This window comes from Citrus sinensis, chromosome 5, assembly GCF_022201045.2.
Source record: "Citrus sinensis cultivar Valencia sweet orange chromosome 5, DVS_A1.0, whole genome shotgun sequence".
NCBI classification, from domain to species: Eukaryota; Viridiplantae; Streptophyta; class Magnoliopsida; order Sapindales; family Rutaceae; genus Citrus; species Citrus sinensis.
In genome coordinates, this window is record NC_068560.1 from 9090418 (window position 1) to 9162506 (window position 72089).

At 32.8% G+C, this 72089-nt stretch overlaps 3 protein-coding genes and 2 pseudogenes across 3 annotated transcripts; 1 reads left to right on the plus strand and 4 right to left on the minus strand.

Moving 5' to 3' along the window:
- Positions 1-307: 307 nt before the first annotated feature.
- On the minus strand, positions 308-1285 carry LOC107176023 (serine/threonine-protein kinase ZRK1-like). The gene has a single exon (XM_015528024.2). It carries the CDS (start codon positions 1283-1285, stop codon positions 308-310), a length of 978 nt encoding a protein of 325 aa, XP_015383510.2.
- Positions 1286-4699: 3414 nt separating this feature from the next.
- Positions 4700-10835, plus strand: LOC107176022 (probable protein kinase At2g41970). Its single transcript, XM_025096963.2, has 9 exons — positions 4700-4967; positions 5279-5409; positions 5581-5678; positions 7388-7968; positions 8248-8411; positions 8802-8848; positions 9076-9211; positions 9920-10072; positions 10656-10835. The coding sequence occupies exons 1-9, from the start codon at positions 4739-4741 to the stop codon at positions 10701-10703; spliced, it is 1587 nt and encodes a 528-aa protein (XP_024952731.2). The 5' UTR covers positions 4700-4738; the 3' UTR covers positions 10704-10835.
- Positions 10836-11482: 647 nt separating this feature from the next.
- LOC102624192 (caffeic acid 3-O-methyltransferase-like) lies at positions 11483-28266 on the minus strand (annotated as a pseudogene).
- A 23404-nt stretch (positions 28267-51670) lies between these two features.
- On the minus strand, positions 51671-54872 carry LOC127902230 (caffeate O-methyltransferase-like protein 2). The gene is made up of 3 exons (XM_052441066.1): positions 54623-54872; positions 54459-54523; positions 51671-51994 (listed from the first exon to the last, which is right to left on the minus strand). Exons 1-3 carry the CDS (start codon positions 54870-54872, stop codon positions 51671-51673), a joined length of 639 nt encoding a protein of 212 aa, XP_052297026.1.
- Positions 54873-55996: 1124 nt separating this feature from the next.
- On the minus strand, positions 55997-60212 carry LOC127902231 (caffeic acid 3-O-methyltransferase 1-like; annotated as a pseudogene).
- Positions 60213-72089: the final 11877 nt, after the last annotated feature.

Genomic DNA, 72089 nt, shown 5'->3' on the forward strand with positions numbered 1-72089 from the left:
CATTCAAGTAATCAATTTTTCTCAATTAAAGTATTTGCCTTTTTCTCTGTCTCATGAAAATATGAGATCGTGTTCATAACAAATGAAAAAATAGTTTAACTAGTATCAACAAATAAGAACTTTTGAACATTTATTTTTTTACTAAATTACTTTATTATAATATTACTCATGAGTCGATTTCTTGAATCGCCCCTAATTTATATTCGTATAATACAATAAAAGAAAAAAAAAGAAAAGAAAAGAGAAGAACCCTAATCACCATAGGTAAAATTACATACAAAATCAAAGAAATTAATACAAATATGAATTAAGCCAAGTGCTGGTAGATCTGCTTAAGTCGTTTAGCCACATCAACCGTTGTGGGCCTATCTTCTGCTGATTCACAAACACACATAAGGGCAAGCTCTCTAAATCCTTGCAATTGCTTCTCTTTTCCTACACGTGGTCCTTCACTAACAATTATTGGATCTACTATCTCATCAAACTCATTATTCTCAATACATTTCTTCACATAATGCAATAACCAATAATGACCAGCTCCAATTTCATCACCACGAGAAGGATCAAATATTTTCTGTCCAGTCAAAAGCACAAGTAACAGCATACCAAAACTAAAAACATCACACTTCTCATTGAAGTCACCTGTGTTTATGTACTCAGGCGCAAGAAACCCCATTGTCCCTGTCACTTTATCTTTGACACAAGTTTCGCCTTCCGGAATAGATACCGATAGTGAAAAATCAAACAATTTGGCAATGTAACCTTCGTCTAAAAAGATTCTTGATGGTCTAATATTTCTATGAAGAATTGGCCGCGAGAATCCAATATGAAGATATGCAATTGCATTAGCTATATGCACTGCAATTCTTAGCCTTTGTGACAATAGTAATGGTTCAAAATGGGGTTGATTTTGATAAATATGATCAGCCAGAGTCCTATTTTTCACGGATTCAAAAACTATGACGGGAATTCGAGTTTCTAAACAACATCCAGTCAACTTCAAAACATTTTTGTGGGAACTCAATTTTGATGCAAAAATAATGTTATTGAAACAATCTTCATGCCCATCATTCAGGATGTCATTAAACTTCATAACAGAAACAGTGCGGTCCTCAACAAAACCCTTGTAAAATTTGTAGGCATATCCATCTTTTATAACGTTACGTGCATCAAAATTGTTTGTTGCTATCTCGAGCTCTCGGATTGTGAAGCCACGGATAGGATTAAATTTACCATAGCAACAGACAACCAACGTTTCTACTAAAATTTTGCCATTCTCGATCATAAATTCTCTGTTTTCTGTTTTTTCAAAGTGTTTTCTTGTTCTCAAAAAGCAACTCATATCCAACCTATTCATAATAACCATAAAGAAAATAAACTTTTGTGAGTGTTTTGTATGCTAGCTAAGGAAATGCAAATATTTATTACCCAAAATTACTCTAATGCTTAGAAATAAATTGGAACAAGGTAATTAAGATCTCATACTTGTGGTGGAAAGGGAAACTTGGGTGTGTGTGAGAGTTCTGCAGTAGGCACTTATGTAAGACTGGAAAAAACAATTAAATAGAATTGTAGTTAGTTTCTGATCTGAAGACTTCATATATATACATATATGTGAATGATTTCACTCAAGCAAGAAAGTCTTCTAGTCAATCATGACTTGGAAATTTCAATCTATTTTGTATTCAAAGTCGTGGATTGAAAAATGCTAATTTTCTATGATGGCAGAAAAGTTAGTTCGCCTCTGGGTATTTTGGACCGAATGTGGTCCAACCCAACTATATTTTCTAAACACTCTGGTCGGGTTGAAATTTCACTTAAAAAATTCTAAAACTTGATAAATATCTAAAAAATTAAATTTTATTTTAATTAAAATGCACCTTTAATGTTTTAACGCAGTCGTAATATATATTTAAAGTTTCAAATTCTTTCAGTCCAATTTTTAAAGTCTAATCTAATAAAAACAAAATTTTATATATTATATATTTATAAAATATAATTATTTTTTTTTTAAATCGTAACATATTTGGGCTTTTAGGCCTAGTCCGAAAAAAATCTCAGCTAAACGCAAACCCCCAAGAGAGTAAGAGACATGATCCGGCTGGCCTCCGGTGTTGCCAAAATCGGCCCAAGCCCAAGATTTTGGCAACCCTTTTTTCATCACAGGTTTTCAAGAAATAAAAAATAAAAAATAAAAAATATCCATTCCTAAAAATTTTATTATTGAATTAAAGTGCTAAAATATACAAGTGTCAAACAATAAAAAGCTCTAATTTGAAGACTAAATTAATAAATATATCATAACATATAGCTAATTTTTTTGGGGATAGCATCCCTAAAGTTAACATGTTAATGAAGTTAAGACACATAAATGGGGAAATAGAAATAAATAATATTAGGTTCCTATTTGGTATGACTTATCTAATATTTATAAGTCCTTATTTAATCCTATAAGTTCTTTTTTATAATTTTGTTATTGTTTGGTTGTTTTTTTAATACAGATTTTAAAGATTAAATAAGTTAAATTTCAAGTTTTGGGTTTTGGGAGTAAAGATTGAAAAAGTTTTTTAAAATGTTAAAATATCTAAAATATCATTTACTTATTTGATACTCTTATTTTATTTTTTTCATAACATAACATTAATAAATTTACTTATTAAAATAATTTTATAATTTTTAATAAAAGCTCTGATTGACAACATCCAAACAACTCTTTTTTTTTTTAAGTAAAAACTTTACTTATAAAAGCTCTACTAATAAAAGATCTATTTAAATGAGCTCTACTAAAAAAACTCTATCAAAAAGAGCTTAAAATCGTGAGAATATATAGATGCACGATGACAAAAAGAAAATGAATTGTTAACTTGTTCTGCCAATCATTAATTCCTTTTTACGATAGTGATTTACAGAAAGATACCCATACGTTTATTTATTCAATTTAAAAAAAAAAGACATTTGATACGGTTAACAAGTCACAAATACAGTCAAAGCTAGAAGAAATATGGTATTTTGCACTATCGTAGCAAAAGGAGTTCCAACATCTTTTCTAAGGCAGAATTGATGAAAAATAGAGCAACGTGATCGAGAAAATTGACAACAACGGCTAGTTTATTAGTGTTAATTGTAAAGAGTCTTTCCTTTTATTGGCCCTTGAATATCTTTGTATACCTTGTAAAAGTCAAGCAATGTGATTGCGAAATGGGTTATTGTTTTCATTAAATTCAGTATCTCAAATATTTTTACCGTGGTGGTTAAAAAGTCACAATTGATTTTCACATATACTGGTTACAAAGATATTCCACTCATTAATCTCCAAGGGATAGAGGGAGTAAAGCAGTGCAGTTGAATTTTGAACTCTCACACAAAAATTGAGAGTGGTTTAATTAAGAAAAATGCTAAAAGAACAACAAACAACATTTATCAAATTTGCAAAAGAATAAGAAGAAATGGTTTCCGACTTCTATTTCTTGAACCGAGAGATCACGAATTTGGATCTTAATGCATATAGATATAAATAGTTTAATGGGAGTAAGAATTTCCAAGAGCATATGGAATATTTCATTTCTAAGCAGAATGGCATTTTCAAGTAGTGTTGAATCAATTGCATATTAATCAATATTTGATTGATTGGATACAAGGGCGGATTTGTTAAAGGACAAACATGGGCCATGGCTCCTGAAAAAAAAATTAATACTCAATATTTTATATTATGTTAATAATTTCTTATTTACATTAAAAATTTTATTAAATTTTTTTAAATAGTTTAATGGGAGTAAGAATTTCCAAGAGCATATGGAATATTTCATTTCTAAGCAGAAGGGCATTTTCAAGTAGTGTTGAATCAATTGCATATTAATCAATATTTGATTGATTGGATACAAGGGCAGATCTGTTAAAGGACAAACATGGGCCATGGCTCCTAAAAAAAATTAATACTCAATATTTTATATTATGTTAATAATTTCTTATTTACATTAAAAATTTTATTGGATTTTTTTGAAAAAATTCTTTGATCCCCCAGCTAAGATTGGCTTGTTCCGCCTCTGATTGGATATAAGCATAGATGAATGAAACAATGTTGTTTGACTTCTAAAAAAAGAGCAAGACTTGTATAGGCCAATTATACCACCTCAACAAGTTGAGATGGTAGGACTAGCCGTTCGTGTTTTGACATTTGACGGAGTAATGGGTTCCATTGAGGGACTCATAATTTTTTTAATATTAAATTTTGGTGGGTTCTAACGTAAGGCCCACTTTGTAATCTCACAACAGGGCACATTGCTTTGCCAAATGATAGAGCACCAATAATTGCTAGGATCGGTATATATAAATTTTTCTCCTAAGAAAAATGTAAAAGAATAGGTTTTGCGTGTATTTCTGTCAACATGTTATTTCTTCATCAACGCTGAACAGGGGATCATAATTTATTTACAATCGTAAATAGTCGTTTTAGTGATTGTCAAGCATTTTCTACCCTAAAATAATATTCTCCGATCGAAGTCCAAACGAAAAATGCCTCCTCTTGAAATCACCGGTAGAAAGACAAAACAAATACCTAGAACAAAGCACTTCCTTGTTACACTCTTGAATGGCGTGCTTACCAATAAAAAGATTCCCCATATATATTAAAAATAAATAAATAAAGACCTCAAAACATCCTTACTCTTTGCTCTTTCCATTTTGAGGGAGATTTTTTATCTTTTCAATTGCAAATTAAGGACATCCACAATAGCATAACATGGGGCTACCAACATTATCATCATCACCACCACCATCAGAAAGAGAAGGAGTTATAGTTGTGATGGATGCAAATCGAAATAAAAGCAATGTTGATGCTCTTGAATGGGCTCTTAAAAATGTTGTTCGCCCTAGAGATGCTGTGGTGGTTCTTGGAGTTCTTTATGATATTGGAAGGAAGAATTTCTCATGCTTTCCATTAAACAGGGGCATTTCCATCTCAGGCATATGTATGTAAGCTTAATTTCTTCAAATTTATTTGACAAAAGTTCTTGGAATTAGTAATAAAAAAAATTAAAATAGTTAACTGAATTCACTTGAGCTTTAATTAACACGTATCTCTACCACATGCAAACTCTACATAACTTGGATTTCAATTTCTTGCTATTTTTGGGCTCTAGTCTCTCACCCCATCTTAAGGTTGTTATTTTAGTTCGCGTTCCATGTGCGGAGTCTTGTTGAGACTTATCTTTAATATTGCTCGAATCTTAAGCTTTAAGGTTTGATATCTTTCACTTCGCTCGACTTCTTATTTTCTCAGGGGAAAGATTAGAGTTCTCATCAGGACAAGGTGAAGTAAATCCCAGGGAGCTTGGGGAAGAAATTGAGAAAAAAAGAGAACAATACCAAATTACCCTTCAACCATTCCATCGACAGTGCAAGAAGAATGAGGTTTATTAGCAGGGACCCTTGCTTCCTGTACTTTATAATTCGTATATAGTAACTTAATATCAAATTACTTCAGCTCAATTGACAATTTATTAATTAAATCACAAACACGATGGGGATACGTCCCATAAGATCGAGCATCATCATTAATTAAACTTGCTATTGCATACGCAGGTGAAGTTGGAAGTTAAACTTGCCGCTGGATATAGCCCCGCTAGAGTAACAGTTAAAGAAGCACAAAATTCGAATACTCGCTGGATTGTTCTAGACAGGTGATAAGTTTTATTTTTGTTGTTAAGAAATAGATACTATTTATTCATCGGGTTTTAAACAAAATATATCTTTAATTAGTTGGATTATCAGTGAGTTTGCGCTTTTTTTATTTTTTATTTAATGTCAGTTCTCATTTTATTAACTTATATTTTTTGGAAACCTCAGCAGAACGACGAAGAACTTTATTAAATGAAGGATGTCCTCATCTGTGAATAATTGATAATTTTATACACACACATATATGATTGCCTTATTGCATATAAATCCTAAGAATCAAATATCATAAGAATAAACAGATTTTTGTTGTTTTGCTGCATTTATTCTCTATGTTTCTTAATTGACTTTCACTGTTTATTGAGTTAGTGATCAAAAGAAAATGGCATATAGTATGCTAAAACTTAACATTTTTTTATTAATTGATTCAATTTTGTAAAATACCTTTAAATAAAAGCTCGTTTAATTTCTATATTTTGAGGTTAGTACTCATTTAGTCCCTATATTTTTAAAAATATCTTAAAATATTCTTGCCGTTAAATTATTAACACCGTTGCCATTATTTGTTGTTCCTTTTTGGTTGTTTTTATAATATTACCCTCTTACAGTAATGTTTCTTTTCTTTTTTGTTTTTGACATTAAAGAATAGAAAAAAGCTTAAATTAAATTAATAGTTTAACCAAAAAATAAAATAGAATACAAAGAATATTTATTAGTTTTGTGGAACACTCTACTGAGGAGTTAATATATTAATTTTTTTTGTTAATGACAAAAAAATGGTAATTTAGTTTTTTTTTACAATACTAATTTTTTATTTTACATATGTGAGCTTCTACAAAAATTAATATATATTCTTTTTATTTTAATTTTATTTTTTGAGTTAAATTGGTAATTTAATTTTTTCACCTTGTTAATGTAAAAAAAAAAAAAAGTAACATTACTGTAAGAAGGTAATATTGTAAAAGCAAGATAAAAGACAAAAAGTAATAGTAGAGGTGTCAATAGTTTAACGACAAAGATGTTTTGAGATACTTTTAAAAATACGGGGACTAAATATGCATTAATCTCATAATATGAAGATTAAATGAGTTTTTACCCAATACGCATTATAGTTTACTCCCACGTCCTTTATTTAAACTCTCAATTCGATTTCTAAACTCCCTGCTTAAGTTCTTACTTTTTTGGTTATTAGTGTAATTCTAATGTACAGATAGTTTTTCGAATGTGAAAATAGATTTTTATCAAAAAAAAAAAATTGACAAACTTGCTGGATATATGAAAGAGATCTTTTCTTTTCCACCACTTTGACATGCATTAAAAAAAAAAAAAAGCTACAGTTCGTTTCGTATAGCATTTTCAAATCAATTTTTTATTTATTTTTATATGGAAGTGGCTGAGTCTAGTGTTTATAGTACAAAGGAATAGTAACAAAAGTGGTTTTGCAAACCATAATAAATATTTCTGTTTTTTTTTTCATTAAATAATTGAAATATATCTAGTTTCGAATTCCAGACGTAAAGTTTCATAAAAGGAACTATTTTGTGGCATATCTCTTTAAAATGCAAGTGAAATTCATGTTATTTTTTAATTTAATGTCAACCAATTTTTTTTTTAATTTTTTTAATCACAAAACAATTCTGACCAATTTAACGAATAGCAAAGCTGTTAACCTCGATATTTAATTTTTTTGAATAAATTTCATTTCTGTTTACAGCCACTTGAAGAAACACAAAGTATACATTTATGGTCATGTAGGATGCAACGTTGCCGTAATGAAGGGCAAAAATTTCGCCACGTTGATGCCATCAAACGCTCCAAGGACTGAACATTCAGTTTATCAGAATCCTAAAACAAGAACTGAAATAATCAATATTGGAGTTTCCAGCAACAATGAGTCACAAAACCCTAATTATTTTACTCTTCAGGAAAACCAACCATCATCAGCTTCAGCACCAACTCCACCTAGCCCTTGTTGGTTTCCATTATCCTGGAGAACTGGTTACCCTCGAGCTTTCACTTTAAATGAAGTCGAAGAAATTACAAATGAACTTTCCGATGAACATATGATTGAATACGTAGATGATAGAAAAATTTACCATGGAATTTTTCAAGAGATTCCTGTTATAATATCCTCGTTTTCGGAAAATGATGAGCGATTTTGGTCAATGCTGATGATCCTTTCCCGAGTTCGCCATTGCAATATTGTGAACCTCGTCGGATACTGCTGTTCTGGTGCTAATCGGTTTCTGCTTACCGACTATCCGTGCATGGCTACCCTTGAGATTAATTTAAAAGGTAAGAGAAATAATGCAGGCTGACATCAAAATTCTTCATTTGTATTCTTTTAACATATTAATTGATCTATTTGTATAAAATAAAAAACAAAGATGGCTGTTTCTTCATTATCTTAACATTTTTTAGAACGATTCAAGCACAATAGAATCCACCTATAATGTACGAACTTATTAAGGGAAATAAGTGGAAAAGCTGAAAAATTTAGCTGGGGATTGTTTACTTAAATGAGGTTAGAATTTTTTTTTTTAAATTTCAATTTTCTGTTCCTGTATTTTGTAGTTGATGATACAGCTAGAAAATTGTCATGGAAAGCAAGATGGTATATTGCTCAAGAAATTGGAGGAAGCCTGCGCTATCTCCATGAAGAATGTGGTGATGAGCCAATTGTTCACCAATCTGTCTGTTCCTCTAATGTTGTCATTTCTCATTGTTGTTCAGCAATGGTAAGATTTATCATATACTAAATTTTATATTTTATAAAATATGTTAGTTCTATTTTTTGAGGAAAAAAAAAGTATCATGAGAAATACACAATAGGTAACCCAATTTACTCCTTTTTGAAATATAATGCAAAGTTTTTATTGAATTTATTTCTAGATTTATAAGTCACTAATCTTTTTTTAAACTCTCAATCAACCAACTTGCTTGAGGAATTTTGTACCATTTATAGTGAAATAATTCGCATTATTTTAGCCATTGTCCCAGCAGTTCCTATAATTTATTTTCATTCTTATTTACAATTTTGAATGCTATTTTATATTCAATTTATACATACATAAATTCCCAAGTATAGAGACATCGAAACTAACTTTTTAGATTGACTATCATTCAAGCTGACGAATTTCATAACGGCCAAGTTGCTTAACGAGGAATCAACAGAGTAAGCAATCTTCCTTTTTGTTCTATTATATATTAAAAAATTTCTTACAGTGAGACCACACCACATGATTTGAATTATATATGTTTTGCTTGTCAATTTGACTAATTTATATGAGTGGTTAATATCAAAATTAATATACATTGAGCAAAATTATGTTTTTAAAAAATAAAAATCTTTATGCATGGCTTTTGAGGTTTGTGACTGATAAGGTGCTTAAATGGTAGAAGATATCATAATTCAGAGGAAGATGAGCTGCTTTCTGTAGATGTACATGATTATGGGATTTTGCTGGTGGAGCTCATCACCGGAAAGAGTGCAAGTTTTTTTACCAACCACGGCGAAGGTCAATCCTTCCTTGATTGGGTAAAGAATTTATTTATTTGTTTTTAAAACAGTACAAAAACGTAAACCAATTCATTTTTTATTTGCAAACCTCTTTAATGACAATGCAGAAACGTAAAGAATGATAAAAAGATAGAGAAACAAAAAATTCTAAACATTTAGAATATTATTGGTAAATTTGAATGAATAAAACTAGACTTTTGGACGCTTTTATACTAACCTTAAATATTCCAAATTTATCAAAATAGGCAGACCTCAAATATTATGTAATAATAAAATTCTCCTAGTTAGAATAAGGAAAACAAACAACCATTACCAAAATCTTATATGTAAAAGAAAAAAAAAGATAAAAATCTTTAAAAAAATAGGAAAAATAATAAAATATTTTAAAATCACAAAATGACCATGAAAGAAATAGAATTTCTGACTTAATTAGGAACTAAAATATTAAAGTATTTTTTTCTTAGTTTATCTCGTTCCAAACTTCGGAATGATATATTATATGCCCCAAATGAATAGATATACCTTGAGTTATGATTCTAGAAAGATATCATGCTCGTTATATGCAACTATCCAATGTCATTTAATCATTTTAAAAAATTATGCCTATTCAATTAATTAGTAGGAACGAAAATTTGACCTAGTCAACCAATACTTCATAGAATCTTTTTCATCACTTTTATTGATCATTTGATTAATGTTAGCATTGTTTTTTATTTTGCAATATAGGCTCTCCCAATTCTAGAAGATGGTCCCATAACCCAGGCGATGGATCCGAGACTAATGAATAGTGATGATTCCTGGGTGGTTCAATGTATGGAAAAGGCTGCATTGCTCTGCCTTAAAAATGATGATTCAGGCCACAGATATTCCATAAGTGAAGTAAGTCCTTTTGTCTTTATTCTTGGTTATTCATATTATTGATATAAGTGAATTTATTAATTCAAGTCATTTGAGATCTGGTAAAAACAAGGACTATAAATTTTCGAAGCACGTAAGAATTTTTTTTAAGTTCTGCCGGTTTCAAAGATTTAGAAACGCTAATTCAACACTAATTCACGTATGTGAGTGTATGATTAAAATTTAATTATTTATATATTCGAATATAACACATGTAACAAAAATGTTGTATTGCTTTGCTCTAATTATGCCTGGGCTGACTAACCAGCAAAATGTCCTGTTTTTGTGGGTTGCTATTTTTACTGCCTATGGCAGAATTCTGGCAGTGTAAACCACTATGCTACACATAGGCCAAAATAAATTTTTAAAAAATGATGTAAAATTAAAAAATTAGCCTTGGTGAGGTTCAAGAATGGGTTTATTGTGGAAGAGGCTTATTTATGGTAAAATAATTCCTCCTTACATAAATTCTTAAATTCCATAAGTTTAATTACTTTCTAATTTCAATTCTTCTTCTTCATAGATTTCTTGGTTCATGACGTTACAATGGCTATTATTTTTACAGGTTTTAGCAGTGGTTCGAGGTGATCAACTAGCGATTTCCAGGTGCTAGATTATGAAAAGGGAAATTATCAATTTTGCACCTTGAGATTGATAAAAGTGCAAAAATACTTAAAAAGTTTGAAATTTATGAGTTTTCTCTCAAAGTTTAAAACGTGTATCATTTTTCCACCTTGTCATTAAAATACATTCAACAATAATGATCAATCGCAAGACGTTACTTCTTAAAATACTTAACTAAATATTCACTTTGCTCGATAATACTCACTAAACTGATTCAATAAGAACGATAAATACTACTCAGACTTAAACGTTCATACTAGTTTTTCAAGTTGACTTACATGATTGAATGAGATCATCCGTATTGTAGTATTCTGTGGCATCATATGCCGGCATGTTGCAGTTGAACATATTGCATGCTTATTTTAATGTGACCATTTGAAGCAATTTTGGGTTCTTAGTTGGTGTCTTTTTCCCAAAAATTTGAAGTGCTCCACTAGGGGAAATGAAGCGAATTATATGTTTCAGCAAGAACCAAACGCAATATTGTCAATCCCGATAAAGACTTGAAGGTTGGAGAAAGAAAACAAGGAATATCCAACTTTTATTAATTCATTTTTGCACGCAAGCACTAGGAAGAAGTAAAGATTGCCAGCATCTGCATTTTATGATTTTAAAATGCGAAACCTAAAATGACGGGGAAATTCTTTTGTACGTCCGCTGTACATACAACCAACCAATAAAATTATTTGTATCCACACACACGCACGCATAATACGTGTCAATAAAATATTGGCTGCCTGTACACACCACCGATTTGCAAAGGTTTGATTATATGGTTTTGTAGAATTCAATAACCCAAAAACAATATGCACGACAAATAACTTTAATAAATCCAAATCCAGCTCCCATTGCCAATGCCTTGATCTCCTCTATTGTCCTCTCCTTTGCTTCAGGAAATAGATTGTACATAACTATGTCATAACAAAGCTTTAGTTTTCAAAGTAATCACAACAACTTCTCATTGATTATTAAGCATATATATACAATAGGAGACTAACAGAATATTGTTACAGATCCTTAAAACTAGTGCTGGTGTATTTATTGTTGAGAAAGGTTTAGAAGAAAATACAAAATTAAAAATATTTGAATAAGTTACAGTTAAGGATAAGGATAATATAATTAGCTGTTATGCCCCCTCAAGATGGAGAAGTCCAATCTTGACCTTGAGATGGTGGAAACGGGCCCGTGGAAGAGGCTTGGTGAGAGCATCAGCTATTTGATCTGTAGAAGACACATGAGTGACACGAAGAGCACCACGTTGGACTTGATCTCTGATGAAATGAAAGTCAATAGCAACATGCTTCATCCTTGAATGGAAAATGGGATTAGAACATAGTTGAGTGGCCCCTATGTTATCACAATATATCACTGGACAGCTGGAAAGCGTAACACCAAGATCAGATAAGAGATAGCAAATTCAATTTAGTTCAGCATCTGTGTTTGTAACTGAACGGTACTCAGCTTCAGTAGAAGATCTAGCAGCAGTTCTTTGTTTCTTAGAACTCCAGGACATAGGATTTCGACCAAGATAGACAATGTAAGCATTTGTGGAAGAGAAATCATCTTTGTCACCTGCCCAATCAGCATCAGAAAAGGCATGCAAAGTTAAAGGGGAATCTCGGTAGAGTTGTAAGCCATTTTCAATGGTACCAGATAAATAGCGTAAGAGACGTTTAACAAAGACCCAATGCTCAGTCGTTGGACGATGCATATACTGAGAAAGCTTGTTTACAGCAAAGGAAATATCGGGCCGTGTGATTAACAGATACTGAAGGCTACCAACGACAGTCCGGTACTCTGTAGGATCTGACAAGGAGGAGCCTGAGTGTAAGTGAAGAGCTGGATGAGTTGGCATAGGAGTAAAACAGATTTGGCATCTTGCATATTTGTTTTAGCCAGAATGTAACGCCTTTGAGAAAGCAACAAACCATGCTTGTTTGGAACCACTTATACACCCAAAAAATAATTTAACGGACCAAGATCTTTGATAGAAAATCATTGAGCAAGAATGTCCACAAAGTGATTGACCATTGTCACATTGTCACCAGTGATTATTAAGTCGTCAACATAAACAAGAAGATATATAACATGGCCAGCAGCATTGAGTACAAATAGTGAGGTAAGTAAGAATATAAAATGCTCTGTAGAGTTTGTTTGGTTACTTAGAAAAACAGAGAGAAAATTTTGACTGAGAGAAAATGCAAAGCTTTTTAACAACTTTATTAATTGCATCACAATACAATTTATATCAGTGTGAGCATCTTCACAAGATTACTAAAACACAAAACTCGTGAGCTCAGATTCTTATACACATAACAAACTTTTGGAGGGAAGCTAATAAGCTCTTAACTAACTGCAAAACTAACTTCTAGTGTGGCTTGATGACTCAGCAGATGACTCAGCATATTTATTCTTAACATGCCCCAGTAAGCTCAAGGTCGTGGACAGACATTGAGCTTAGTTCGCATATAGGCAAAATGATCAAAACTCAGAGGTTTTGTAAGTACATCAGCTAGCTGATCAGAACTGGACACATGCTCAGTGAAGAGTTCCTTATTAGCAATATGTTCCCTGACAAAATGTAAATCCAGTTCTATATGTTTAGTTCTGGAATGATACTTAAGATTGCTAGCCAAAGCTTCTGCACTGCTGTTGTCACAAAGAAGAACATGAGGTTTTTGTAGAGATACTTTGAGCTCTTTCAACAGATATGTAATCCACAAAACTTCAGATGTAGCTAAGGCTAGTGCTCTATACTCAGATTTAGCAGATGACCTGGAAACAATGTTTTGTTTCTTAGATGACCAAGACACAAGATTGGATCCAAGATACACACAATACCCTCCAACAGATCTTCTATCATCTGGATCAGACCCCCAATCTGCATCAGAATATGCTGTAAGACTTGGAGCACCTGACTTGAAGAACTGAAGACCAAAATGTGCTGTACTCTGCAGATACCGTAACACCCTCTTGCAAGCTTGCCAATGCAAGGTAGTTGGGGCTGCTAAAAACTGACTTAGTTTGTTTACTGTGAATGCAATATCTGGTCTGGTCAATGTCAGATATTGCAGAGAACCAATGATGCTTCTGTAAAGTGAAGAATTTTCAAATGTGCAACCTTTGTCATTCTGTAATTTTTCACCAACACTGATAGGTGTATTACAACCTTTACTTCTAAGCATATGAGCTTTTCTTAAGATATCACCAACATATTTAGTCTGAGATAGATGCAACCTTTCAGCAGATGGAGTCACTTCTACCCCAAGAAAGTAATTAAAATCTCCTAAATCTTTAAGTGCAAATTCTGAGCTAAGTTGACTGATAACCTCTGTAATGTAAACATTGCTGGAGCCTGTTATCAGGATATCATCTACATAGACAAGGATGATTAGAACATCACTTCCAGTATGCTTGAAAAACAATGAGGTATCTGACTTGGAAGACCTGAAACCCCACTGAACTAAAGACCCTTTCAACCTATCATACCAGGCCCTGGGAGCCTGCTTAAGACCATAAAGAGCTTTCTGTAATTTGCAGACATGATTGGGAAACTGGGAATTGATAAAGCCTTCTGGCTGAAGCATAAACACATCTTCAGTAAGCATGCCATTAAGAAAGGCATTGTTAACATCTAATTGCCGAATTGGCCAACAATGCATGACTGCTAAGCTGAGAACAATACGAACAGTACAGGGTTTAACAACTGGACTAAAGGTTTCAAAGAAATCCACGCCATAGGTTTGATGAAACCCTTTTGCAACCAACCGAGCCTTATACTTGGAAATGCTGCCATCTGGGTTGTACTTGACTCGAAAAACCCACTTATTACCAACAAGTTTTGTAGCTGTTTCAGCTGGAACTAATGTCCAGGTGCCATTTTTCTGCAAGGCATTATACTCATCTTGCATAGCCAACTTCCACTTTGTATCAACCAAAGCTGCTTTAGTATTCACTGGTTCAAGATCTTGGGTAGCTGTAAGGTAGGTCTTTGGTTTAAAAATACCAGATTTGGCTCGAGTAACCATTTGATGAGTAGGAATGACAGGATGAGGTGATGATTGTAAGTCAATAGAAGTATTGGATAAAGGATTATGTGGTGATGAGGAGATATAGGAATTTGAGATTGGAGAGTGACAAGGGGAGTATGCATTTTGTTGAGGCTGTTGAGGTGAATGTGAAGTTGGTAACACTGCTGAAGCAGGAGATAATACAGATGACTGATGCAAGCCACTGTTATTGAGGATACAAATAGATGGAGAGTATGATGACAGAGAATTAGAAGAAGACTCAGATGAGGAAAACAACTCTGAAAAGGGAAAGTCAGACTCATTAAAAACAATATGAGCTGCAACATAGATTTTGCCTGAAGTTGTTAGACATCTATACCCTTTGTGAAGAGGACTGTATCCTAAGAATAAGCATTTCTATGAATGAAAGTCAAGCTTGTGATCATTGTAAGGTCTGAGAAAAGGGTAGCAGGCACAGCCAAAAACTTTGAGAAGTTGATAATTTGGTGGCTGGTTATGCAGTTTTTGATAAGGAGAGATGTTGTTAAGTGTAGTGGTAGGCATTCTGTTGATGAGATAAGAGGCTGTATGAAAAGCCTCCCACCAGAAAGAAATAGGCATTTTTGCTTGAGCAAGGAGTGTTAATCCAGTTTCAACTAAGTGTCTATGCTTCCTCTCAACAACACCATTTTGGTGATGTGTATAGGGACAACTAAATCTAGTTTGGATACCTTCTTGTTGAAGAAAGGATTGAAAGACTTTGAATTCCCCTCCCATATCAGATTGCAAGGTTCTAATAGGCAGATTAAATTGTTTTTCAACTAAGCTCTTAAAGTTTTTGAAAGTAGTAAGAGCATCTGACTTTAAGACTAAGGGGAAGATCCAACAATATCGGGTGAAATCATCAACAAAGGAAATATAATATCGATAATCATCCAATGATAAAACTGGTGCTGGTCCCCATAAATCTGTGTGTATCAATTCTAAAGGGTATTTTGTTTTGATTTCAGTAGCTGGAAAATGCAATTGATGTAACTTTCCAAGTTGACAGGCATCACAGAAATGAAAATTTGATTTGCTCACAAGGGCTGACAGTAAACAATTGTTTTTGAGAATAGTTTGTATAACATGTTTACTTGGATGACCAAGTCTGTTATGCAATACATTTGCTGACATAGAACTTGAAGCTTGAAAACTTACAGGAGATGTAGACTCAAAACAGAAGTCATTATTTGAATGTTGAACAGAATTAACTACATTATTGCAAGAAAGGATTGACATCATAGAACTAGGATGAGACACTTGCAGAAAAGAAGAAGAATGAGAGATAGATTCCTTTTTTGACAGTAACTTGTACAGACCATCCTTAGCAATCCCCTGAGCCAACAGAGTGCCCTTCACCTTGTCCTTTAGAAAGCAAACATCAGAGAAAAATTCAATGGTTATATCATTATCAGTAAGAAGTTTGGAAATACTAATGAGGTTCTTGGTGATTTGAGGAACACACAAAACATTCTGTAGTTGTAAACATGTGCCAAAAGAAGTGTGAAGTTGTGTATAGCCTATGTGAGTAATTCGAAGACCTTGGCCATTACCAACAGTTAGTAAATTTGAGCCAAAATAGATCTTACCATCACTCAGATTCTGAACTGTGTTGGTTAAGTGATGAGTTGCACCACTATCCAGAAACCATCCCTGATCAGCAGCTCCCTCAGATGTTGTTATGAAGGCTGCTCTTGGTCCTTGATGCTGATTAGAGAAGTGATTTGGAGTTGAAGCTGGAAAATTTGGAGTAAAATTTCTGTTGAACCTGTCTCTGCAATCAGCTGCTGTGTGATTAAACCTGAAGCATATCTGACAAGCAATACCAGTTCCATGAGCAAAATTCTTTCCAGCACCTCCTGAGTTGAAACCACCTCTGCCATAATTGTTATTGAAGCCACCAGGACCAGGAAATCCATTGTTAAATCCACCAGCAACACCTCTGAAATTGCTATTATTCCAGTTCCCTCTCCCTGGATTGAAACCTTGATAGCCACCTCTTCCATTACCACCAAAGCCACCTCTTCCACCAGAGTTATTATTCCAATTATTATTCCAGTTATTTCCTCCAGCCTTCCAGTTGTTTTGATTATTATTATTACCTTTCTTTGAAAAATTTCCAGCCTGAGCTACATTTGCTGCATAATTGTTCTTGGTTTCCTTACTGTCATGAAGCTTATTATTCTCAAGTCTAGCCTCATGTGTGAGAAGCATAGCATAAGCCTCACTAAGATCCATTTTCAACATGTTTGCCTCAATATAGACTACTACAGGATAATATGACTGATCTAGACCAGTAATAAGGTGAGTAATGATATCCAAGTCATTCACAGGACTACCAGCTAAAGCAAGACCATCTGTGACTGATTTAAGCTTTGTAAAGTACTCAGACATAGTTAATGATCCTTTTCGCAGGTTACTTAAAAGCATTTTCAGATGAACCTTCTTAGCCATAGATTCAGATCCAAATTGTTTTTCAAGATTTTTCCACAACTCAAAAGAAGTCTTAGAGCTTACCACAAGACTGAGAATGTCTACATTCATAGATGACAGAATCCAGCTGAGTAGGAGTTGATCTTGACGTCTCCAAGCTGCATACTCTGGACTCTCTTGACCTTCGATGCTAGAAGAAGAAGAACCTTCAGATCTAGCCTCTGGAGAAAGAAATTGACTAGGACAGATCCTCGATCCATCAATATAGCCTTCAAGACCATTGCCACGAATTGAAGAAAGTACTTGCTGTTTCCAGATCGTATAGTTTGCACGATCAAGCTTAATTGGATTTGTGAAGGTGAAAGAAGTTATGGAAGTGTTGCTTGATTGTTATTTAGAACCGATTAAGGCTATTGGATTCAAGCTCTGATACCAAGTTAGAATATAAAATGCTCTGTAGAGTTTGTTTGGTTACTTAGAAAAACAGAGAGAAAATTTTGACTGAGAGAAAATGCAAAGCTTTTTAACAACTTTATTAATTGCATCACAATACAATTTATATCAGTGTGAGCATCTTCACAAGATTACTAAAACACAAAACTCGTGAGCTCAGATTCTTATACACATAACAAACTTTTGGAGGGAAGCTAATAAGCTCTTAACTAACTGCAAAACTAACTTCTAGTGTGGCTTGATGACTCAGCAGATGACTCAGCATATTTATTCTTAACAAGGTATCATCATGTGAATTCTTAAAGCCAAATTGAATAAGAAAGGTTTGAAGTTCATGATACCAGGCCTGAGGGGCTTGTTTAAGGCCATAAATTGCTTTGTGGAGTTTGCACACATAAGATGGATGGTCGTCATCAACAAAGCATGGCGGTTGACTCATATAGACATTCTCGGAGAGGTGACCTTGTAGAAACGCATTGTTTACATCAAGTTGTCGCAAGGACCAGCCACAACTTACAGTGATACTGAGAACAACACGAACGGTGGTGGGTTTAACCACAGGGCTGAAAGTGTCGTGATAATCAATTCCTGGACGTTGATGAAAACCTTTTGCAACCAAACGAGCTTTATACCTATCAACAGAACCATTAGAGTTTCGTTTAGTTCTAAAAATCCACTTACACCCGACGATATTGTGACTTGATTTAGGTGGTACTAGCTCCCATGTTCCATTCAGCACCAAAGCGTCATACTCTTCAGACATAGCCCGACGCCATTTTTGATCTTTGAGGGCTCGGGTCTGTTAGAGAAGCTCATTGTGCAGAAAAGAGGAAGCTGCACAAGCTAAGGAAAACCAACAAGCTAGTGACGTCAGGTGAATGTAAGCAGAATGACAGCTCAGCTGCCACCTCAGCTCAAGTAGTCAAGAGTCTGTTATGACTACTCTGTATATCGAGCTGTTGTTGTGCATGTGTAGATTCTACTGAATCAGTTAGTCATTAGCTTTAGTAATCCTTAAGCTTTGAGTATAAATAAGTTGTAGTCATAACATTTCATTTTAAGAAAAATAAATACAAGAATTCTGGAAGTTCTCTGGAAATTTTCTGAGATATTTTCTCAGCAACCAAACAATATTTTCTCTTAATTTCTTTCATGGTCACTGTAGTGGGTTCAAGGTCAGTGGCTTTGGATAATTGGGTATGAAGATTCATTTTTTTTAAGAGGTTTGTGAATGTTATTCTTGGCTCTAGTTGTCATACTATGGGTAGGTGGTGGTGGAGTCACTGGTGGTTGGGAATTAGTTTGAGATTGTGTAGGACAGGAGGAAGTGACTGTTGAGGAATTAGGCTGAGTTGATGTAGATGGAGCTTCACATGGGAGTTGCTGAGGGCTGTCGACCGTAGAGGGCGTATTGAGTAGTGGTACCAAGGAGCCAGAGGAAACTCGAAGTGGTGGGGGAATCCAACTGGTAATAGTGTTTGGTTGAGGACGAGGAGACTGATTGGACAGAGAAGTGAAAGGGAACGAGGACTCAACAAATTTAACATGCCGTGAGACATAAATTTTAGAACTCGAAGGATCTAAGCAATAATAGGCACTTTGAGTTAAAGAGTAACCAAGAAAGGCACAAGGTTTTAAACGAGAGTCAAGTTTGTGGGAGGTGTAAGGTTTAAGCCAGGGGTAACATAGACATCCAAAAGTTCGTAGTTTTGAGTAATTGGGAATAGTTCCAAATATAAGTTCGTAGGGAGATGAGAGATTTAATGTAGGAGTTGGCATGCGATTAATTAAGTAGACTTGCAGTGGCAAATGCATGAGACCAATAAATTAAAGGAAGAGATGCATGAGAAAGTAATGCTAGACCTGTTTCGACTATGTGAAGATGACGTCTTTCAGAAAAACCATTGTGTTCAGGTGTGTGAGGCTGTGTAGTGAGATGGGAGATTCCATTGGTGGAAAGGAAATGAGCTAGAGATGTGTGTTCACCTCCATTATCAGAGTAGAGAGTCTTAATGTTTTTGTCAAAGTGTTTTTCAACTATGGCTTTAAATCTAATGACGATATCTTTAACTTCCGACTTTTGTTTTAAAGGGTAAAACCAGATATATTTTGTAAAGTGATCAATAAAAATCACATAGTATTTAAAGTCATTATGTGAAATTATTGGGGAAGTCCATACATCTGAGAATATAGTTTCAAGGGGCTGAGAAGATACGAGTGTTGAGGTAGAAAAAGATGCCTTGTGGCTTTTATTACAGAGACATGCATTACAGGAGAAATCAGACGACAAAGAAGAAGATAAACCGAGTTTATTATTTGAAAGCATGTGCTTTAGAATAGAAAATGATGGATATCCTAATCTATTATGCCACTCGGATGATGAGGCCTTTGTGCTAGAGAACGCAAGCAATGGTGAAGTTACTGGCCACTCATGTACGCCATCTTTAGTGTGGCCCGTTAGAAGTGTTGCCCCCGTGCGAAGTTCCTTCACAAGAAAATTAGATGGTAAGAACTCAATTGAAACGTTATTGGACTTGCAAAATTGAGATATAGAGATTAAGTTCTTTTTCATGCGTGGAACACAAAGAACATTATTTAATTTAAAAGTAGTTTGCGGAGTTTTAAGAGAGGTGGAACCAGTGTGAGTTATGGAGTGTTTGAAAGTTAAATTGTAACTGTAAAATCTGTTTGGAGGCTAAGAAAATAATAAGAAAATTTTCTGAGAAACTATCTTTTATTTGATCTCACATTATTTAATAACAAAAACAATCTCATCAGTATTTATACTAATACTGATATCTAAAACAGAATACAAGCTTAATCAGCAACTGGAAAAATAGAACGAAATACATGATTAACAAACTTGCTGAGCTGGCTTCTTCTCTCAACTAACTGCTGACACATCATTGAGACACACGTGCTAAATGTGCAGCTCCCTTCTGTACAATGTGAGCTTCCTTAACAGCCCCCCTCAAACTCAAGGGGCATGGCTGCACATTGAGTTTGCTTCTAAAGTAATTAAAATGATTGAAGGTGAGAGGCTTGGTCATGATGTCTGCAATCTGTTCTTCACTGGGAATATAATTGATTTCTAGCTCTCTTGCTAACACTTTGTCTCTTACAAAGTGCATATCCAATTCAATGTGTTTGGTTCTTGAGTGGTAGACAGGATTTTTGGCTAGCTCAGTGGCACTTATATTGTCACACCAAATTGTGGGCACTGAAACACATTCAATCTTGAGTTCCTTGAATAATGACTGTAACCATGTAAGTTCAGCACTTGCAGAAGCAAGAGCTCTGTACTCACTCTCAGCACTTGATCTTGTAACTATGGATTGCTTCTTAGATGACCAAGATATCAAGTTAATTCCCAAGTAAATACAGTATGCACCTGTTGATTTTCTATCATCAATATCGCATGCCCAATCTGCATCTGTGAAACCTGTTAATTTCATTTCTCCACCAGCTGAAAATTTCAAACCATAGTCTTCTGTTTCTTTCAAATATCTCAGCATTCTCTTACAAGCTATGATATGTTGTAGTGTAGGTGCAGACACATACTGACTTAACTTGTTGACTGCAAAAGCTATCTTTGGCCTGGTCAAAACTAAATACTGCAGCCCTCCAATTAAGCTTCTATAACTTGTTGCATCTTCAACATGATGACCTAAGGATCCCTTAGCTTCCTTCTGAAGTCTTGTCCCTGTAACCATTGGTGTATCACACCCTTTGCAGTTAAGCATATCAGCTTTACTCAGCAGATCTCTAATATACTTTCTCTGGGATAAGTAGATGTTACTCTCAGCATAAGATACTTCTATGCCCAGAAAATATAAAAGTCTTCCCAAATCTTTCAATGCAAATACTTTGCTGAAATCTAAGATAAACTCTTCAAGTTCATCACTGTTAGGCCCTGTTATTAATATGTCATCAACATAAATCAAGATCAGTATCATTGAATCCTGTTTTTCCTTAAAGAATAGTGATGTATCAGCTCTGGAATTTTGGAATCCCCACTTTGTAACCAAACAGTCTTTTAGTTTATCAAACCAAGCTCTAGGAGCTTGTTTCAACCCATATAAAGCCTTCTTCAACTTGCACACATAATCTAATCTCTTCTCATCAACAAATCCTTCAGGTTGACACATGTAGACATCCTCTGTCAAGTCACCATTTAGAAAGGCATTGTTGACATCTACTTGTCTGATCATCCAGCCATGCATTGCAGCCAAGCTCAATATAACTCTCACTGTGGAAGCCTTTATAACAGGACTAAAAGTTTCGAAATAATCAATCCCTTCAGTCTGTTGAAATCCTTTAGCAACCAATCTAGCTTTATACTTTGCTATACTGCCATCACTATTTTGTTTAACCCTGAACACCCACTTGTTTCCAACTATTTTGTATTCAGCTGGAGGTGGTACAAGAGACCAAGTCTCATTTCTGATCAAAGCTTCATATTCCTCTTTCATGGCCTCATACCAATTTTTATCATTGAGAGCTTCTTGAGTTGTGTCAGGTTCTTTGTTGATCAAGGTGGCCGTATACAATTTAGGTTTGAATATTCTAGACTTTGATCTAGTAATCATTTTGTGTGTAGGTTGTGAGGTCAGAATTCTGTTTGGATTATGTTCAGCATGTTGCTGATTGTTTGTTTGTGGTTCAGGTTGTGTTTGAGTTGATTCAGGGATTTGAGGAATAGTATGTGATGTTGATGGTTCTGATAAGGAATAACTAGATGATTCTTGTTGATGTGTATTATTTGTATGCTCAGACAACACAGGAACTTGCTCATCACTTGGTACACTTTCTGAGTAAGTATCTTCAAAGCTGCTGTTGAATATGGGTAGAGTTGAAAGATGATAGACTTGTTGTTTAGAGAAGTTTGACACTGATGTTTCTGATTTGGCAACATTTTCAGATGAAGAAGAAGAAAAGATGTTTGCATATGGAAAAACACTTTCATCGAAAACAACATGTCTAAGGATATGAACTTGGCCTGAGCTTGTAAGACATTTGTATCCCTTATGAGATGAGCTATAACCAATAAAGATGCACTTGCTGGTATGGAAATCAAACTTATGTCTATTAAAATCTCTTAAGAATGGATAGCAAAGACAGCCAAAGCATTTAAGGAAGCTATAATCTGGTTTATGTTTAAAAAGCTTCTCATATGGAGATAAGAATTTCAATACAGGTGTTGGTAATCTGTTTATGTGATACACTGCTGTATGGACAGCTTCCCACCAGAATTTAAAAGGGAGATTAGCTTGAGCTAAGAGAGTCAAAGCTAATTCAATTATGTGCCTATGTTTTCTTTCCACTAGACCATTTTGATGATGTGTGTAGGGGCATGAATGTCTGAAAATAATCCCATTCTGGTTTAAGAAATCAGTAAAAACTCTATATTCTCCCCCCCAGTCAGATTGCAGCATCTTGACCTTTGTATTGAACTGATTTTCTACTTGAAGTTTGAACAATTTAAAGACCTCAAAAGCTTCAGATTTGAGTTTGAGTGGATAAACCCAGGTATACCTACTATAATCATCTACAAAGCTAATATAGTATTTGAAGCCATTTCTAGATATAGTAGGTGAAGGCCCCCAAAGATCAGTATGTATCAGTTCTAATACTTGAGTAGTTTTGGTTTCAGTGGTTGGAAAATGTTGCTTGTGAGCTTTTCCTAATTGACAGGCTTCACACATAGAATGCTCAGGAGATAAGATTGACTTTGGAGATACTTTAATTTGTTTACAAGTCTTAAGCAAATGCATCAATACTGTTGAACATGGATGCCCAAATTTTCTATGTAACAGAGTAAGTTCATCATGTTTTTGGTTATATTTATTCGAAAACGAGCTGAAACAAGTCTTATCAAAAGGATTACAATGATGAGAAATAGAAGACACATTTGAGCATGACAACATGGACATTGGTTTATTTGACTGTAGTTGAGAAAGATAAAAGGCAGGTGATGTGTGATAAGCAGAAGCTGACAGAGAAGAAGATTTCATCAACAGCTTGTAAAGACCTTTCTCAGCAAGGCCCTGCAGAAGAACTTGCCCCTTCATGTCCTTAACATAACAAACATTTCCACAGAATTCAACAGAAAGTGAATTATCAGATGTAAGTTTTGAAATGCTTAGTAAATTTTTAGTGATTGTAGGAACAAGCAACATATCCTTAAGTGCTATAGTGGTGGCATGTGTGTAAGGCTGTTTTGAAGCTCTAAATGATAAAAATGCATGACCAATATGAGAAATTGACAGACCTTGACCATTACCAATAATGAGTTGATCAGTACCTTTGTATTCTTCCTTAAAGTGCAAATTCTCCATGTTATTGGTCAAGTGATGAGTTGCCCCACTATCCAAATACCAGCCATCATCAGCAATGTTTTCAAAATTAGCCACATAAGCTTCTGCAGGTACATAGTTATCAATTCCAGAATAGTAGCTTGTTTCAGATGCAGGATGATTATCATAGTTATCATAACCTGGATATGGACATACAAAACCATCAAAGTTAGCAACATATGCTGATCTTGGTCCTTTGCCTCTGCCTAGACTCCTTGAAAAAGGGACATAATCCTCTACAAATCGATGCCAGCAAATATCAGCAGTATGACCAGGCTTGAAGCAAATCTGACACACCATTTCTTCTGCATTGCTCGAAGTTCCTTGTGATCCACTCATATTAGCAAAACCAGTTCGAGCAAATTGCATTGGATTTCTAGGTGCATGAAAGGAGTTGACATTATTTGGTCCAAATGAATGTCCTCTTCCATATCCACCTCTGTGATTACCAGTAAACATCCTTGGAGCCTGAAAATTATTTCCTCTTCCAGCTATATGATTTCTACCATTATTACCAAATTGAACACCAGCATATCCTCCTCTTCTAAAATTATTTCTCGATTGAGCATAGAACAACCTTGGATAATAGGCATTTGTATAAGCATAATTTGCATTAAACATGCTTTTATCACTCTGCTCTTGTTCAAGTCTGGTTTCATGAATTAATAACAATGCATAAGCATCATCATAGTCCATTTTGGAACCAGTTATAAAAGTAGCAATATCACGATAGCCTGCTCCTAAGCCATTAAGAATTGTTAGCATGAGATCTTTCTCTGTTATAGGACTTCCAGCACTAGCAAGTTTATCTGCTACAATTTTCATTTTAATACAATAATCTTCAATACTCATTGATTCCTTCCTAAGAGTATTTAACTCATATCTAAGCTGAAGAACTCTAGCTTCAGATTGCACACCAAATTTCTTTTCTAAAGTTCTCCAAACATCAAACGAGCTTCCACAACTTATGACAAGATTTAGAGTACCTTCACTTATTGATGACAGCATCCATCCAAGCAAAGTTTGATCCTGTGATCTCCAATTCTGATACTCTGGATTATCAATTTTCTGAATAGATCCATCAGCTCCAACTTGAGTGAAATGTTCATCAGGCGCTGGTTTAGTTCCATTGATGAAGCCTTCTAATCGATTACCTCTTATGGAAGCTAAAATTTGAAAGCGCCAAAGCAAATAGTTTGAACGATCTAGTTTGATTGGAGTGTTAAAGGAAAAATTTATTTGACTTTGTTGATTTGTTTCTGTTCCTGTAAAGTTTCTAATGCTTGCTCGATTTGGCTCTGATACCATGTTTGAAAGTTAAATTGTAACTGTAAAATCTGTTTGGAGGCTAAGAAAATAATAAGAAAATTTTCTGAGAAACTATCTTTTATTTGATCTCACATTATTTAATAACAAAAACAATCTCATCAGTATTTATACTAATAATGATATCTAAAACAGAATACAAGCTTAATCAGCAACTGGAAAAACAGAACGAAATACATGATTAACAAACTTGCTGAGCTGGCTTCTTCTCTCAACTAACTGCTGACACATCATTGAGACACACGTGCTAAATGTGCAGCTCCCTTCTGTACAATGTGAGCTTCCTTAACATGGAGAGACCCGAGCCATCTCCAATCATTATGTCGTCGGAGCCATTGTATGGAGCATGTAGTGAGAGATTGCTTAAGTCGGAGGTAACATGATGAGAAGCACCACTGTCCAGGAGCCAGGATGGAGTGGTGGAATTGCCGGTAGCGTAATGAGCTGTTGGTTGCCATGGTGCAGTTGGATTGGACGTCGATGTATTGGGGTGTTTGTTGGGTGATTGAACTGGTACTAGCCGAACAGAGGGACATTTTTTTTGCATTATGACCCTGAATTCTACATATTTGACAGTAGCCAAGGTATGGACGAGATGGGCGATTTCCCCGTGTTGAGGTTAGTCCGCTATTAGTTGCTTGAATTGGATGGTGGCCACCAAGCTGTGGTTCGACTTGTAGGATTAGCAGTGGCTGGAAAATATGATTGGTTTGATTTAGTAGTTAGCAGTGATGCTTCAAAATTAAGTAATTTTTCATGGAGTTCTTCAAAGGTAATATGAGTATCTCTGGCTTGAACAGCATGTACTAATTCATTGTAATCATCCCCGAGTCCATCAAGAATTTTGTCTGTAAGATCTTCTGTATGAAGTGGTTCTCCAAGAAGAGCAAGTTCGTCAGCTTTTGCTTTTACCGTCTGTAAAAACTCAGTTACACCTTCTGTTCCCTCGGTAATCTTCTTAAGTTGATTTTTAACTTGTTTAATGCATCCACGAGAAGGCTTGGCATATGTGTTAGCGAGGATGGTCCATGCTTCACGAGAAGTTTTGGCTTGAGCAATGAAAGGTATTATGGTTGGGGAGATGGAGCCAACAATGGCATTGAGAATTAGTTGGTCCTGTCGAATCCAAATGTTGTAGTTGGGATTTGGTCTAGTGGTGGCATTTTGGATGATTGTGGCTGCTGGACAAGGCTTGGATCCATCAACATAACCAAGTAGATCATAGCCAATGAATAAAGTATTAAATTGTAACTTCCATGAGAGGTAGTTACTGGATGTGAGTTTAAGAGGAGTTTGAGCAGCAACATTGATAATGATAAGGGTGTTGTGAATGGTGGTGGAGGATGAAGGATCAGTCATGATGACTGAAGAAAAAAAAAGAAAAGAAAAAGAGAAGAATCGACTACCACTTTAGAATGCTCTGATACCATAACAGAGCTTTACTTTTCAAAGTAATCACAGCAACTTCTCATTGATTATTAAACATATATATACAATAGGAGACTAACAGAATATTGTTACAGATCCTTAAAACTAGTGCTGGTATATTTATAGTTGAGAAAGGTTTGTAAGAAAATACAAAATTAAAAATATTTGAATAAGTTACAGTTAAGGATAAAGATAATATAATTAGCTGTTATGTCAAGTGTTGAAATATTCCTGTTTATGCTAGAAATCTCAGGGGATTCTGGCACTATAGATTCTACAATAATGACCTTCCCGGATTTCGGAAGTGCATCGTAGCAGTTCTTTAATATCTTCAAACATTGTTCATCACTCCAGTTAAGGAGTATACTCTGAAAGTTTTGTATATAAGAATATCTCTTATTGGTTTCCAAGTTTAGATAGTAATTGGTTCATTTTTTTTTCTCTTTGAGGAAAATTAGTTTAAGAACTAACTAACCTTCATGAAAATAGCTTGTCCATTAGGAACTTTAACAAACATATCTCCTCCAATATACTCCACACCTACAAAAGAAGAATAAAAAGGAAAAAGAATAATCTTTTTGTTTAAAAAAAAATAATTAAGAAATACATATCATGTTCATATTAAAAGTACCTGAGCTGAAGGAAGGGTGCATTTTTAATGACGTAAGGTAAGTCAAAGTTAATACCCCTAATTTGTGGGTATGTATGAACTATTAAGCTCATATTTGTGCCTAAACCACCACCAACATCCACCAATTGGTTAAGCTCTTCAAATCCCTTGTAGATTTCAAGAATTTTCTTCATGACTATCGCTGTATGATTATGCATTGCTTGATTGAAGAGGTTCTGTAATCTAGCATCTTTGGCAGCATACTCAAATAGAGGCAATCCATTATGTGCCTTCATAAATGGTACGGTTCCTTCCATTAATACACAGTCACTGAAGAGGTTCCTGTTGAAAGGTATGAAGATTTTGATTTCTTAATTATGTTTTACAAAAGAAGAAGTAAAAAGAAAAATGTTATGTGCATGTGTGTGTAGGTGTGAGTGTGAGTGTGTGTGTATATAGTTAATATATATCAACGATGTCAAGAAGAGGAAGAAATACCATGTTTCCATAAAAACTTTGTCCTGAGTTAAGAACAAACATGCAGCTAGAGAAACTCCATCTTCATTTGGAACAAAAAATCTGGAAGCTGATGCTAAACCATATAATCTTTAGACGCTTCCATCTTTATTTGTGACAAGATTACATGTGAGGAAAGAGTGACAGGCAAGGAGGCGTAGTATTCTGTCAAGTACTATTGGAGCTTCTTTGTTATTTGTAGGAAGTTGAGAGGCAATCTCAGAAGAAGAGAGCTGCGATGGACTTGCTTTAGCCAAAATCTCTAACACACCAAGCTTAATGGCTGCTTTTTATGGAGCTGTTAACGAGTTCCATTGCTAACAAGAAATCTTGCTCATCGTTTGAAGATTTCAGAAGTTGGTCCTGGCATGAACTCATTTTCTTGGAGTAGGATATGGAGAAACAAAATGGCAATGACTGTACTGCTCAGTTTATGTAAGACTTTATACGCACACTCATATATATAGAAATGTTTTAATTCTAGATTTATTAATGTCACGAAAAAACTATTAAGTCACGTACTTTAATAATATAATGTTGGTAAAAGCTGTTAACTCATATGTTTGATAATATAATGGCCATATGATTTAATAATAAATATTTAAGATTTGATTTAATTTGATGAGGTGTAATCAATTTTCTCATAAATGTTATCCGTTTTCTCTTGCTATTCTCACTCTTTCTCTCTTTCTCTCTCTCTCTCTATATATCTTATTCTTTTTCTCTTTTAAGATTTGATGAGTTGTACTATCTTGATTGATTTGACAAATATATTAGAATAATCAATGTACACAGAATATTAATGCTGGCATAATCCAAAATGAAATGAGGAAGTATAAATTACTAGACTAAAGAGACGACTCGAATACTCTTCTTACTGTCAATTAATGTATATGTAGAATCACAGATGATGCGCATACTATAGCAAATAGCATCAAGTTATGAAGCTTTTTTTCCCCCTGGCCTCTAATTTTGATAAAACACATCAAGTAATATCCCCAAATTTATCTTTTGATTCTAACATTGTTTATTTATCTTTTGGTTTAATTTAGTATGTCTTTCTTTCATACATGTTTTATTTTATGGTTTTGGATATTAAACTATTTTATGCATGCATTGCAATTTTTTTGTTTATAGTTTTATGTCTATCTTGAGAGATAAGGCTTATTCCGTATATATTTTTTTATTATTAATAAAATTCCCCCGTGAGGCTTGTCCCAAAAAAAAAAAATTATCTTGGATTATAATTGCCAATTACGTGCCTCTATTTAACAATTATTACACTAATGTGGTAAATAAATTAATACAATAGTGAGGGTAACTTAAACTTTAATTGCAATAACAATTGTTAGTCAACTTTCTTTGTCAGCGGACGAGCCATGCGTGCTTCTAATATAATAGTAAGGAATAAGATGGCTCGCAGGAAACATGATATTAATAGAATAAGTTAATATTGGAACTTAAAACTTGCAAATATAAATTAATGTTTATTAAACACATTAGATGGCGCAACATTGTTCCTTTATTTAATAATGGAAACCCCTCATTTCTTTCTTCTTAAGTAGTGCTACACATCCTAAATTTTTTATTTTGAAAAACAGATTATGTGTATTCATCAATTCAATTGGTTTGAGAGCTAATATAATCAATTCATTTGAATTTTTTAAAGAATTATTAACCACTTAATAATTAATGCATCATTTGGGACGAAATTTAGAATAAAAAAATTGATATGTCCATCGTTACTCTCTTTTTTATTTGATTTAGGATAAAGCTATTTAAACTCACTAAAATACTTGTTAAACCCATTTACTTAATAGACCCTACTTAATAAATTTAAAGGTTTATATTTTATTTTACAAACACATTTTAATACCAAATATACCTTTATTGTATATATATATTTTAATACCAAATATATATATATATATAATTATAATATATATATATATATAGATAATTATAATTATAACCATTTATGCAACTAGTTCTTTTACGGTTTTAAAACTCTTTCTCCGCTTCTCTACAATTGTTCTCCCATGGCTCAATCTCTCTGTACTCTTTCCGATGTTTCAAATGCAAACTTCCTTCCAATTTCAGACATGCTATAATAAAATTGCTAGAAATGTACAAAAGATTAGGGAAAGCACAACAAATAATAAAACAATGTTTGTAATCAATCACAAAGATTATAGCTAATAGATTGCAGGAGTTGCTCCCTGATTTGATTGGACCCCATCAAACTAGCTTTGTACCTGGCCGCCATATCACTGAAAATATTATAGTTGCACAGGAGATTATCCATTCCATGCGGAGGAAAAAAGGGCGCAAAGGCTTTATGGCAATAAAGGTGGATTTAGAGAAAGCATATGATAGGCGGAGCTGGTCTTTTATTCACGAAACTCTTCAGGAGCTGAACTTATTGACTATGCTTATTAATCTCATCATGGAGTGCATCACTACAGCCACGATGAATGTGCTCTGGAATGGTGAGCTTACTTCTGAATTTCGTCTAGGAAGGGGTGTTTGACAAGGTGATCCACTTTCACCGTATATCTTTGTGCTTTGTATAGAACGCCTCAGCCATGGGATTTCTAGATCGATTCAACATGGTCTTTGGAAGCCAATTCGATTAGCGAGAATGGGAACCCCTTTGAGTCATTTATTTTTTGCGGATGATCTATTGTTGCTATCAGAGGCTTCTAGCCAGCAGGCTATAATTATTAATAAGGTTATAGATGATTTTTCTGCTAGCTCGCGAGCCAAGGTTAATAAATCTAAAATCTTGGTTTATTTTTCTACTAATATATCAGCCATGGAGGGTTCCAGAATTGGCTCTGATATGGGTTATTCAGTCACTGACAATTTGGGGAAGTATTTGGGGGGTTCCTTTATTCCATAATCGGATGTCGAAGCAAACCTACCAAAGTATTATTGATAAGGTTGATCAACGGCTTTCTGAGTGGAATGCTTCTCACCTGACCTTAGCGGGACGCATCACTTTGGCGCAATCAGTTTTACAAGCTATTCCTGTGTACGCAATGCAAACCACAAACCTACCACGAAGTATAAAAATGAGGATTGACCAGTTATGTCGGCGCTTTATTTGGAGTGGTTCGGCTGAGCATCAAAAAATGAGTTTGGTTAATTGGGATATGATTTGCACTCCAAAATGCAAAGGGGGTCTCGGTTTTAAGAAGCTGGATATCATGAATCATGCCCTCCTTATGAAGAACATTTGGCGGTTAATTACTGAACCAACGAAGCTTAGTAATCAAGTATTGCTAACTAAGTATGGGGTTCAATTGGATGAGGTTCCTACAAGCCTGCCTACTCGATATGGGTCTCATTTGTGGAAAGCAATGGGAAGCATTTGGGAGAAAACTCGAGTGGGAATGTGGTGGAACATTAGTGATGGGGAGAAGGTTAGGTTTTGGTGGGATTGTTGGGTGACAACTTCGAACCCTTTGGCTGACTTTGTGACACAACCAATTCCGAATACTTTACTTAGCAAGTGGGTAGTTGATTTTGTTGATGAAACTGGAAACTAGAATTGGTCTTTGTTTAGCCACTTGTTGCCTAATAATATCCTTTTAAAGATTGTTCCAGTTCATCCTCCTAAAGCTTCTCACGGAGCTGACAGTTACTTGTGGGGAGTTGCCTCTAATGGAATTTTCTCTATAAAATCTGCTTATGAGCTTTTGGATGATCCTATTGGCAATGGAGATCGTAATTTTTGGCGTTTGGCTTGGAGTTGGAAGGGCCCCCATAGCATCCGTGTTTTTCTTTGGCTCCTCTTGCATGGTCGGTTGAAAACGAGGAAGGAACTTCATAGGAGACACTTGGCTGTTTCTACTCAATGTGATAGATGTGGAGGGCCGGTTGAGGATATTCTTCATACTTCCGTGACTGTGTTACGGCTAGGAGGGTATGGTCTTATCTCTTGCCTACCCACCATCCCCCTAGCTTTTTTCTTTACTCTCTTACTGATTGGCTGCAGATGAATCTGATGAGAAATACAAATGACACAAGTCAGGAGTATTGGAGAGTATGTTTTAGAGTGGTGGTGTGGAGATTATGGTTTTGGAGGAATGACATTCTCTTGAATCATGGATCGTGGGAGAGTGGTTTTATAGCCACAGACATAAAGGCTCGAACGCATGAGATTTTACGTTGTATTCACCAACCTTTGCTTGGGAAACAACAGCGAGTGGAGACACTGACCCGGTGGAAAGCTCCTATTTGGCTGTGTGTCAGTTTAAATACGGATGGTGCTAGGAAGGGGTCTGGATATGCTGGGGTTGGTGGATTGATTCGAGACTCCAATGGAAATTGGCTCATGGGCTTCACTGTTAACCTTGGAATGTGTTCAGTTCTCTCGGCTGAGCTTTGGGGTCTTTTGCATGGCTTGAGAGTGGCTTGCGATCATGGCTTTAGACGTCTTCAAGTGGGAGTGGAAAATAAGAGCATAGTGCATCTCTTGGAAAGGGCTCATCCTTCAGCCAACGAAAATGCAATTCTTGTCAAAGCTATTCGAGAATTATTAGCACACGACTGGATCGTCCACATGGAGCATGTGTACAGAGAGGCAAACAGTGCTGTGGACTTCCTTACTTCCTATAGCCTAACTACACCCATAGGCTTGCATGTTCTTCTTTCTCCTCCCTCTGCTATTTTTGGTTTACTTTGTAATGATGCTTATGGGATTCCACACTCTCGTTTAGTGTTGCATTAGCTCTTCATGAGCCCTTCTTTAATAAAAAAAAAACAATGTTTGTAATCACATAAAACAACAAAATTCATGCTCCTGACAATACATTTTCTCTCTTATGGTTCTTTCCTTTTAAAACGTATATATAAAAAAAGATTGACTAGGAAGAGAGAATTTAAAGTCCAGATTCAAAGAAGATTGCCTAGAAAATAAAGTATTGGCCGATTGCAACTTTTACAAACAAGAAATTTTTCGTTGAATCCAAATATAAAACAATTTCGGAAAATGATGAACGATCTTGGTCAATGATGATGATCCTTTCCCCAGTTCGCCATTGCAACATTATGAACCTCGTTGGACAGCAGTTCTGGTGCTAATCGGTTTCTGCTTACCGACTATCCATGCAGGGCATCCTTGAGATGAATTTGAAAGGTAAGCTAAATAAAGCAGGGTGACATAAAAACTTTTAATTTCTATTTTTTTAACATATTAATTGATCTATTTGTATAAAAAGGAAAAAGAAAATGTTGTTTCTTTATTATCTTAACATTTTAAGGATGGTTCAAGCACAAGAGACTCTACCTCTGATGTGTGAATTTATTGAGGGAAATAAGTGGTAAAAGCTGAAAAATTTAGCTAGGTATTGTTTACACAATGAGGTTAAAATTTATTTTTTAAAATTTCAATTTTCTATTCCTGTATTTTGCAGTTGATGATACAGCTAGAAAATTATCGTGGAGAGCAAGATGGTATATCGCTCAAGAAATTGGAGGAAGCTTGCGCCATCTTCATGAAGAATGTGTTGGTGAACCAATTGTTCATTACTCTGTTTCTCTAATGTTGTCTTTTCTTATTGTTGTTCACTACTCTGTGTGTTCCACTAATGTTGTCATTTCTCATTGTTGTTCAGCAATGGTAAGGTCTATCATATACTTAATTTTATATTTTCTACAATATCTAAGTTCCATTTTTTGAGAAAAAAATAATAGATGTTTCATGAGAAATACACAACGGGTAACCCAATTTTTTTCCTTTTTGAAATATAATACAGAATTTTTATTGAAGTTATTTCTAGATTTATAAGTCACTGATCTCTTTTTAAACTCCCAATTAACCAACTTGCTTGAGGAATTTTGAATCCTTTATACTGAAATAATTCACATTATTTAAGCATTGTCCCAAATATTCCTATAATTTATTTTCATTTTGATTTACAATTTTGAATGCTATTTTATATTCAATTCATGAGAGATAAACAACAGGTAACCCAATTTTTTACTTTTCGAAACGTAATACAAAATTTTAATTGAACTTATGTCTAGATTTATAAGTCACTAATCTCTTTTTAAACTCTCAACTAACCAACTTGCTTGAGGAATTTTGGATCCTTTATACTGAAATAATTCGCATTACTTTAACCATTGTCCCAAAAATTCCTATAATTTATTTTCATTTTGATTCACAGTTTTGAATCCTATTTTTTGTTCAATTTATACATACATAAATTCGTAAGCGTAGAGACATCGAAACTAACTTTTAGATTTGACCATCATTCAAGCTTTCGAATTTCATCACGGCCAAGTTGCTTAACGAGGAATCAACAGAGTAAGAAATCTTCCTTTTTGTCCTACTAGATATAACGAATTCTTAAAATGAGACTAGACCACATGATTTAAATTATATATGTCTTACTCGTCAATTTGAACAATTTATATGATTGGTTAATATCAAAGTTAATGTGCACGTTGCAAAATATTATTGGATGGGCCCTCCTATATATGTGTTAAAAAAAATTGCATGGCTTTTGAGGTTGTGACTGAAACAGTGCTTCACTGTACATAATTATGGGATGTTGCTGGTGGAGCTCATCACCTAAAAGAGAGCCGGTTTGTTTACCAACCATGGCGAAGGTCAATCCTCGCTTGATTGGGTAAAGAAGAAGGGAAATTTACTAAAATAACCATAAAATTTTTGTTATTTTCACAATTAATCCTCTCAATTTTTTTCTATCAACATTAGCCAAACACACGCTTTTCTTTCCAAATTACCCTTCTTTACAAGCCAAAAGTAACTTTTTTACGACAGACTGCTTGTCACTCGAAATTTGGTGCGACAGATTACCTGTCGCACCAAGGCAATTTTGGACCTGCCAACGTTAAGTGGCAGCACCGAAAATGGGAAATCGTTTGGCTTCGTATACGTTGTTCCAGTAAAAGATGGGAAGAAGAATGTACATGACTAAGGCAAAACCAACTAAAGTATTGACAATGGCAAACAATGGTGTCGCTAATGGACTTCCCAAAAAGCTAGAAACTGTAGACCAGTCGATTCCAATAGCACCAATGCCTAAGCCACTCAGTCCTGAACCTATCTGTTGAGCTGTGACAGATCTTTTCCATATCCAGCAAACAAAAGAAAGAGCAGTAAGGGAAGGGAAAAGGTATCCTGGGACGATATAATAAGCAAAACTCGATACAAACACCACGAAAAAGAATTGTATCCTGGTAAGTCCTCCCTTTGGCCTCTTCTCTTTTTCATGTAGTGCCCTGCAATTTTTTTTTTTTTAACAGATTGAATAAATGCATCGTGTTGCAATAATATACCAGCCCACCCATAACCAAGCATCTGAATGAGCCCTGAGCATTGCAATAATATGGACAACATAAACACCACTAGCTCCACAGCTAGCGAAAATGGTGATCAAAACATGTTCTTTAATATTGAAAGGCCTCGGATTAAATGAGAATGACCAGTTCGTAACAACCTTTTGTCTATCTCTAGCATCCCAAGCATCAGAGCTAACTCTTCTAGGACCTGCCAACGTAAAGTTTCTTCTCTCTTCAGGTACTGATCCTTCATTGGAGCTTCCTTTCCGTGACAAGCTTCGCTCAGGTGGTTCAACTCCACCAAGTACAACAGCCTTTTCTGGTATTGCCCATATTCCAGAATAAACCAACTGAGATTGTTTGCAAAGCTTGGTTCTTCGGTTTGGGAGAGACGGGAGAAAGAGAGATTGTTGGGGGAGAGATGAGAAAGAGGGGCATTTTGGTCTCAAAGGCTTTTTTATGGCTAATGTTGATAGAAGTTTGTTTGGGGGATTAAGATAGAAAAAGTTAAAATTTTTATGGTTATTGATGTAAATTTCCCAAAGAATTTAATTATTTATTTTTAAAATCCCCCCACACCAAAAAAAAAAAAAAAGAGAATATGAATGTAAACCAATTCATTTGTTATCTGCAAACCTCTTTAATTACAATGTAGAAAAGTAAAAAAAAATTAAAATTTGAAGCAATAGAAAAATAATAAAATATTTTAAAATCACAAAATGATTTAAAAAATAGAGTTTTCAGCTCAATTATGGGACAAAATGTCTAAAGCATTTTAAGATTAGTTTGTCTCATTACAAGCTTTGAAACAAGAAATTATATGCCCAAAAGTATCTTACACGTCCTCCATAATCATCCTAGTCATTTAATCATCTTAAAAAAGATTTTTCTGATTGAATTAATTAGTACCTACGAAATTTTGACGAGCCAACCAATACTTCATCAGTTTTTTGGATCACATGACTAATGTTTGCTTTGTTTTTTTTCTTTTGCAACTTAGGCTCTGCCAGTTCTAGAAGATGGTCCCATAACTCAGCTGATGGATCCAGTGGCGGATCTACAGCCCCGGTCTAGCCTAGAAAAAATCTTTTATATCTCTTATGTTTTTATTAAATTAATAAAATAATAAATTTTTTATTTTTTTCATATATGTCCCTAATTTTGTAATTCAATTACTCTTATAATTTTATCAATTTAGTATAACAATAGAATTTTTATTTTATATTCCAATATATCCCTAACTCAATTACCTTATGTTTTCATCAATTTCATATAACAATAGAGTTTTTATTCTACTTTCAAATATGTCCCTAATTTAATTATATTATTTTCAATTGAAATTAGTGACTTATTTTATAAAATGATTAAATTGTATATTTATTGAAGAGATTATAAATATTAAGGAGCTAAAATTTTATTACTGCTTTAATTTATTTTAAAAACTTCTAATTGAAAAAAAAAGTATGTCAATGTAATATAACATCATCAATGGTATTAAAAATACTTATAAAAACAACCTATAGTAACAATTATCAACATTTTCATAAATTTTTTATATGAATTTTCAGACTTTATTTTTTAGTTCCATTAACTCGGAGGATAAGTTAGAAATAAAATTGAATATTTTAAGGAGCTTTTGATATTAACTGAATTGAATTTAGTTTATTATTAAAACTTTTAGCTAATAATACTTTTATAATTTGAATGGATGAATAAATTTTAATTGTTTAATTTATTAAGCCTGGTAATTTAGTACTTGATTTCAAACATAAAAGTGTTACTTGTAATTTTTAATTGATTGTAATTACATATATTCATCTATTTTAGTTTGGAATTCTTAATTGATTTATTAATCCTTATATAATTATATGTTATTATAGGTTGCAATGTCAGATTCCATAATTAAAAAAATAGTGTTTTGATAGTTAAATTGTTTTTTGTTTTCTACTCTTTTTTTATAATTATTTTTGTCTATTGTACATGTGAGGAAAGAGTGACACGCAAGGAGGCGCAGTATTCTGTCAAGTACTATTGGGGTTTCTTTATTATTTGTGGGAAGTTGAGAGGCAATCTCAGAAGAAGAGAGCTGAGATGGCCTTGCTTTAGCCAAAGTCTCTAACACACCAAGCTTAATGGTTGCTTTCATGGTAATCTGAGGTATTGAGCAGTTGACGAGTTCCATGGCCAACAAGAAATCTTGCTCATCGTTTGAACATTTAAGAAGTTGGTCTGGGAATGAACTCATTTTCTTAGAGTAGGATATGGAGAAACAAAATGGCAACGACTGATTGCTTAGTTTATGGAACACTTTATATATAATCATCCAAAAGAGATCCTTCATTTTATTAGAATGAGGAACAAATGAATAGAAGACCGAAAAACACATTTTATTATTTACTAAATTAGAAATCGTATTCTTTTTTCTCTTAAATTTTTCTTCATTTTAATAGAACGAGGAATTCTTTATTAAAAGAATTATACACATACACACACATATATGTATGTATGTATACATTCTCAGGTGCAGACGCTCGCATTTTTTTAAATGCAGATACACTTTTAAATTATGCGGTTTAAAAGAGTTAGTTTTTTAGGGTTTAAGAGAGTTGAAAACCAACTCTCTTAAACCCCATGATTTTAAAGTGTATCCACATGAAAATAAAATGAGGACACCCCTACTAGAGAATGACTATATATGCGTGTGTGTGCATGTAAAATCATTCTCAGGTGCGGATGCTCGCATTTTTGTAAATGTGGACACACTTTTAAACCGTGCAGTTTAAAAAAGTTAATTTTTAAATGAACTATAAAACCGTGGGGTTTAAAAGAGTTAGTTATCCACATGAAAATAAAATGAGGGTGCCCACACTAGAGAATGACTATATATATATATATATGTGTGTGTGTGTGTGTGTGTGTGTGTGCGTGCGTGTGTATACATATATTAACATCATATTTAAATTGTGTATATATATATTAACATCATATTTAAATCGACAACTTCAGTATGTATAATTCACATTGTCATAGAATTGAGTTACATGTCCAAGGGTCAATGCTCACCATATATATAGTAGAGGCACATGTGCTCACTAAGTCATCTTCAAGAGACAATTTCAAACACAATTTTTTACACTAATTCGATGTAAATATAATAAACTTTCAAGATTTTGATGAATTTAATTAATATTTTCTTTTTCTCTCTTGCTTATTCTCATTCTTTTCTCTCTATTAAGATCTGATGAGGTGTAATAAATCTTTCACTAATATTTTTTTTCGTCTCCCTTATTTATTCTCTCATTCTTTTTCTCTTTTAAGATTTGATGAGTTGTACTATTCTTGATTGATTTGAGAAATTTATTAGAATAATCCATGTAAACAGAATATTAATACTAGTATAATCCAAAATGAGATAAGTGTTGATCACTAGACTAAACAGACGACTCGAATACTCTACTTATAGTCAAGTAATATATATATATAGATGATGCGTATACTGTAGCAAATAGCATCAAGTTATGAAACTTTTTTTTTTTTAAATTTAATAAAACACATCAAGTGATATCCCCCTATTTACGGGGTGGGATGGGATTCTGCTCTTTCTGTCACTCTTCTGTTTCTTTCCAAGGATGACAATATTGTTCCGTTCATAACGTTTCAGCTAGCTGATTCTTTTGGTTTAGTTTAGTATGCCTTTCTTTCATACATGTTTTATTTTATGGTTTTGGCTATTAAACATTTTTACCCATGCATTGCAATCTTTTTGTTTATAGCTTCATCTCCATTTTAAGGGATAAGGCTCATTCCATATATATATATATATATATATATAATAGTTTTTTTTGTTATAAGTGAATATGAAATAGTTCACTCAAAGCAAGGATAAATGGATGAAAGTACTACACATTTTATTCACAATGAGGTTGCCTTTTATAGGCGTTACATGAACAAACTTAACGAAATAATAGCAGCCATTATTCAGTAAATATTGCAGCCACTTTCCAGTAACTCTAGCCTAAAGACTAGGTAAACTCAATCTTGCAAATAACATTACCAACAAACTTCCTAAAGACTAGGACCATAAAAGCAACTTATTGACACAAGGAAATTCCAACAATCCCTCCCTTAAACTAAATGTTATTAACATTCAGTTTAAACATTCTGCAGAATCTTCCTCAAATTGTAATTTACAAACTCCAAGTGACTTTCTCAGCTTCAAAAAACTAGCCAATTTGAGGGGTTTAGTAAAGATGTCAGCAACTTGGTCTTCACTCCTGCAATAAACAAGATCAATGACTTCATTTTTTGTCAAGTCTCGCAAGAAATGGTATCTCACATCTATGTGCTTGCATCTTCCATGTAGAACCGGATTCTTTGAAAGTTTAATTGTTGAACTATTATCACAGAAGATTTGTGTTGACTCTGGTTGCTTAAACTGAAGTTCATGAAGAATATTTCTCAGCCAAAGTGCTTGACATGCACAAGAAGCTGCTGCAACAAACTCAGCCTCAGTTGTTGACAAAGTAACTATCGGTTGCTTCTTAGATGACCATGAAATAGCTGCTGAACCAAACATAAATACATATCCAGATGTGCTTCTTCTGTCATCCAAATCTCCAGCATAATCACTGTCTGCAAAGCCATACAAATCTGATTTTTTACCCTTTTTGTAGAACAACCCAAATTCAGCAGTACCACGCAAGTATCGAAGAATTCTCTTTGCAGCTAAAAGATGATCCTCTCTTGGACGCTCCATATATCTGCTGATGGAACTAACTGCATGCATTATATCAGGTCGAGTTGCCGTTAAGTACATCAAGCTTCCAACAATCTGTTTGTAAAGGGTACTATCAACTATTCTTCCTGCAGGATCCTTAACAAGCTTCAATCCTTTTTCAATTGGAGTAGTGACAGAGTTGCAGTTCTTCATTTGAAATCTTTCTAAGATCTCTTCCACATATTTCTTTTGACAAATAAAATTTCCAGCATCAGATTGTATGACTTCTAAGCCAAGAAAATAATGCAGCAAACCAAGATCAGTCATATCAAATTCAAGCATAATGGATTCCTTGAATTTCTCAAACATTACTCTGTCATTTCCCGTGCAAATCAAATCATCTACATATAAGCATACCATAAGCATTTTCCCATCATCTCCAATTTTTGTGTACAAAGTATGCTCATATGGGCATTTTCGAAAACCTTCCTTCAAGAAATAAGCATCTATATGACTATACCAAGCTCGGGGTGCTTGTTTTAGTCCATATAGAGCTTTTTTCAATTTATAGACTTTATGCTCACTGCCTAATTTCACATATCCAGGAGGTTGTTCGATAAATACCTCTTCTTGTAGCTCCCCATGCAAGAATGCTGATTTCACGTCCAGTTGAAAAACAGGCCATGAATTTTGTGCTGCAAGAGCAATAATCAATCTGATCGTTTCAAGTCTTGCAACGGGAGCAAATACTTCTTTATAATCCACGCCGAACTCTTGCTTGTAGCCTTTGGCGACTAGGCGTGCCTTGTATTTATCAATTTCACCATTTTCCTTCAATTTTGTCTTGTAAACCCACTTGACTCCTATTGTCCTCTGCCCCATTGGAAGTTCAGTCAACTCCCAAGTATTATTTTTTTCAATGGATGCAATTTCTTCGTCCATGGCTTTTAGCCATTTTTGTTCTTTGAAAGCTTCTTTAAAAGTTGTAGGATCACATTCTGAAAACAAGGCAAAGTGTATGAGTGGATTCTCAAGAGTGTTAAATCCTGTTACCTCATAATCTGACATCCATGCAGGCCTTCTTCTATCACGTTGAGAACGTGAATCTGTAGCTTCAACTTGGTCATCAAGTTCATTTGTTGCTGGTGGAGTTTCTGCTGAGACTCTATTTTGCGGCAGGTCAGGAGCAGAGACTGTTGAAGGCTGAAGTTGCTGTGAATTTTCTTCAATTTCACCATCGAAATCTGCTGGAATTTGCTGCCCAACAGAACTGCATCTCCACATCCATGTCTTCTCTTCATCAAAAATGACATCACGACTAATGACAATTTTCTTGATGATGGGATCATATAATTTGTAGGCCTTTGAATGATCACTAACACCAAGAAAAATGCACTTTACACCTTTGTCATCTAATTTTCTTCTTTTCTCATCTGGTACGTGGACATATGCTATACATCCAAATACCCGAAAGTGATCTACTGCCGGCTTACATCCACTCCATGCTTCTTCAGGAGTTATATTTTGAACAGCTATTGTGGGGCTTCTGTTCAAAATATAAACACTCCAAACAACTGCTTCAGGCCAAAAACTTTTGGAAAGACCACTCCTCTGCAGAAGGCTTCGTACCATATTAAGAATTGTACGATTTTTCCTCTCGCATACACCATTTTGCTGAGGTGTGTAGGCTGCTGTCAATTGTCTTCTAATTCCATGATTTTCACAGAAGCTTCCAAATTCTTGAGAGTTGAACTCTCCACCACGATCAGTACGCAATATTTTAATTTGGTTGTCAGCTTCTCTTTCAACTAGTGCTTTAAACATTTGAAAGGCTGTGAAAGCTTCCGATTTTTCTTGCAAGAAATAAACCCAGGTTTTTCGACTAAAATCATCAATAAATGAGATAAAATATCGTTTACCTCCATTTGATGTTGGCTTGATTGGCCCACATAAGTCAGAATGCACTAGCTCCAGCACTTTCTTTGCCCTCCGAGATTTTCCTTTTGGGAAATTATCTCGATGTTGCTTACTGACAATACACTCTTCGCAAAGCTGTGAAGGTTGCTCAAATTGTGGAAGGCCTACCACCATATTTTTCTGCTGCAAGGTCTTCAATCCACCAAAACTAAGATGCCCGTAACGAAAGTGCCATAACCATGTTGTATCTTTGAAATTTGCAGCAAAACATGAGTGTGCAGTATGGTGAAGATACAATGGGAACATTCTGTTTGCCGTCATTTTCACTTGAGCAATTAAGCCCAATTTTTCATCGTGGATTCGGCAAACTCCTTCCTTGATAAAGATCTCATACCCCTTTTCTTGTAACTGGCCAACACTGAGAAGGTTAGTTTTCAGTTCAGGAACGAATAGAACATTTGAGATAGAATGAGAACTTTCCTTGGTTTGGATTGCAACCCTTCCTTTCCCCATGACAGAAACTGTGGAGTCATCACCAAATTTTACAGTATTCCGAAAAGTCTCATCCAAGTCAGAAAAAACAGATTTATCCCCACACATATGATTGCTGCAACCGGTATCTAAGTACCATAGATTTTGGTGACTTTCCTCCTTTGTATGACATGCCATAAGAAGGGAAATTTCTTCTTCCTTCTTTTCTGCAAAGTTAGATTTCTCGCCACGATTCTTATTTAAATTAGTATGGCACTCGGAGCGGTAATGACCGTACTTCTGACAACGGAAGCATTTAACATTCGATTTGTCTTTAGACTTTGGTTTATGTCCTGTCGAATTCTGACCATCATAATCCTTTCCTTTTCCTTGACAATCATCAACCTTTTCTTCTGATCTGTTCTGCCCATTCTTGCCTTTCCAACCTCCTTTACCCCCTCCAGTTGGTTTGAGATTTGCTGCTGCCTGTAATGCCTGTTCTTCCTTATCCTGTCGGATTACTTTCTGCTCATGGACTAGCAAAGTGCTTTCCAATTCATCAATCGAAAGTGTGTCAATATCCCTTGATTCCTCAATCGCACAAACAATATAGTTAAATTTTGCCGTTAAAGATCTAAGAATCTTCTCAATTATGATAACATCCTCGAGCTGCTCGCCATGAATTCGTCTCTTATTTGCGATTGCCATTGTCCTTGCAAAGTATGCTGAGACCGACTCTCCCATCTTCATTCGTAGAGATTCAAATTCAGCTCGAAGTGTCTGGAGGTGTACCCGCTTCGCCCTTGCTGTCCCTTGATACTTCTTTTTCAAGGAATCCCAAATTTGTTTGGAGGAGTCTTTGTTAAGAATTGTTTCCAAGATTGAGCGATCAATAGCTTGGAACAAGTAATTCTTTGCCTTGAGATCCTTTAATCGTTGCCCTTCAAGCTCTATTTTCTGAGCATCCGTCAAAACAACACCGGCTGGTGGTTCAGTTATTCCAGTTGAAACAACTTGCCAATACTCCTTGGACCTTAAGAAATTCTCCATCAACATGCTCCAATGGTCATAGTGACCATCAAAGCGGGGAATTGCAGGTTGAACAAAATTCTCAGAAGCCATGAATTTCTGCTGCTGCAACACGAGTGAAACAAGCCAAGTAAGCTGCTGTTACTAACTCTGTCAATCCCACTCTTCTAATTCAAGCTCTGATACCACTGTTATAAGTGAATATGAAATAGTTCACTCAAAGCAAGGATAAATGGATGAAAGTACTACACATTTTATTCACAATGAGGTTGCCTTTTATAGGCGTTACATGAACAAACTTAACGAAATAATAGCAGCCATTATTCAGTAAATATTGCAGCCACTTTCCAGTAACTCTAGCCTAAAGACTAGGTAAACTCAATCTTGCAAATAACATTACCAACAAACTTCCTAAAGACTAGGACCATAAAAGCAACTTATTGACACAAGGAAATTCCAACATTTTTGTTAGGAATTTTAAAGTGTGGGAAAGTCCGGGAGAACTTTAAAATCGTATGGCTTTAAAGACTTACAGTTTTAAGCTTTTAAAACCATGCAATTTTAAAGTTTTCTCGCACTTTCCCACACTTTAAATTCTAGACTGGAACATTTCTCTCTCTCTCTCTCTCTCTCTCTCTCTCTATATATATATATATATTGTATTACAATTGCTAAATAGGTGCATGTCATCATCTTCTGTTTAACAATTATTATGCTAATATGTTTAATAAATTAATACAATTAGTGTGCGTTACGCAACCTTTAATTGCAATTAGGGATGGCAATGGGGAGGGGAGGGGACCAATCTCCCCGTACCCATCCTCGATATTTTGCGTATGTCCCCGTCCCCGTCCCCATCCCCATCAAAATTATTTAAGAGAATCCACATCTCCTCCCCGAATAATAACAGGGGATCCCCGAGGGTCCCCGATCCCCGAATAACTAATACATTTTTTTTTGTTTTCAATTTTGAGTTAATCATATTAAAATAAAAAATTCAAATAAAAGTAACGCTTGAAATATATCTTACATTAATATCCATTACAAAAGTCACATACATTAAATTAGTATGTAACGCAGCATGCAAGGGATACAAACTATCATGAACAAATTAATAGCCTAATACAAAATTGTTACAAATAAAATCAAATTTAGATTCAAAATTAACTTTTCAATGGTGGCGTGGGCACTTTATAAATGTGAACTATTCCCTTTACAGCACAATAGTTAAGTCAAAGCAAATCAAGAACAAATATTAGATTAGATTATATATTAAAATTGTGATTTGCTATGGGCAATTATAACATCTAAAAATAAATAAAAAATAGATTCAAGTTTAAAATATTTAATGAATATTAAAATTAAAACAAAAGTTTTGGGCTAATAGAATCCGTCCGGTCTTTTTAATGTGTCCTAAATAAAAATTTAGGACTTTAATTAGTTAATTAGGCCTAAAAGTTTAATAATATAAATATTTTGATATTTTTTATTTTTAACAATACTTATAATTTTATAATTCAAATTTTATTATTTATTTACTAGTAATTTTAAAAAATAAAAATTAAATTAAAAATTAAAATGGGAAAATGAGTAGGGGATGGGGATTCCACCTCATCCCCGTCCCCTCCCCGAATAAGAAATTGAGTAAAAAAATTTCTCCGTCCCTCCCCCAAATAAGAAATTGGATATGAAATTATCCACATACCCTCCCCGAATGGAGAAAATCCCCGAAGGTATCCGTCTCCGTGGGGATTTTTGCCATCCCTAATTGCAATAACAATTGAAAGTCAACTTTCTTTGTTAGCGGGGGAGCCATGTGTGCTTCTAGTATAATAATAAGGAATAAGATGGCTCGTGGGAAACATGATATTCGTAGAATAATTTAATATAAGAACTTAAAACATGCAAATATAAATTAACTAGGAAATAGAACCGCACTTTGTGCGGCTTTAAAAAAAGAATTTAATATTATTTTTTTAATTATTTTACACTTGATAAAACTGATAAAAAATATGAATTGATTTTTTTAAAAGATGACGCAGCCTTATAAAACTAATGTTATTTTGAAAGTTAATTATTTTTTTGTTAACTTTAAAAATATATATTAATGTGGATAGTTGAGTGTACACAACATTTTCATCAATAAAAATTATGTTCACACTAACCAAATCTCCATTCTTCTTGGTATTAACAGACTCCCACATTTTACAAAGTCTAACCCTTATCATCCAACTATCTTTATTATTGTTTAACTCATGAAGAAAAGAATACTCCATGAAGCACACAATACAAAAAATTTAAATAAGTCAAAAAATAAAAACACAAGAACATTTCTAAAGAGGATGTTGGTTAAATAATTAAAAAAACTCAAACATAACAAATTTTAAATACTTAATATTTATATAGTTTGAAGAAGCCAAAAGACACTAAATAAAAGGTTGCATAATTCAATATGAAATTATGACATTAAAATTAGGTCCTAGTGGTATTGGTGAGGGAAGATGAAAGAACCTTCCTTCCTATATTAATTAGTTGATGTATTTTAAACCACTAAAGTTTAGTTGTTGGCTTAATAAAATAAATGAATGTTTCAAAACTAAAATTAATTTATTATTAATGGTTACATATTGTTGAATTTAAATAGAAAGAAGAAGAGACATGTAATCTTTTATAATCTACTAATTATTTTCTATTTTTAATATTTTGTAATGTAATTATTTTTTAATCTCAACCAATATATTAGATTATAGAGAATATAAAAAGATGAGAAATAATAATACCACAAATCTTAACTACTTAATATTTATAGAGTTTGAAGAAGCCAAAAGGCACTAAACAAAAGGTTGCATAATCAAATATGAGATTATAGCATTAAAATTAGACCCTAATGCCATTATTGTGGGAAGATGAAGGAACATTCCTTCTTATATTAATTAATTGATATATTTAAGCCACTAAAGTTTAATTGTTGGCATAATAAAATAAATTAATGTTTGAAGACTTATAACTAATTATTATTAATGGTACATATTATTGAATTTAAATAGAAAGAGGAAGAGACATAATCTTTTATAATCTAATAATTATTTTTAATTTTAATGGTACATATTATTGAATTTAAATAGAAAGAGGAAGAGACATAATCTTTTATAATCTAATAATTATTTTTAATTTTAATATTTTGTAATGTAGTTATTTTTTTAATATCAACCAATTTATTAGATAATAGAGAATATAAGAAGATGAGAAATAGTGATGCCACATCACCTCCTCTAGTCCCAACTTTATATATATATAGATATAGATTTTTAATATTTTGTAATGTAATTATTTTTTAATCTCAACCAATATATTAGATAATAGAGAATATAAAAAGATGAGATATAATGATGCCACAAATCTTAAATATTTAATGTTTATGGAGTTTGAAGAAGCCAAAATGCACTAAACAAAAGATTGAATAATTAAATATGGGATTATGACATTAAAATTAGGCTCTAATGGCATTGTTGAGGGAAGATGAAGGAACCTTCCTTCATATATTAATATTAATTAATTGATGTATTTTAAGCCACTAAAATTTAATTGTTGGCATAATAAAATAGATGAATGTTTCAAGATTTATAATTAATTATTATTAATAGTTACATATTGTTGAATTTAAATAGAAAGAGGAAAAGACATGTAATCATTTATAATCTAATAATTATTTTCTATTTTAATATTTTGTAATGTAATTATTTTTTAATTTCAATCAATTTATTAGATAATAGAGAATATGAGATGATGAGAAATGGTGATGTCACATCACCTCCTCAAGTCCCAACTTTATATATATATATATAGATATAGATGTTTTTTGAACACGTCAGATGGCGCACCATTTTTCCTTTATGTAATAAGTGGAAGCGTCTTTTTTCATCTTTTTTTAAGTAGTGATACCCATTTTAAATTTTTTATTTTAAAAAGATAATCTCAAATGATATTAATAGTGTGGACATTTTAGTAATAAAAGGTTTTATAAATACGGGGTTAGTGATGATTCAGGCCACAAATATTCCATGATTGAAGTAAGTCCTTATGCCTTTATTCTTAGTTATTCATATTATTGATAAGAGTGAATTTATTAATTCACTTCGTTTGAAATCTGGTGAAAACAAGGACTATAAATTTTCGAAATATATTAGAATTTTTTTAAATTCTGCCGTTTTTAAAGATTTAGAATCACTTATTCATGTATAACGGTGTATGATTAAAATTTAATTATTTGTATATTCATATCTAACACATTTAACTACTAATCACAAGTTCGATATGAAAGAATCTTGATCCAGATGTCCAACATGAAATCAATAACGAAAATGTTTTATTGCTTTGTTCTAATTAGGCATGGGCTGACTACACTAGCAAAATGTCCCGTTTTGGAATATGTAAACCACTAAACCACATATTGGCCAAAATAAGTTTTTAAAAATGGCCAAAATAAATTTTTATAAAATAATGTAAAATTAAAAGGGTAAATATTTTTTTAATAGGATAAATAGTTTCTATATTTTAACTTAAATATCTATTTAGTCTTTATATTTTAACAAATACTTTAAAATTCTTCTGCAATTAAATTTTTTACATTCTTATCCTCATTTTTTTCTTTCTTTTTATGATACTACCATTCCAATAATATTCTTGACATTAATTAAATTATTTATAAAAAAATTAATTAGTAAATTAACTAATAATTATTTATTAATAAATTAATTAATAAATATCAATGTGAAAAAACTTGTAGTTTTCGTACCTATGCAACAATCTTACTAATAATTATTTTATCAAAAAATTAATTTACCAAATTATTTTATAATTTTTTCTTCTTATTGATATATCTAAGAATATTGTTGTAAGAGTATTATTGTAAAAGAAAAAAAAAATAAGGATAAGAGTGTAATATACCTAACAATAGGAATATCTAGAAATTTTTTTTAAAATATAAGGATTAAACAAATATTTAACTCAAAGTGAGGTTGAAGATGAGTTTGTTGGGGGGGGGGGGGGGGTCTCATTTCTGGTAAAATAGCAGTCATCATTAAATACTTTAGGGAAGAAGCCATTTACAAAAATTCTCAAATTCTATAGATTTAATTAATCTCTAATTTCATTAAAAGAAAATTTTCAATTCTCGTTCTTCATTGATCTCTTTGTTCTTGACATCGCAATGGCTACTAATTTCATAGGCCTTGCGATTTCCAAGCGCTAGATTTTGGAAAAGAAAATTATCAGTTTTCCACCCAAAGATCGGCAAAAGTGCGAAAATATCTGAAAAGCTTGAAATTTATCAGTGTATCGCTAGAAGTCTCAAAAGTGTATTACTTTTCTCACTTGTCATCAAGATACATTCACTTTTGTCAGCATCACAAGGACAAATGCCGATTTCATATACATTATAACAAGAGATTTTGTTATGTTACATTGAATGTACCATACACCTAATGATTACAAATATTATACAACTTTCCACCTAATGATTACAAATATTATCAATTTTCCATATAGGGGCAAGTGCGCAAAAGTAAAGAGTATAGTTACTTCACAATACCAATTTATCTTTACATAATTAAATTATACTCGGCGAAAAAAAAAAACCAAAAAAAGAGCACTTAAAAATTGACTTGCACAAAAGGATAAAAATTTCGACAAGTTTTTTTGAATATTTAAAATAGATTTCAAACAAATTTTTGAGTCACTAATCGATAGAATTTAGCTCAAAAAAAAATGTTTTGGGATTTAGTTCCTCTCATCAGAGTTTCAAAAATATATATTATACGTAGATATCAGATTTACTTTATCATAATATTAAACTATATTATAAAGGAAAATTCATCATTTAATCCTCCACTTTACTTTTATTATAAAATTTATTCTTTTGCAATGCAGCGCACAAGACATTACAAAATAATCAATTGACAAGTCTCCAATTTTTTTTTTTTAATATAAGAACAAGTTTCTAAATTGATTCAACAATAATGATCAATCACAAGACATTACTTCTTAAAGATAACTAAAAATTCTTTTAGTCCGATAATCACTCTTTAAATTGATTCAATAAGAACGATCAATACTATTGAGACTTAAACAACAATATTAGTTTTTCAAGTTAGACTTATATGATTGAATGAGATCACAAGTATTGTAGTATTGTCTGGCAACACATCCCGACATATTGCGGTTGAAGTGAGAGAAGTAACACATTATTATTTATTGCATGCAGGGGCGAAGCAAAAAAAAATTAAAATTGGGTGGGCTAAGTTTTTTTTCCAAGTCCAAATGTTATCCCAACTGAAAATATAAAACTTAATGAAAAATTCATTAATATATAAGAAAATACATCTATTATCGAGTCAACAATTAAGTACTATTTCAGCTGAGCCTTGCGATACTTGTGAGAATTAAATTCATCTATTATCGAATCTGAATTGAGAGTGTCTACAAATTCTCTTTCAATGTAGATAACCATACAATATGATAAAAACTCATTCTCCATCTTATTTCAAAGTGGTGTCTTGATAATCTTCATAGTTGAAAATGCTCGTTCAGTTGTTGTGGTCAAAACATGAAGAGTCAACACTAAACTAATCAATCTGTTTATCAAAAAGTATATTTGAGACTTTCTTGTCTGAACTAATTTTTGACATAATTCAAAAACTGAAGAAATACACGGAAACTCAACAAGACGAAGCACATCAATCTGAAACATTATAACTGTCTTCTCAAAATAAGTGTCTCAGATTGAGTAAAATCTCGAGGATAAAATCTCTCTGCGAGATTACAAATAAGGAAATTATCAATCGTATACCCTTAGTTTTCTATATTATCAAATTTACTACAACACTTTTAGGGTATATCAGTCGTCCACCCTAAGTTGACAATATGTATCTGCTGTCCACCAAACCATTAGTTGCCGTTTAAATATGATGACATCAGAGGGGTAATCTGGTCTTTTCATATAATACAAGTGATAATGTAAGGGTATATAAGTGATAATAAGAGATTTTAAGGGTATACAAGTGATAATTTTCAAGGGTAAAATCGTCAATTGACTATAGTTCCGTTAACTTTCAAACGACAGCTAACAGTTTAGTGGTCGGTAGATAAATTTTGTCAATTTAAGGTGGATGATTGATACACCCTTAAAGTGTTGTAGTAACTTTTATAAAAGTGTAAATTTAAGGTATACAAATGATAAATTCCCTTACAAATATCATTAACATTAAAGGATTTGAAAGAATCAACAAGATTCAAAGCAGAGCTCAGAGTAAGAAGTCCCATCATCTGATCTATAAATCTATTATTTAACTTCATCAACTGAAAATCTATTATAACATTAAACAAATCAATTCGATAATAATGCTCCACTGTAACATAACCTTTCTGCTGACAAGAATGCATTATACCTTTCATATGGCGATCATTCATTCCAGGCACATCAATATGATGACTTTCACAAAATGATATCACACTCTTAATAAAAGTATCCCAACCGTTCTCCCTTAAGCTTTGAAGAAGTGATTTTGTAGCTGATATTAAATGTATAGCATTTAAAATATCTTGAGATTTCATTTGTAATGCTTGACAAAGTAAATCACTTATCCCTAAAACCTTATTCATCAAATGCAAGATGAAAACAAATGTAAAGGTTGACATTGCATTATACACACCTTTAGCTTCCCCTCGTATGTCATTATTCGATCCATTGCAAATCATCTTTTCAAGATACTCATGAACAACACCAAACATACTGATCAACCTACTGACCGAAGTAAAATGAGAGCTCCAACGAGTTGCTCCAGGTCGTTGTAATGAACAAATTTGATTAGCTCATGTACCAGTTTCAAGCTCCCCAGAGGCTATCAAATCAATAATTTCAGCCTCCGTAATAGATTTTAACTCAGAATGACGCTTACGAGAGGAACCGAAAACATTAACAATGGAATTCAAAGTTGAAAAAATTATCCATACATCAGGCACATCTTTGGAAACTTTCACTAATGCAAGTTGCAGCCGATGAGCAAAACAATGTACATATTATGCATATGGACAATGTTTTCGAAATAATGCTTTCAATCCATTTCATGCACCTCGCATATTACTAGCACAATCATATCATTGTCCTCGTAAATCTTCAACCAAAAGATTATAACGAGTAAGGACTTTACATCTTTCGTTTTTAAGAGTTGATGCACTAGTTTCTTTCACATTCACAACTTCAAAAAACCGTTCACGAACAAATCCATCACAATCAACGTATCTCAAAATAATAGCAATTTGTTCTTTTTTATATTAATCTTGTGCTTCATCAACAAGAATACAAAATTTTGCATCTCCAATTTCTTCACGAATCTTTTGCCACACTCTATTGCTAATGATATTCAAAAGCTCTTTTTGAATATCGGATGAAGTGTATTTTGCACTGCCTGAAGCATTTTCCAAGACAGCGTCAACAATATCTTTATTCATCCTTGCTGAATACTTTATCATTTTGATAAAATTTCCAGAATTAGAGGATTTAATGGACTCATCATGGCCTCTAAAAGCACATGCTTGCTTTGCAAGCCATTTAACAGCTTCTATTGAGGTCTGAAGCCACAATCTATTCTGTAAAATCTGTTGTGATGATTGTGCATTCATGACTCTATCTATATGTTGAGATGCATTCTTTAAACCACCCCACTTTAGCATAGCCTTAGTATGATGTGAATAACATCTCTCTCCATTATTAATTCTCTTCCAACTCCTAAACCCTTCAATTGTAAACTTAGGATATTTTGCTTTTTTTTTTATCAAAAAGAAAACATGCAAAATAATATGCAACATCAATTTCTTTAGAATACTCGAGCCAAGGAAATTGTGCATACCAAGTGTATTGAAATCGACGAAATTATTGCCCATCAAATGAAGGTGGAAACTCTTCTAACTTTGGTTGATATGGACCCATGTTGATATACATTCTCCTAATGTCATCGTGTTGATTAACATGATATGTCCATATTAGTTTACGTAACTTCGGATCACGTTCTTATGAGGCAATATTTTCACTTTGAGCTTCAACTCTTCGAGACTTAGATGTGGGTTGCTCATCTAGTTTAAGATCATCAACATCACATGGAACCTCACTTGATGACTGACCACCATCTTTTTTCTTAAAAAATGCAAGAAGAGTTTTTCTAGGCTTTAATGATTGATTGTTTGACATTAATTAACACCTGAAAAATAAAGAAGTAAAAACATAAAAGCAATTTAAAAAAATCACCGATAAGTTTAATTAACAAATTAATAAAAGCATAGAACCGTCATTCATCACAATAACACATTGACACTATTCAAAAGCCAAACAATAAGTTTAATTGACAAATTAACATTATATTTGGATTGAATTTATGGTCTCCATTTGACCTAACAATAATTTAATCTTATACAATCAGTTTTTCTAATCAAATATAGTTGCGACCCCTATATAGTTTTTCTAACTTAGATAATTTAGTTTTTACTACCTCATAGTTTATAAATATATTGTAAGTGATTAAACAAAAATTAAATTTTCTTACCAAGAAGAAGACGAAGAATTGAAGAAGCCAAGAAAAAAAGAACGAAGAAGCCAAGAGAAGAGACTGCACTTTTAAGAATCTGGAACCTTGAAAAAGGGGATCCCCTTTTTCTTAGTTTATTTCTGTAGGCCGAGTGGCAAAGTTGTAAATAATGGAGTGGTTACAATTGTAAATAAAAATACAAATAATGATAGTTTTGTAAACTAAGCCAATGGTATTTTTGTAAATTTTTTAAAATTTTGGACGGGTTGTAGCCCACCGGAGCCCACACATAGCCTCCCCCTGATTGCATGCTTATATCAATGTGACCATTTGAACTAATTTTGGGGTTCTTAATTAGTGCCTTTTTCCCAAATGTTTGAAGTGCTGAATTACATGTTTCAGCAAGGACCAAAGGTAATATTGTCAACTGCAATAAAGACTTGAAAGTTGGAGAAAGAAAACAAGGTACATCCAAATTGTATTAGTTTATTTTTGCACGCAAGGATTAAGAAAAAAATATAGTGTTGGCATCTGCATTTTTTTTTTAAATACGCAACCTAAAATGATAGAGAAATTCTTTGTACCTCCTTGTTACAACTAACTAACGGTGTATTGTACGTATAACTAATCAATAAAATTATGACATGTGAACAATTTTTCAATATGTCATTAAAATATTAGCTTTTGTACACAACACCGATGTACAAAGGTCTGATTACTTGGGTTTGTAGAATTCAATAACCCAATAGCAATAAGAACGACAAATAACTTTAATAGTTCCAAATCCAGCTGCCATTGCCAATGCCTTGAACTCCCCCGCTGTCCTCCCCTTTGCTTGAGGAAATAGATCGTACATAACTATGTCAAGCGTTAAAATATTCCTATTTATGCTAGAAAACTCAGGAGATTCTGGCACTACAGATTCTACAATAATGACCTTCTTCGCGGTGGCGGACCCAAAAATTTAAATTGGGGGGTTTAGTTCAAAAAATTTTATTTAATTTAAGGTGTTTTTTTTAATGTTCACTTGAATATGTTTTAAGTCTTATAAACTCAAATTTTATTACTTTTTTTTAAATTCTAAATAATAATAGTAACAAATTATTTATTTTACATGTGTGAAAATATCATTTTTCAAAATAGTTTCCACAAAATATTTTAAAAAATAAAATAATGTGGTTATTGAGATTTGAACCAAGACTTTAAAACCATCTAATAACACTCTTACCATTGAACTACAAGCCTTTTAATATATGAAAAATGTGTCTAAATTTTTTTTTTACGTAACTTTTTCAGAAGGGACTTAGGGTACATTTAAAAGAAAAATTAATGACAGCCCCTCTTGGACCTTAATTGGGTCCGCCCATGCTTCCTGGATTTCGGGAGTGCATCATAACAGTTCTTCAATATCTTCAAACATTGTTCATCACTCCAATTAAGGAGTACACTCTCAAAGTTTTGTATATTTACTAGTTTCCAAACTAATGATACGTATTTTTTCCCCCTCTCTTTGATGAAAATTAATTGAAGAACTAACTAACCTTCGTAAAAATAGCTTGTCCACTAGGAACGTTAACAAACATATCTCCTTCAACATGCTCCACACCTACAAGACAAAAACAAAAAGGGAAAAGAAATTATCTTTCGTTTTTTTAAAAATAATAATTTATTAAGAAATGCCATATTATATTTAAATTAAAAGTACTTGAACTACAGGGTGCATTTTTAATGACATAAGGTAAATCAAAGTTAATACCCGTAATTTGTGGGTATGTATTAACTATTAAGCTCATATTTGCACCTAAACAACTGGCAACATCGACCAATTTTTTAAGCTCTTTAAATCCCTTGTAAATTTCAAGAATTTTCTTCATGACTATAGCTGTGTGATTTTGCATTGATTGATTGAAGAGGTTTAGCATCATTGGCAGCATAGTCAAATAGATGCAGTCCATTATGTGCCTTCATAAATGGCACGGTCCTTTCCATTAATACACAATCACTGAAGAGGTTCCTGTTGAAAGATATGAATAGTTTAATTTCTTAAATTATGTCTTAAAAAAGAAAAAGTTAAAAAAAATGTTATGTGCATGTGTATTTGTATATATATTCTCAGGTATGGACGTCCTCCTTTTTTTATTTTTTAATACAAACATGTTGTTAAACTATCCAAGTTAATGGAGTCATTTTTATACACTATAAAACTGTGCGATTTAATAGCGTGTCTGTATGAAAAAAAAAGAGGGCACCCACATTAAAGAAGGTATATATATATATATGAGGAAGAAATACCATGTTTCCATAAAAACTTTTTCCTGAGTTAAAAACAAGTTGGGAGGTAGAGAAACTCCATCTTCATTTGGAACAAAAAATCTGGAAACTGACGCTAAACCATATAATCTTTGGAGGCTTTCATCTTTATTTGTACCAAGATTGTATGTGATGAAAGAGTGACACGCAAGGAGGCGAAGTATTCTGTCAAGCTTATAATGGCAATATGAGTTATTTTACATTGTAATCATATTATATAATTATTAATATTTTCACTTAGAAGTTATATTACTTATATTATTTTTATTGTTTTAAATTTGAAACCTGAGACTATCTCTCAATTTGCCACATTCTTCGAGGAAGAACAAGAGGAGCAGGAGGCGTAAGAGGTAAATATTTTTATTAGAAATATTGATTAAGTATCTATATTCATTTCATTTATCTCATTGTTAATATGAATGCAATTTTTATTTTTAATTGTAGGATTATGAAGATTGACCAAAATAATTATTACGGTGACTTGTATTTTGTAATGAATTAATGTTAATGTAAGATATATCGTCAAATTTTATTTTTATTTAAATTTTTTATTTTAATATGATTAAATTAAAATCGAAAACTAAAAATATATTAGTTATTAAGGGATCGGGGATCCTCAGAGATCCCCTATTATTAATCGGAGAGGGGATGAGAATTCCCTAAAGCAATTTTATCGAGGACAAGAAGGGGATAGGGACATATGCAAAATATTGGGAATGGGTACGGAGAGATTGGTCTCCTCCCCTCCCCTCCCCATTGTCATCCCTAATTACATGGTTTTGTAGAATTCAATAACCCAATAGCAATAAGCACGACAAATAACTTTAATAGTTCCAAATCCAGCTCCTATCGCCAATGCATTGAACTCCTCCATTGTCCTCTCCTTTGCTCCAGGAAATAGATTGTACATAACTACGTCAATGGTTGAAATATTTCTGCTTACTAGAAATCTGAGAGGATTCTGGCACTATAGATTCTACTATAATGACCTTCCCAGATTCCGGGAGTGCATCGTAGCAATTCTTCAATATCTTCAAATATTGTTCATCACTCCAGTCATGGAGTATAAACTGAAAGTTTCATATATAGGAACATCTCTTATTAGTTTCCAAATTAAGATACTAATTGGTTTATTTTTTTTCTCTCTTTGAGGAAAATTAATTGAAGAACAAACTAACCTTCATGAAAATAGCTTGTCCATTAGGAATTTTAACAAACACATCTCCTCCAACATGCTCCACACCTATAAGAGAAATACAAAAAAAGGAAAAAGAGATTATCCATTTTTTTAAAAAATAATAATTTATATGAAATATCATTTTATATTTAAATTAAAAGTACCTGGACTAGAGGATGCATTTTCAATGACATGAGGTAAGTCAAAGTTAATACCCCTAATTTGTGAGTATGTATTAACGATTAAGCTCATATTTACACCTAAACCACCAGCAACATCCACCAATTCGTTAAGCTCTTCAAATCCCTTCTAGATTTCAAGAATTTTCTTCATGACTATCGCTGTATGATTATGCATTGATTGATTGAAGAGGTTCTGTAATCTAGCATCTTTGGAAGCATAGTCAAATAGATGCAATCCATTATGTGCCCTCATAAATGGCACGGTCCCTTCCATTAATACGCAATCACTGAAGAGGTTCCTGTTGAAAGATATGAAGATTTGAATTTCTTAATTGTGTCTTACAAAAGAATAAGTAAAAAGAAAAATGTTATGAGCATGTATTTGTGTGCGCATGCGTCAGTGTATATATATATATAATCATTCTCAATTGTAGTTATCCTCATTTTTTCAATATGGATATGTTGTTAAACCAGGGCTTAATAAAGTCATTTTTCAGTGCACTATAAAACCGTACGATTTAATAATATGTCCGCATTAACTCTATTAAACCGCACAATTTAATAATGTGTCCGCATAAAAAAAACAGGGCACCTGCAATAGAGAAAGAATCTATATATGCATCTATATATATATATATATTGTTGGGAAAATATGCTCTTTAAAAGCATATGTGTTTATTTAATTGTAATAAACATTTTTTTTGATTAATAAAATTAATGAGGTATTTTATTCAAATATCTTAATTGCATTAATATTTGTATTAAAATCCATTTAATCATATTATATGTATTTATGTGATCACCATGTGGATTCACAGAAGACATAAATACAAGTTATCTTATGATTAAATAAATTTAGTTCGCAGTTGATAAATAAAGTTGGGCACTTTATTTAGGTATAGACTGTAATAAATTCATTGAATGATTTGTCTTAATCATGTATGAATTTATTGATGTAGTACGACTACATTGAACAGGATCACATATGAGATTTAATTAACTTTGTAATAACTGTCAGACTTATTAAATCTCATAGGCGTTGATTTTACTGTAATCTTAATCTTGAGTTAATTATGATTTCATGATTGTGATTGTTATTTCATTTGAGTTACCAATGGGCATGACACATCCTTGTGGTCAAGATTACCCGCTATCTTGGTGGGAGCAATTATGAGTATTGGAGTTATGGATTAACAATATAGAATTTTTACAACACATCTCTTGATAGGTTTTCGGTACTTGATCATAGAATTCTCTGGTCAGAGTGTGTCAACATATTTAGTATGTTGAAAATGATCATTAGAGAAAACCAGTAAGGATCAAGGAATAAGATGTTATTAAATTGATTGGACAGTTGAGATATCAATTTAATTAACGATGTGGTACAAAGAATTGTGCAGTAAAGAAATCAATGTGGCTTGGGACGAATTATTATTCGAGCATACAATTATGGAAGTCAGTTCCAATCTTTTAGTGGAGTAGATTTGGAATTAAATAATTGGGCTAGTTTAATTACAGGCCTAATTATTGTAGCCACTATTGTATGTTCCCAAATGATCCCCGGGTTAGCTCATTTAATTGACTGCACCACTACTGGACTAATAAGTAAGATAACTAGCTATTTGGGTCAAAAGCCTAAATATATCATTTAGTGGGAGGCTCCATTTAATTAACTTTTGTATAAGGGGCCTTATGTTATTTTACAAGGTGGGTCCCCTATTGAAAAAGAAAATAACGTTTTATTTAGGGCATTATTTGGAGCCTAGGGTTTTCACTAAAGGGAGATATATAAGGCTTATTTCTCAAAAGAAAAAGAAGAAGCCACTTTATACAGATCAGAGAAAAAGATTTTTCTCTCTATTGTTGAGAGAAAAATTTTCTCGTGCTAGTTGCTTTGGTAGTGATAAAGGCGCCCACACGTCAAGTGCAGATCGAACCTGAGTCATAACCTGGAAGATCATTGGAGACGGATCGTGATCTAACAAGCGTGGTAGTGACGGATCGTGATCTAACAAGAGTGGTGGTGGCGGATCGTGATCTAGGAGCCTAAATCACTTCAGCGGAAAAAGCCAACTCAGATTTTTAAGGTACTATTTCTAGAATACAAATTCTTATATATTATATGAGAGCGATCTTCAAAAGGTTTTATAAAAATTTAAAAACATGAATTTTTCCCAACATATATAATGTTTATCAATGATGTCATAAAAAGAAAGAAATACCATGCTTCTATAAAAACTTTGTCCTAAGTTAAGAACAAACAAGGAGATAAACAAACATGTGGTTAAGTTGTGCAAGTTAATGGAGTCATTTTTATACACCATAAAACTGTGCGATTTAATAGCGTGTCTGCATAAAAAAAAAAAAAAAAAAGGCACCCGCATTAAAGAAGGGATATATATATGAGGAAGAAATACCATGTTTCCATAAAAATTTTGTCCTAAGTTAAGAACAAACAGGGAGCTAGAGAAACTCCATCTTCATTTGGAACAAAAAATCTGGAAACTGACGCTAAACCATATAATCTTTGGACGCTTCCATCTTTATTTGTGACAAGATTGCGGAAAGAGTGACAGGCAAGGAGGCGTAGTATTCTGTCAAGTACTATTGGGGCTTCTTTGTTATTTGTGGGAAGTTGAGAGGCAATCTCAGAAGAAGTGAGCTGAGATGGGCTTGCTTTGGCCAAAATCTCTAACACACCAAGCTTAATGGCTGCTTTCATGGTAATCCGAGGTATTGAGCCGTTGACGAGTTCCATGGCCAACAAGAAATCTTGCTCATCGTTTGAAATTTCCTAAGTTGGCCTTGGAATGAACTCATTTTCCTGGAGTAGAGGATATGGAGAAACAAAATGGCAATCACTGTATTGCTTAGTTTATGAAATATGTTATGAAATACATAACATATATATATATAATATCTTCCAGAAGGAGATCCATTATTGGACTAATATGGTTAATAAATTAATACAATTAGTGAGGGTTACGCAAACTTTAATTGCAATAACAATTGGCAGTCAACTTTCTTTTTTAGCGGGGATCCATGCGTGCTTCTAATATAATAGTAAGGAATAAGACGGCTCGCGGTAAACATGATATTCATAGAATAATTTCGTATTAGAACTTAAAACTTGCAAATATAAATTAATGTTTTTTTAAACAAATCAGATGGCGCAACATTGCGCCATTTTTCCTTTATTTAATAAGGGCAAGCCTCCCCTTTCTTTTTTTAAGTAGTTCTGCATATTTTGAATTTTTTATTCTAAAAAATAATCTCAAATGATGTAACATTCAGCAATTGATTGGAAAGATAATACAATTAATTCAATTGAATTTTATAAAAAATTATCAACCACTTAATGAATAACATATCATATGAAATAAAATTTAATATGTCTATGATCACTCTCCTTTTTATTTGATTTAGGATAAAGCTATTTACTTAATAGACCCTACTTAACAAATTTAAAAGTTTATGTTTTACTTTACACACCTATTTTAATACCAAATATATATATATAAAAATTAGAACGGTATTTGCAACTTCTTGTTTTACGGTTTTACAACCCTTTCCCCTTTTCTCTGCAACTGTTCTCTCATGGCTCAATCTCTCTGTACTCTTTCCATAGTTTCATATGCAAATCTTCCTTCCAATTTCAGACATACTACAATAAAATATCTAAAAAGAAACAAAAGATTAGGGAAAGCACAACAGATAATAAAACAATGTTCGTAATCACATTAAGCAATAAAATGCATGCTCTTAACAGTACGTTTTCTCTCTCATGGCTCTCTCTTTTTTATACATGTATATACACAAAAAAAGGGGGGAAAAAAGAGTAACTAGGGAGAGAGAATTTAAAGTCTAAACTCAAAAAAGATTGCCTAGAAAATGGATTGTCGATCGATTGCAACTTTTACTAACAAGTAATTTTTCGTTGAATCCAAATATAAAACAATTTCATTTAGTCATCACTTATAGAAGAGATGAATTGAAGAGGGAGTATGCGTTAATTTCTTTTTTCATTTATTTTATATTATGTCCATAATAGCAATTTACAATGCGGACATTTTAGTAATAAACATTTTTATAAATAGTGGGTCTATTGAGTACTTTAGAGGGTTCAAATAGTTGTACCTTTTGATTTACTATCAACTTCCTCCTCTCATATTTTGAAAATACCTATGTACCCCTACAAGTTTTATAATCCTTTAATTATTTTGCCCTAGAAATTGTTAATTATTTATCAATTAGGAGCACAACAATATATCAAAAGAAAGAGAAAAAGTAAATAAGAGACACAATATCAAGAGAGAAATTTTATTCAATCTCAAGTGTATACAAAAAAGGAGATGAACCCTTCTTTTATAGTCTCATAAAAATACAAATGAAGTAAATGATTAGTAAATGGATACATCATTAGTCATAACTTCTTATGAGATAGTGAAGTTATAGGAGATGAAGAGTTGTTTGGTGAAGAGATAAGAGCTGCTTTGATGAACATCCATATAGTTATAATTATTTCATAACACTCCCCCTTGGATTCATCCTACAAAAAATATGTCTCATTAAAACCATTACTAGTAAAAACCCTATGGAAAAAAAAAGCAAAGGAAAAAAGAGTACATTATTTATTTGTATCTTAAAGAGGTACAAACTGCCTCATTAAAACCTTACTAAGAAAAACTCAATGGGACAAAAGTTTAGTGAAGGAAAAAAAGTACAATGCATGTAATCCTCCATATCAACAACTCTCCTTGTTAAATATGCTTCCCCTCAAAATGACACAGATGCCTCAAAGATCAATCATAATTTGTCATAACTAGCAATACTTTGGTGAAATAATTTGTAGGATCAACATCATCCTTTGAAATCTTGAAAACATATAATAAATTGTGGATACCATCATTTTAAATTTGAAGAAGATCGCTATGCATATGTCTTCATAATTTTGTTGGTCTTTTTAAATAAAACCAAGTTTTAGCATCCATATCAAGGAAAGAGTGTGATATACTTTTCACACTATTTTGCATTTTCAAGTTTATGCTTAACATATTTTAATTTATAATTATTAAATTTTCCAATGTCGTTGCAGCACAATTTGGAATAAAATATGGTTCTTCAGGACCAAGAAATATACAACATATTTTAAAGTCAAACAATTTTTTAATATGAAATACTTCTAGTATTTCTATAATATCAGCATTCCACTTGATAAATTTCAATTCATAAATTGAGAGGAATTCTTTCATTTTAAGATCTTTCAACTTGAATTTTATTTTATTTTTTATGGCACGTTGAATTTTATTTTTAAAAGAAACAAATTCATTAACTCTTCAGGAGTCTTTTCATGATGAAGTTATCAACACATTTTGCAAATTTAATTTCTAGTTTTTAATAAAATCACATAGCAAAGTGGATAATGATGTATCCCACTTATATTAGATTCACTTAAGTGATTATACTTTTGTAAGTCTAGATTTTTATAATATACACGACTATGATTGTAGGTTTATCAAGAACATATAAGGTGCAGGTTTTTTTATTTAGTACTTCAAGTACTTGTTTCAAACATTTTATCCTTCACGGATAAGTACATATATTGTTTAGTTTAATTCTTGACACTATAGTTCATATTCATATTTTATTAATCCATTTTTACAACTTCAGGTGTATGGACTATAGATCCAAATTTTGACCAATCATATAAATCGATATTCTTTCACATATTTGTGATTCAGGATTCTAGATATTTACATGACGGATTCCTTTTCAAGAGTAATCAAAAATCATTGTAGAGTTACATAACGAAGGGCACATGGGTCGTGACAAAACTCTGGCTCTAATAGCCAACACTTATTTTTGGCCTACTATGAGACATGATATCTGTCACTACGTCGAGACTTGTTGCATTTGTCAAGTTTCCAAGGGTGCAGCAACTAATGCTGGGTTATTTATGTCGCTGCCGATTCCAACACAACCTTGGGTTGACATTAGCATAGATTTTGTTTTGGGATTACCCCACACTTAGAGGGGTATGGATTCAATATTTGTTGTTGTTGATCGATTCTCGAAAATGGCTCACTTCATTGCTTGCAAGAAGACTACAGACGCTTTGACTGTTGCTAGTCTATTCTTCAAGGAAGTCTATAGATTGCATGGCTTACCGAGTTCTATAGTATCTAACTGGGATACACGATTTCTTAGCCATTTTTGGAAGACATTATGGAAGTTCACTAACACTCACCTGAAGTTGTCAACCGCTCTTTAGGAAACCATCTACGTAGTCTAGTTGGTGATAACTTGAAGACGTGGGATCAAAAGTTATATCAAGTCGAGTTTTCTTATAACTATGCAATTAAGCATAGTACTGGTTTAAGCCATTTTAAAGTGAATTATGGATATAATCCATGAGCTCCCATCGACTTGGCTCCAATTCCAGGTTTAGTTCGCAAAAGCAGTAAGGCAGAAGACTTTATTGAGCAGCTTAAGAAGATTCATGAAACTACACAAGAGTCTTTGAAGCAGACTACCGAAGGTTATAAAATTGTGGCAGACAAAAAGCGTCAAGTACAACAAGCTTTCAAGTGGGAGATCTTTTTTGGGTTGTCTTAACCAAAGATAGGTTCTCAGATGGCGAGTACAACAAGCTTTCTGTTAGGAAAATTGGACCTTTAGAGATTATCGAGAAGAAAAATCCTAATGCATACAAACTGAAGCTTCCTAGTGATATCCGCACAGTAGATGTGTTCAATGTCAAGCATCTTATCCTTTACAAAGGTGATCATGATGAAGATGTTGTTGCTGATAATCTGAATTCGAGGGCGAATTCTCTCCATCCTGAGGGGAATGATGCAGAATAGGAATTTATACTAGGATATGTTTCCTAATTAATTATGGACTTTTAATTTCCTTTCCAATTTAGAATTTTGTTTCCTTTTCAATTTAGAATTTTGTTTTCCTTTAGTGATTTAGGATAATTACTGCTACTATAAATAACTTCCTCTTGTAGCCTTTGAATGGATGTTCGATTTCAATAATATTTTCAATTTTCAAATCTCTTTATGAGTGTTTGAGTTCAGTTAATTCTCGGTATTCTGCGGAATCAACGAATCTTAACCTCTAAATTCACGGCATTCTTTTGAATCAACGAGAATTTAGTTGTTCTTTTATTTCGGCATTCTCTAGAATCAATGGAATATTTTGAACATTAAACTTCTGCTGCATCAACAATATATTCAATAATTTAATATCGATCAAATATTTTTCTATACATGCAAACATGATCTCATAGCACCAAATTATTTTGCTTCAACTTTTCAAGAATTAAACTTTTGCTCAAATTGATCTATTACATGTTTCAGGCATTCATATATTTATTTGTCTCACCATTTCGTCCTTCAAGGACATTATATCAACTAACAATTATATTTTGTTTGTGATTTTTCACTTTTACTTATCAATAAATCCATTCCATAATTGATCAACAATGCACATTGTACAATAATCTTGTTAAACTTCAAGTTCAAATAAATTAACTTATATAAAGATCAAAATGGAATAAAGGTGAAACAAACCATTTATATTGTCTATCACTAAAATATACACTTATATAATGAATCCTTCGTGAACAAGATGTTGGTTAATGAAATCATAATGTTGGAATAGTTCTTTGGGTACATATTTTGAAAGAAAATCTTCATTATGGGTAGTGCAATTCGTCAAGGATGCATTCATAATTTTCTTTCATTCTATATTACAATATTCATACTTTAGGGTGAATTTTTTTTAAAATAATTCCAAGAATATCAATGAATGGAAAGTTAGATAAACATTGTAATACAATGCCCATAAAATATATATAATGATTAATAAAGGAACAAATTTACAGATCTATTCTCATAAATTATGAAAAACAAATAAATATGATTGTAGACAAAGTCTACATAGTTCAACTCATACCTTTATGATTAAGATTAGAAGAGAGAAATTTACCATACTACTTTTTTGGCGAGAGACTCATGCCGATAACAAGTTAAAGTATTTATCAATTAAGAGCACAACAATATATCAAAAGAAAGAGAGAGAGCAAATAAGAGACATAATATTTAGAGAGGAATTTCATTCAATCTCAAGTGTATTCAAAGGAGGAGATGAACCCTTCTTTTATAATCTCATAACCATACAAATGAAGTGAATGATTAGTAAATAGATAGCGGGAGTTATAGGAGATGAATAATTGCTTGGTGAAGATATGAAGAGTTGCTTTGATGAACATCCACATAGTTATAATTATTTCATAATAGAAACGACATATTCCAAAAAAAATCAATAAAATGTAATTATTCAGCTTCTATCTTTATACATTACAATATAGAATATACATTACAATAATGAAACGGCTACTATCGTTTCACTAATCTAACTATAGGAAAATAATAAAGTATTACATGAAATATTAAAGTGCAACAATTTGTTATATTAACTATGAAAAATAATACTTTATTACTTTTATTCTACCACTGTTAACCTATTAGTTGACTTTTAAACAACCAAAACTACCCTTATCAATAACTCCATAAACAACAATATAAGCAAAGATTTTTGGCAATTTTAAAATAGCCCCAAAAGCTTGGAAATATAACAAAATAACCATTAAACATAATTACATTTTTTTCCTTAATTTTTAATTTTTGTTATTCTTTTAACATTTCAATTGTTATTAATTATTACCAATTAGGGTATCAATATTAATTGGGGGCATTACAGTAATTTTAATTGAAATAAGGGTTATTTGTTGTACTAAAAAAATTCTATGTGATCATAATTTAGGTTAGTTTTTGTGCAAAAACATATTTGCCCCTATGACATCATCAAGATACTTGCAATTGACTAATAGAAGTAATGAAAAAGCAGCATAATATTGTGTTTTCATTGTTAAAGTAATAAATTGTTACACTTGAATAATTCTTGTAGTTGTTTGTTATTTTACTATGGTTGGAGCGGTGACAAAATAATAACACAAGATAAAAATAGAAACTATGGTGGAAAGATATAATATATAAATTTATTTCAATAAAAATTGTAACAATGAATTAAACATTTGATAACTCTACAATGCAATTATTTTCTTTTTAAAAACAAAAAACTCCACAACATTATTTCAAATTTTTAACTTAATAGAATAAATCTCAATATAATTTAATAGGTGTAGAGTTTTTTAAAAAAAATTAATTGTGTTGTAAAATTACAAAAAATTTAGTGGATTCGTATATCTTTTATAATTTATTGAAATAAATCTAATATTAAAAAATTTAGATATATTTATCCATTGTTTAGGAATATGTTGTTTCAAGGGTAAAATGGTAAGAGGATTATGAAAGTTGTGTTACAACTGGGTACGTGGGTATTTTTCAAATACGAAGAGGACAGTGGGTAATAACTCAAATAAGAAGAGGGGAGATTACCCTTTAATACTATGGCTTATAAAAAAGACCATTAGCACCCCCTAAAAGTCCTCTTGAAACTTCTTTTCTTAATACACCCCATTTAAATATTTAAATTTTGTAATTTCTTTTAACACTCCATTTAATGCCAAAAATTAATTTACCTATTCATATACAACAGCCTCCAACGAGGTGTTGCCCTCAATTCTTCAGTTTGTCAAAGCCCTTCATCAACTACGTTTATTGTGATGCATTATAATTTTTTTAATTCTCTTTTAACCCAATAAGCATATACAAATCAAAATAAATTCATTAATCAAGATCTACTGATAAGAAAAAAGCAGTGGATAGTTTGGGTTTTATTTTTATTTTTTTAAATTTATTGTGATCGGGAGATGAAAATGAAAGCTGAAACACAAACAAAAAGAAAAATATGTTAAGCTTGGTCATTGAATCGCAAATAATCTTGATTCCGAGAATTTGCATCCTTTTATTTCTTTTTGCTTATTAGTCCCATATTTGACAGTAACTAAACATCTACTAATGAACAACTGAAGATCTAGATCGCCCCACAATGCAAAGAGTTCTACTCAAAAGAAAATTATTTGTTTTCGTTTTCAAATTCATGGGGTATGAACATATTTATTTGTTCCTATATATTTCTGTAATTTCAGTTAAGTCTAAAATAGTAAATATATGAAGGGGTTTTATAAGAATTTTGAAAGTGTGCTAATAGCTCCACTCAAAAGAATATTAACCAACCCACCTTAGCCTGATATTTATTGGATTAGATTAAACGGGATTACCCAATAATTTGGTTTAAGCTTAAATTTTTTTGAGTTGGACTGGATTAGTTCTAACTCAATATATTAACGAGCCAATTTTTCGATAATTTTGTAAACTACTATTAAAGAATCCATGGTAAAATACTGTTCTACCCTTAAATTGAATTAGAATTTAGAAAGGTAAAATAACGATTTTACCTTCTGAAAGGCAATTATTGATAGAATCAGTTGATTATCAAACTGCCATTGAATTCAAAAATACAAAATCAATAAATTATCAATGCGGGGCTGATAAGCCATACTCGCTGGTTTGCTCCAGTCAGGTGATAAGTTTTATTTTTATTCTTAAGAAGTAGATACTATTTATTCATCGGGATTTAAACAGAGTATATCGAAAATTAACTGCACCCTCAAAATTAAATTAGTGCTTTTTATTTTTAATTTAATGTCGGTTCTCATTTTATTGATTTATTTTCTTGGAAACTTCAACAGAACAGGGAGAACTTTATTAAATGAAGGACATCCTTATTTGCGAATAATTGATAATTTTATATACACACACGGTTGCCTTATGGCGTGTAAATCCTAAGAATCAAATCTCATTTGATTTTTGTTGTTTTGCTGCATCTGTTCTATATGTTTGTTTATTGTCTTTCAATGTTTATTGAGTTGTTAGTGGTTGAAAAATGAGCGCATATTGTATGCTAAAAATTTATATTTTATTTTTATTAATTGATGCAATTTTGTAAAACACCTTCAATGTACAAAATATATAAAAAAATTCTTACAATGAACCACACCACATGATTTGAATTATGTAAGCCTTGCTCGTCAATTTGATCAATTTATATAATTGGTCAATGTCAAAATTAATGAACGTGTACCAAAATATTATTTGATAGGCCCTCTTTTATATATGTTGTTGGGGGACTTAGTATAAGATTTTTAGGTATCTAACTAAAAAAACTAGTATTGGAGTGACCTACTTCTTATAAGAGTAATGATACAGCCACAAACTCTTGTACAAACTTATTTTGTACAAACTGATGTGGCATGATAAGATTGGTTGAATTAAATATCACTTGGCCCACATGATTTGTTTTTATTAATTTATATTTTCATTCAACCAATGAATTAATGCCACGTCAGTTTGTACAAAATAAGTTTGTACAAGAGTTTGTGGCTATATCATTACTCATCTCCCCTTTACTAGCCAATGTAGGACACAACTCAACAATTCCCCCCTTGGACGAAACCACCGCCGGACTCCGGTCCTTTCATCCGACATACCTAAATTGTTCCACCACCACATTCCGACTACTAGGGTCTAGCTCTGATACCACTTGTTGGGGGGGGGGGGGGGGGTTTAGTATAAGATTTCTAGGTATCCAACCCAAAAGACTAGTCTTTTAGGTGGAATGACATACCTTCTTATAAACCCAAGTATCTCTCCTTCATTATCCAATGTGGGACACAACTCAACATATGTATTGAAAGAATAAAAATATTTATGCATGTCTTTTGAGGTTGTGACTGATACAGTGATTAAATAGTAGAGGATATCATAATTCAAAGGAAGATGCGATGCTTTATGTAGATGTACATGATTAAGGGATGTTGTTGATGGAGCTCATCACGGGAAGAGTGCCGGCTTGTTTACCAACCACGGCGGAGGTCAATCCTTGCTTGATTCGGTTCAAAGAATTTATCTATTAATTTTCAAAACGGTACCTTAAAAAAAAATACATCAATGTAAAGCAATTCATTTGTTATTTGAAACCTCTTTAATCACGATGCAGGAAATGTAAAGATTGATAAAAGATAGAGAAACAAAGTCTCTAAATAACTAAAATATTATTGATAAGTCTTTTTTTTAATCACTATTATTGATAAGTTTGAATTAGTAAAATTAGAGTTTTAACCAATAAATACTTTTATAATAACCTTAAATATTGTGAATTTATTAAAATAGACAAACCCAAAATATTATGTTATAATAAAATTTTCTTAGTGAAAATAAGTAAAATGAAATAAATGACAAAAAAAATTTGACATCTAAAAAATAAATTAAAATCCTAAAAGTTATAAGAAAATAATAAAATATTTTAAAATCACCAAACGATAAAAGAAAAAAAAAATTCGGCTTGATAAGAAGGAAAATGTCTAAAGCATTTTTTTTTTTAGTTTGAATCACGAGGTAGTCTTGAGTGAGCCCAAACTGTGGGAGATACCTTTAAATCCGTACCACAACTCAGACTAATTCTCGTTCGCACCGGGTCGGCTCGTAAGAGATAAAGTATTGGCCAAAGTAGTGACTCCAAACGAGAATAGAGCTTGAACTCCTGACCTCTCTTAAAGAGTGAGAATACCAAACTACTCATACCAACTAACTTTAATGTATCGAAAGCACTTTAAATCTGCTTTATCTCATTACAAGCCCAAAAATAATTTATTATATGCCCTGAATACCCATAGCTTAAGCTATGATTAAAAAGTATCCTGCGCGTGCTGCGTAACCACCTACATCACTTAACCATCTTCAAAGATTTTTCCAAATGAATTAATGAGTGTCTACGAAAATTTGACCGAGTCAACCAATACTTCATTATTTTTAGTGGTCATGATTAATGTTGGCATTGTTTTTTCTTTCTGTAACGTGGGCTCTGCCAATTCTAGAAGATGGTCCCATAACCCAGCTGATGGGACCCACATTAATGAATAATGATGATTCCTGGGTGGTTCGAAATATGGCAAAGGCCGCATTGCTCTGCCTTCAAAATGATGATTCTGGGTAGGGATGGGCAAATCGGATTTCGGTTCGGATTATTTGGGTTTTGATTTGGGTTTCAATTCGTTCGGGTTGGAGAATTGAACTTAATCGGGTTGAAAACGCCAATCCGAATCAAACCGAAGCGAATTTAATTCGGTTCGGTTCGATTTGGGTTGGCAATTCGGATCGGATTGAGTTGATAATTCGGGTTAAAATTTTAGTTCGGGTTAATTCGGGTTATTTTAGGTTAGAATAATTCGGATTAGTTCGGATTAGAATGAGTTTGGAACAATTTAAATGATTTTAAATTCGGGTTGTTTCATAGCTAAGAAAGCAGTGAGAAATTTGAAGGAAAATAAGAACTGGATCTGAGAATTCTCTAGAACATCATTTTATTCATCAACAACCAAATGATATGTACAAGAGGTTCCTTTATATACAAAGCTGAAGCTCAGATCAATTGTTGTAACCAACTATAGCTAATTAACTACTAATTTAACTACTAATCACAATAGCTTATAACAATCAATTAATTAAAAATATACAATTTAATTAATAGCAACAGGCTGTTAAAAACTTAAAATTCGATTCGGCTTGTTGCCATCAGCTGCGAGCAAGTCAGCAAGTTATAGGCTTATAGCGTCGGCAAGGCAAGACAAACCTTGATCTCGGAGGTCGGAGCAGCTACAGCGTCGGCAGATCGAGACTATGCTGGGCTAAGTGGGACGCGAGTGGGCTGTGGTGAAGCGTAGTTGCGAGCGAGGCGTGCTGGCTGACGGCGAGTGGGCTGCGGTGAACGGCTGGTGTCTGTTGGAGCTGGACGGGGCTGCTGTCGTCGTGGGCCACGAAACTCAGAAAGTGAGAACTGAGAAGAGGGAGCAAGGAGGGGGAGGGAGTGAGACGGTGAGACCGAGAGTTTCTGTTGAAGCTGAACGGGGCTGCTGGCTGTTGCTGTAGTCGTCGGCCACGAAACTCAGAAAGTGAGAACTGAGAAGAGGGAGCAAGGAGGGGTAGGGAGTGAGATGGTGAGACTTTTGTTTAGGGATTTTTAGGGATTTTTTGGTTTAATGTATATATATTTTTAATTTAAAAGTTGAATCTAAAAAAAAAAAAAAGCTTCAACCCGAATGGGTTGAAAATTCGGTTCGGGTTCTAACCCGAATAGGTTGAAGTTTTGAATCCATTCGAGTTTCACCGGTTAACCTAAATCAAACCGAACCCGAAATAAATTTCGGGTTCGGTTCGGTTCGGGTTAACTCGAACCGAATGACCACCCCTAATTCTGGGTATAAACAGGGATGCAAAATTTAGATCTATAAAAAAAATATGTGAATCGAAATTAGGTAATATTTGCATAGATTGTAGATAGATTTTTAGGATTTGTGTAATAATAAATTTAAATAAAATTTTGAATTCAACAATTTATCTAATAATATCAAATAAAATTTAATTACAATTCAATTATATACAATTTAACATCAATTCAACATAAATAATATACAACAACACCATAATCTATAAAATAGACTTCAAACAATTTTTTGAGGTACTAAATGATAGAATTTAGCCTCCAAACAAAAAAAATTCAGCACTTTGTTCCTCTTGTCAAGAGCTTCAAATATATATATACGGGAAAATCAGGCATCGTTTGTTTTATCTACCCTTTACCCAAAAATATTTTGCACCATAATATTAAATTACATTATTAAAAAAATCATCATTTAATCCCCGCCTGACCTTTATTATAAATTTTGTCCTTTTACATACAGTCCCCCAAGACATTATAAGATAATCGACAAGTCTCCTCTCTCTCTCTCTCTCTCTCTCTCTCTCTCTCTCTCTCTCTTGTCTTTTTGATATGGACAAGTCTCCAAACTTTTTTTTGAAATACTGATAGGGTAAAAGCTTATTTAGTTTTAGTTCTTATATTTTAATATTAGTGTTAATTTAGTCTCCGTATTTTTAAAAATATCTCGAAATATTCCTGCCGTTAAAGTATTAATACCCCTACCCTTATTTTTTATTTCTTTTGGCTTACTTTTACAATATTACCCTTTTATAATAATTTTTTTGTTTGGACATTAATAAAAAGAAAATAATTAAATTATCAATTTAACCCTAAAAAATATAAATAAAAAATTATAGTAATTTTTAATTGTCAAAAATTGTATGCAAACTATCAAGTGTGCAAATGGTGCTTGCAAAAAAATTAATATAATTTATTTTTTATTTTTTAGGGTTAAATTGATAATTTAATTATTTTATTTTTATTAATGTCCAAACAAAAAAATTATTATAAAAGGGTAATATTGTAAAAGTAAGCCAAAAGAAATAAAAAGTAAAGGTAGGGGCATCAATACTTTAACGGCATGGATGTTTCGAGGTATTTTTAAAAATACGGGGACTAAATGGACACTAATCTTAAAATACAGGAACTAAATAGGCTTTTACCCATACTGATATATTACAATCAAACTCTATTGATATTTACAATAAGATAAT

Bases quoted from the DNA above. Each gene is read 5' to 3' on its own strand.
- LOC107176023 (XM_015528024.2), bottom strand. From the start codon at position 1,285: ATGATCGAGAATGGCAAAATTTTAGTAGAAACGTTGGTTGTCTGTTGC.
- LOC107176022 (XM_025096963.2), top strand. From the start codon at position 4,739: ATGGGGCTACCAACATTATCATCATCACCACCACCATCAGAAAGAGAA. The intron at 5,679-7,387 runs GTGATAAGTTTT...TTCTGTTTACAG, and splicing joins CGCTGGATTGTTCTAGACAG to CCACTTGAAGAAACACAAAG. The intron at 9,212-9,919 runs GTAAAGAATTTA...TTTGCAATATAG, and splicing joins GTCAATCCTTCCTTGATTGG to GCTCTCCCAATTCTAGAAGA.
- LOC127902230 (XM_052441066.1), bottom strand. From the start codon at position 54,872: ATGGACTGCATCTATTTGACTATGCTGCCAATGATGCTAAACCTCTTC. The intron at 54,524-54,622 runs GTACTTTTAATT...TTTGTCTTGTAG, and splicing joins AAATGCACCCTGTAGTTCAA to GTGTGGAGCATGTTGAAGGA. The intron at 51,995-54,458 runs GTTAGTTAGTTC...TCATCACAACAG, and splicing joins GACAAGCTATTTTTACGAAG to ATTTTACAGAATAGATTGTG.